This window comes from Rutidosis leptorrhynchoides, chromosome 5 (genome assembly GCF_046630445.1).
Source record: "Rutidosis leptorrhynchoides isolate AG116_Rl617_1_P2 chromosome 5, CSIRO_AGI_Rlap_v1, whole genome shotgun sequence".
Classification (NCBI taxonomy): Eukaryota; Viridiplantae; Streptophyta; class Magnoliopsida; order Asterales; family Asteraceae; genus Rutidosis; species Rutidosis leptorrhynchoides.
Window position 1 is genome coordinate 183,689,307 of NC_092337.1, and position 72,089 is coordinate 183,761,395.

Below are 72,089 nucleotides of genomic sequence, written 5' to 3' on the forward strand. Positions count from 1 at the left end.
ATATATATGGTTATATATATATAGTTAACATGATATTATGATAAGTAAACATATCATTAAGTATATTAACAATGAACTACATATGTAAAAACAAGACTACTAACTTAATGATTTTTAAACGAGACATATATGTAACTATTATCGTTGTAACGACATTTAAATGTATATATATCATATTAAGATATATTAATATATCATAATATCATGATAATATAATAATTTAACATCTCATTAGATATAATAAACAATGGGTTAACAACATTAATTGAGATCGTTAACTTAAAGGTTTCAAAACAACACTTACATGTAACGACTAACGATGACTTAACGACTCCGTTAAAATGTATATACATGTAGTGTATTTAGATGTATTAAAATACTTTTGGAAGACTTCAAGACATATATCGAAACACTCATACTTAACGAAAATGGTTACAGTTACTTTCCCATTCTTTTCTTTCATCAAGAATTCTAGTCGTATTCTTACCCGTATTATACACAGCTTCAAAACGTACTTACTATGGGTATATACCAATAGGAACTAGCATGGGATTCCACTCTTGATTATGTCATGTATGACTAATCAATTTTAACTTCTACCATGAGCTAGTCAACTAACTAGAACTCCTTTTAACCCCACTCACCACTCACCAATTAACACTCATCATTCACTCCATTTCACTTCCAAATCTCTTTCTAATTCTCTCTCAACACACCCACACTATTATGAACGTATTTTTCCAGTAGTTAATCATCATCTTCATCAAAAATCACTTCAAGAATCAAGCTATAATCATCATAGGAAGAACACTTCAAGAATACTTCAAAAATCCCTTCAAGTTTACTAATTTACTTCCAAGCTTTCTAATCCATTCCAAGTAATCATCTAAGATCAAGAAACCTTTGTTATATACAGTAGGTTATCTTTCTTATTCAAGGTAATATTCATATTCAAACTTTGATTCAATTTCTATAACTATAAACTATCTTAATTCGAGCAAAAATCTTACTTGAACTTGCTTTTGTGTCATGATCCTACTTCAAGAACTTTCAAGCCATCCAAGATCCTTTGAAGCTAGATCATTTCTTGTCACTTCCAGTAGGTTTACCTACTAAACTTGAGGTAGTAATGATGTTCATAACATCATTCGATTCATATATATAAAACTATCTTATTCGAAGGTTTAAACTCGTAATCACTAGAACATAGTTTAGTTAATTCTAAACTTGTTCGCAAACAAAAGTTAATCCTTCTAACTTGACTTTTAAAATTAACTAAACACATGTTCTATATCTATATGATATGCTAACTTAATGATTTAAAACCTGGAAACACGAAAAACACCGTAAAACCGGATTTACGCCGTCGTAGTAACACCGCGGGCTGTTTTGGATTAGTTAATTAAAAACTATGATAAACTTTGATTTAAAAGTTGTTATTCTGAGAAAATGATTTTTATTATGAACATGAAACTATATCCAAAAATTATGGTTAAACTCAAAGTGGAAGTATGTTTTCTAAAATGGTCATCTAGACGTCGTTCTTTCGACTGAAATGACTACCTTTACAAAAACGACTTGTAACTTATTTTTCTGACTATAAACCTATACTTTTTCTGTGTAGATTCATAAAATACAGTTCAATATGAAACCATAGCAATTTGATTCATTCAAAACGGATTTAAAATGAAGAAGTTATGGGTAAAACAAAATTGGATAATTTTTATCATTTTAGCTACGTGAAAATTGGTAACAAATCTATTCCAACCATAACTTAATCAACTTGTATTGTATATTATGTAATCTTGAGATACCATAGACACGTATACAATGTTTCGACCTATCATGTCGAAACATCTATATATATTTCGGAACAACCATAGACACTCTATATGTGAATGTTGGAGTTAGCTATACAGGGTTGAGGTTGATTCCAAAATATATATAGTTTGAGTTGTGATCAATACTGAGATACGTATACACTGGGTCGTGGATTGATTCAAGATAATATTTATTGATTTATTTCTGTACATCTAACTGTGGACAACTAGTTGTAGGTTACTAACGAGGACAGCTGACTTAATAAACTTAAAACATCAAAATATATTAAAAGTGTTGTAAATATATTTTGAACATACTTTAATATATATGTATATATTGTTATAGGTTCGTGAATCAACAGTGGCCAAGTCTTACTTCTCGACGAAGTAAAAATCTGTGAAAGTGAGTTATAGTCCCACTTTTAAAATCTAATATTTTTGGGATGAGAATACATGCAGGTTTTATAAATGATTTACAAAATAGACACAAGTACGTGAAACTACATTCTATGGTTGAATTATCGAAATCGAATATGCCCCTTTTTATTAAGTCTGGTAATCTAAGAATTAGGGAACAGACACCCTAATTGACGCGAATCCTAAAGATAGATCTATTGGGCCTAACAAACCCCATCCAAAGTACCGGATGCTTTAGTACTTCGAAATTTATATCATATCCGAAGGGTGTCCCGGAATGATGGGGATATTCTTATATATGCATCTTGTTATTGTCGGTTACCAGGTGTTCACCATATGAATGATTTTTATCTCTATGTATGGGATGTGTATTGAAATATGAAATCTTGTGGTCTATTATTATGATTTGATATATATAGGTTAAACCTATAACTCACCAACATTTTTGTTGACATTTTAAGCATGTTTATTCTCAGGTGATTATTAAGAGCTTCCGCTGTTGCATAGTTAAATAAGGACGAGATTTGGAGTCCATGCTTGTATGATATTGTGTAAAAACTGCATTCAAGAAACTTATTTTGTTGTAACATATTTGTATTGTAAACCATTATGTAATGGTCGTGTGTAAACAGGATATTTTAGATTATCATTATTTGATAATCTACGTAAAGCTTTTTAAAACCTTTATCTATGAAAAAAAGGTTATGGTTTGTTTTAAAAATGATTGCAGTCTTTGAAAAACGTCTCATATAGAGGTCAAATCCTCGCAACGAAATCAATTAATATGGAACGTTTTTAATCAATAAGAACGGGACATTTCAGTTGGTATCCGAGCGTTGGTCTTAGAGAACCAGAAAATTTGCATTAGTGTGTCTTATCGAGTTTGTTAGGATGCATTAGTGATTCTGGACTTCGACCGTGTTTTCTTTAAAAATGATTGCTTAACATTTTTGTTGGAAACTATATATTTTTAACATATGAATATTATGTGATATATTAATCTCTTAACGTGTTTGATATTATGTGATAGATGTCTACCTCTAGAACAAGTCCCATTGACTCACCTAATAATAATGAAGAGTCAAATGTAAATTGGAATGATTCGTGGACTGATTCACAAGTTCCCGAAGAGGAACCGGAAGAAGAGTCGGAACCGGAAGAAGAATCAGAACCGGAAGAAGAATCGGAACCGGAAGAAGAATCGGAACCGGTGGGGGAAATAATAAAACGGTTAAGTAAAAGAGAATCCTCAACCAACCGACCAAGGTTAATTATGGTCAATGGTGTTTCCGCCAAGGAAGCAAAATATTGGGAGGATTACCAATTCTCCGATGAATCGGATTCCGATGAGAATTCCGATGATGTTATAGAAATTACCCCAACTGAATTTAAAAAGGCAAAAGAAAATAATAAGGGAAAGGGCATAAAAATAGAGAAATCTAATTCCAACCCCGATGAACTTTATATGTATCGTCAACCCCCGAAGTCCTTAAGTTGTAACAATGACCCGGGAACCTCTAAACCACCAGGTTTTTCTAAACCAATGTGGAAAATTACGGCTCGTATTAGGGGAACATCATATATCCCTAGAAACTTGGCAAAACGAACCAAAACCAAAGAAGAAGAAACAAGCGAGTCGGAATAAGATAGTTGTATTCGTGTGGTGTAATATATGTAATATAGTGTGCTTATGCTTTATGATATATGTAAAAATTGCTTGTATTAATAAGTATTTTTTTTATGAATCTAACTCTTGTCTATTTTACAGTATAAAAACACAAAATGGATAGACAACCCAATATTTTAAGAGACCTACCCGGAGACATGATTGATGAAATCTTGTCTAGAGTCGATCAGAATTCCTCGGCACAACTATTTAAGGCGAGATCAGTTTGTAAGACATTCGAAGAACGTTCCAAGAATGATTTGGTTTATAAAAGGCTTTCGTTCGGAAGATGGGGGATATCACATTGGGAAATCCATAAGTTACGATGTGTTTACTTTGACGCATATATTGCGGGGAACCCAAATGCTATTTTACGCAACGGGTTAAGAAATTATTTTGACTCAGTATATCCAAATATAGGACTTCGTGATTTAGAAAAAGCGGCTAACATGCAACATAAAGAAGCATGTTATGCTTACGGGTTAGTAATGTTCGCTTCTCACCAAAGTGAGAACAAGAACATCGGGCTACAACTATTAAACAAAACGTTCCCTCAAGTGACGGAGTCGGTAATTGGGGTAAGAAATGAGGTTTTTAGGTTATTACGAGACTGTTGGTCATTACGTAACCCTCGTCCCTTTGACGATGTTACAACACGCTGTCTTATCAACGGCCATAACGGTTATGTTCCACAAAACCAAGGATGGGAAGTAGTCCTAGTAAAACCAGAATGCATGACTTGTTTCTGGACGTATGAATTACGTGTCTTTATTGCCTTTGCTGAACGACTTGTGTACTAGCTAGAATTATCTTCACAACTATCTTGTATCAAAGTTATTGTGTGCTATATTTCATGCTTTATGTAAAATAAGCGGTATTGTAAGTTTGTAAAATATTGTATAAAAGTTTGAACGCGAAATATTATTATAATCAGTTTTTCATATAGAATTGTAGTAGTTGAATTGTATATTAGCTACTAAGTATGAACTTAACGGGTAGGTACTACCCGAATTTAAACTTATAAAACGCTAATATGAAGAAAAAGCTTTTATAAATGAGTTCATATTATGCTACGAAATACTATTAACTACTCTTAATATTCTGTATGATTAACTTGTTCCATTTGACTATTTTGAAGGAAATGGCACCGACTACTCGACACACCGTGAATATGAATGAAGAGGAATTCCGTACTTTTCTAGCTTCAAACATAGCCGCAGTACAGGCTGCGCTATATACCAACAATAACCTTGGATCTGGCAGTACAGGAAATCGTGTAGGATGCACCTACAAAGAATTCACTGCCTGCAAACCTTTGGAATTTGATGGAACCGAAGGACCGATCGGATTGAAACGGTGGACCGAGAAGGTTGAATCGGTGTTTGCCATAAGTAAGTGTACTGAAGAGGACAAAGTGAAGTACGCTACGCATACCTTCACAGGTTCTGCGTTAACATGGTGGAATACCTATCTAGAGCAAGTGGGACAAGATGATGCGTACGCACTACCGTGGTCAGCATTCAAGCACTTGATGAACGAGAAGTACCGTCCCAGAACCGAGGTCAATAAGCTCAAGACAGAACTTAGAGGGTTACGAACCCAAGGATTTGATATTACCACGTACGAAAGACGATTCACAGAATTGTGCCTATTGTGTCCGGGAGCGTTCGAAGATGAGGAAGAGAAGATCGACGCGTTTGTGAAAGGATTACCGGAAAGAATCCAAGAAGATATAAGTTCACACGAGCCCGCCTCCATACAACAGGCATGTAGAATGGCTCACAAACTAGTGAACCAGATTGAAGAAAGAATTAAAGAACAGACTGCTGAAGAGGCCAATGTGAAGCAAGTCAAAAGAAAGTGGGAGGAAAACGGTGATAAGAATCGCCAATACAGCAACAATAGCAATTACAACAATAATCGCAACAATTATCCCAACAATCGCAACTACAACAAACGGCCCAACAACAACAACAACAACAACAGCAACTACAACAATCATCCTAACAACAATAATAACCGCAACAACAACAACAATCAGAAGCAGCTATGCCAAAGGTGTGAAAAGAATCACTCGGGGTTCTGCACCAAATTTTGCAACAAGTGTAAAAGAAATGGTCATAGCGCGGCGAAGTGTGAGGTCTACGGACCAGGGGTTAATAGAACGAAAGGAACAAATGGTGTCGGAACGAGTAATGGCGGAGCAAGTAGTGTCGGAGCAAGTTATGCCAATGTAGTTTGTTATAAATGTGGAAAACCGGGCCACATTATTAGAAATTGCCCGAACCAGGAGAACACGAATGGACAAGGTCGTGGAAGAGTTTTCAATATTAATGCGGCAGAGGCACAGGAAGACCCGGAGATTGTTACGGGTACGTTTCTTATTGATAATAAATCTGCTTACGTTTTATTTGATTCGGGTGCGGATAGAAGCTATATGAGTAGAGATTTTTGTGCTAAATTAAGTTGTCCATTGACGCCTTTGGATAGTAAATTTTTACTCGAATTAGCAAATGGTAAATTAATTTCAGCAGATAATATATGTCGGAATCGAGAAATTAAACTGGTTAGCGAAACATTTAAGATTGATTTGATACCAGTAGAGTTAGGGAGTTTTAATGTGATAATCGGTATGGACTGGTTGAAAGAAGTGAAAGCAGAGATCATCTGTTACAAAAATGCAATTCGCATTATACGAGAAAAAGGAAAACCCTTAATGGTGTACGGAGAAAAGGGCAACACGAAGCTACATCTTATTAGTAATTTGAAAGCACAAAAACTAATAAGAAAAGGTTGCTATGCTGTTCTAGCACACGTCGAGAAAGTACAAACTGAAGAAAAGAGCATCAATGATGTTCCCGTCGCAAAAGAATTTCCTGATGTATTTCCGAAAGAATTACCGGGATTACCCCCACATCGATCCGTTGAATTTCAAATAGATCTTGTACCAGGAGCTGCACCAATAGCTCGTGCTCCTTACAGACTCGCACCCAGCGAGATGAAAGAACTACAAAGCCAATTACAAGAACTTTTAGAGCGTGGTTTCATTCGACCAAGCACATCACCGTGGGGAGCTCCTGTTTTGTTTGTCAAGAAGAAAGATGGTACATTCAGGTTGTGTATCGACTACCGAGAGTTGAACAAACTTACTATCAAGAACCGCTACCCACTACCGAGAATCGATGACTTATTTGATCAACTACAAGGCTCGTCTGTTTATTCAAAGATTGACTTACGTTCCGGGTATCATCAAATGCGGGTGAAAGAAGATGATATTCCAAAGACTGCTTTCAGAACACGTTACGGTCATTACGAGTTTATGGTCATGCCGTTTGGTTTAACTAATGCACCAGCTGTGTTCATGGACCTTATGAACCGAGTGTGTGGACCATACCTTGACAAGTTTGTCATTGTTTTCATTGATGACATACTTATTTACTCAAAGAATGACCAAGAACACGGTGAACATTTGAGAAAGGTGTTAGAAGTATTGAGGAAGGAAGAATTGTACGCTAAGTTTTCAAAGTGTGCATTTTGGTTGGAAGAAGTTCAATTCCTCGGTCACATAGTGAACAAAGAAGGTATTAAGGTGGATCCGGCAAAGATAGAAACTGTTGAAAAGTGGGAAACCCCGAAAACTCCGAAACACATACGCCAGTTTTTAGGACTAGCTGGTTACTACAGAAGGTTCATCCAAGACTTTTCCAGAATAGCAAAACCCTTGACTGCATTAACGCATAAAGGGAAGAAATTTGAATGGAATGATGAACAAGAGAAAGCGTTTCAGTTATTGAAGAAAAAGCTAACTACGGCACCTATATTGTCATTGCCTGAAGGGAATGATGATTTTGTGATTTATTGTGATGCATCAAAGCAAGGTCTCGGTTGTGTATTAATGCAACGAACGAAGGTGATTGCTTATGCGTCTAGACAATTGAAGATTCACGAACAAAATTATACGACGCATGATTTGGAATTAGGCGCGGTTGTTTTTGCATTAAAGACTTGGAGGCACTACTTATATGGGGTCAAAAGTATTATATATACCGACCACAAAAGTCTTCAACACATATTTAATCAGAAACAACTGAATATGAGGCAGCGTAGGTGGATTGAATTATTAAATGATTACGACTTCGAGATTCGTTACCACCCAGGGAAGGCAAATGTGGTAGCCGATGCCTTGAGCAGGAAGGACAGAGAACCCATTCGAGTAAAATCTATGAATATAATGATTCATAATAACCTTACTACTCAAATAAAGGAGGCGCAACAAGGAGTTTTAAAAGAGGGAAATTTAAAGGATGAAATACCCAAAGGATCGGAGAAGCATCTTAATATTCGGGAAGACGGAACCCGGTATAGGGCTGAAAGGATTTGGGTACCAAAATTTGGAGATATGAGAGAAAGGGTACTTAGAGAAGCTCATAAAACCAGATACTCAATACATCCTGGAACGGGGAAGATGTACAAGGATCTCAAGAAACATTTTTGGTGGCCGGGTATGAAAGCCGATGTTGCTAAATATGTAGGAGAATGTTTCACGTGTTCTAAGGTCAAAGCTGAGCATCAGAAACCATCAGGTCTACTTCAACAACCCGAAATCCCGGAATGGAAATGGGAAAACATTACCATGGATTTCATCACTAAATTGCCAAGGACTGCAAGTGGTTTTGATACTATTTGGGTAATAGTTGATCGTCTCACCAAATCAGCACACTTCCTGCCAATAAGAGAAGATGACAAGATGGAGAAGTTAGCACGACTGTATTTGAAGGAAGTCGTCTCCAGACATGGAATACCAATCTCTATTATCTCTGATAGGGATGGCAGATTTATTTCAAGATTCTGGCAGACATTACAGCAAGCATTAGGAACTCGTCTAGACATGAGTACTGCCTATCATCCACAAACCGATGGGCAGAGCGAAAGGACGATACAAACGCTTGAAGACATGCTACGAGCATGTGTTATTGATTTCGGAAACAGTTGGGATCGACATCTACCGTTAGCAGAATTTTCCTACAACAACAGCTACCATTCAAGCATTGAGATGGCGCCGTTTGAAGCACTTTATGGTAGAAAGTGCAGGTCTCCGATTTGTTGGAGTGAAGTGGGGGATAGACAGATTACGGGTCCGGAGATTATACAAGAAACTACCGAGAAGATCATCCAAATTCAACAACGGTTGAAAACTGCCCAAAGTCGACAAAAGAGCTACGCTGACATTAAAAGAAAAGATATAGAATTTGAAATTGGAGAGATGGTCATGCTTAAAGTTGCACCTTGGAAAGGCGTTGTTCGATTTGGTAAACGAGGGAAATTAAATCCAAGGTATATTGGACCATTCAAGATTATTGATCGTGTCGGACCAGTAGCTTACCGACTAGAGTTACCTCAACAACTCGCGGCTGTACATAACACTTTCCACGTCTCGAATTTGAAGAAATGTTTTGCTAAAGAAGATCTCACTATTCCGTTAGATGAAATCCAAATCAACGAAAAACTTCAATTCATCGAAGAACCCGTCGAAATAATGGATCGTGAGGTTAAAAGACTTAAGCAAAACAAGATACCAATTGTTAAGGTTCGATGGAATGCTCGTAGAGGACCCGAGTTCACCTGGGAGCGTGAAGATCAGATGAAGAAGAAATACCCGCATCTATTTCCAGAAGATTCGTCAACACCTTCAACAGCTTAAAATTTCGGGACGAAATTTATTTAACGGGTAGGTACTGTAGTGACCCGAACTTTTCCATGTTTATATATATTAATTGAGATTGATATTTACATGATTAAACGTTTCCAACATGTTAAGCAATCAAACTTGTTAAGACTTGATTAATTGAAATAGGTTTCATATAGACAATTGACTACCCAAGTTGACCGGTGATTCACGAACGTTAAAACTTGTAAAAACTATATGATGACATATATATGGTTATATATATATAGTTAACATGATATTATGATAAGTAAACATATCATTAAGTATATTAACAATGAACTACATATGTAAAAACAAGACTACTAACTTAATGATTTTTAAACGAGACATATATGTAACGATTATCGTTGTAACGACATTTAAATGTATATATATCATATTAAGATATATTAATATATCATAATATCATGATAATATAATAATTTAACATCTCATTAGATATAATAAACAATGGGTTAACAACATTAATTGAGATCGTTAACTTAAAGGTTTCAAAACAACACTTACATGTAACGACTAACGATGACTTAACGACTCCGTTAAAATGTATATACATGTAGTGTATTTAGATGTATTAAAATACTTTTGGAAGACTTCAAGACATATATCGAAACACTCATACTTAACGAAAATGGTTACAGTTACTTTCCCATTCTTTTCTTTCATCAAGAATTCTAGTCGTATTCTTACCCGTATTATACACAGCTTCAAAACGTACTTACTATGGGTATATACCAATAGGAACTAGCATGGGATTCCACTCTTGATTATGTCATGTATGACTAATCAATTTTAACTTCTACCATGAGCTAGTCAACTAACTAGAACTCCTTTTAACCCCACTCACCACTCACCAATTAACACTCATCATTCACTCCATTTCACTTCCAAATCTCTTTCTAATTCTCTCTCAACACACCCACACTATTATGAACGTATTTTTCCAGTAGTTAATCATCATCTTCATCAAAAATCACTTCAAGAATCAAGCTATAATCATCATAGGAAGAACACTTCAAGAATACTTCAAAAATCCCTTCAAGTTTACTAATTTACTTCCAAGCTTTCTAATCCATTCCAAGTAATCATCTAAGATCAAGAAACCTTTGTTATATACAGTAGGTTATCTTTCTTATTCAAGGTAATATTCATATTCAAACTTTGATTCAATTTCTATAACTATAAACTATCTTAATTCGAGCAAAAATCTTACTTGAACTTGCTTTTGTGTCATGATCCTACTTCAAGAACTTTCAAGCCATCCAAGATCCTTTGAAGCTAGATCATTTCTTGTCACTTCCAGTAGGTTTACCTACTAAACTTGAGGTAGTAATGATGTTCATAACATCATTCGATTCATATATATAAAACTATCTTATTCGAAGGTTTAAACTCGTAATCACTAGAACATAGTTTAGTTAATTCTAAACTTGTTCGCAAACAAAAGTTAATCCTTCTAACTTGACTTTTAAAATTAACTAAACACATGTTCTATATCTATATGATATGCTAACTTAATGATTTAAAACCTGGAAACACGAAAAACACCGTAAAACCGGATTTACGCCGTCGTAGTAACACCGCGGGCTGTTTTGGATTAGTTAATTAAAAACTATGATAAACTTTGATTTAAAAGTTGTTATTCTGAGAAAATGATTTTTATTATGAACATGAAACTATATCCAAAAATTATGGTTAAACTCAAAGTGGAAGTATGTTTTCTAAAATGGTCATCTAGACGTCGTTCTTTCGACTGAAATGACTACCTTTACAAAAACGACTTGTAACTTATTTTTCTGACTATAAACCTATACTTTTTCTGTGTAGATTCATAAAATACAGTTCAATATGAAACCATAGCAATTTGATTCATTCAAAACGGATTTAAAATGAAGAAGTTATGGGTAAAACAAAATTGGATAATTTTTATCATTTTAGCTACGTGAAAATTGGTAACAAATCTATTCCAACCATAACTTAATCAACTTGTATTGTATATTATGTAATCTTGAGATACCATAGACACGTATACAATGTTTCGACCTATCATGTCGAAACATCTATATATATTTCGGAACAACCATAGACACTCTATATGTGAATGTTGGAGTTAGCTATACAGGGTTGAGGTTGATTCCAAAATATATATAGTTTGAGTTGTGATCAATACTGAGATACGTATACACTGGGTCGTGGATTGATTCAAGATAATATTTATTGATTTATTTCTGTACATCTAACTGTGGACAACTAGTTGTAGGTTACTAACGAGGACAGCTGACTTAATAAACTTAAAACATCAAAATATATTAAAAGTGTTGTAAATATATTTTGAACATACTTTAATATATATGTATATATTGTTATAGGTTCGTGAATCAACAGTGGCCAAGTCTTACTTCTCGACGAAGTAAAAATCTGTGAAAGTGAGTTATAGTCCCACTTTTAAAATCTAATATTTTTGGGATGAGAATACATGCAGGTTTTATAAATGATTTACAAAATAGACACAAGTACGTGAAACTACATTCTATGGTTGAATTATCGAAATCGAATATGCCCCTTTTTATTAAGTCTGGTAATCTAAGAATTAGGGAACAGACACCCTAATTGACGCGAATCCTAAAGATAGATCTATTGGGCCTAACAAACCCCATCCAAAGTACCGGATGCTTTAGTACTTCGAAATTTATATCATATCCGAAGGGTGTCCCGGAATGATGGGGATATTCTTATATATGCATCTTGTTATTGTCGGTTACCAGGTGTTCACCATATGAATGATTTTTATCTCTATGTATGGGATGTGTATTGAAATATGAAATCTTGTGGTCTATTATTATGATTTGATATATATAGGTTAAACCTATAACTCACCAACATTTTTGTTGACATTTTAAGCATGTTTATTCTCAGGTGATTATTAAGAGCTTCCGCTGTTGCATAGTTAAATAAGGACGAGATTTGGAGTCCATGCTTGTATGATATTGTGTAAAAACTGCATTCAAGAAACTTATTTTGTTGTAACATATTTGTATTGTAAACCATTATGTAATGGTCGTGTGTAAACAGGATATTTTAGATTATCATTATTTGATAATCTACGTAAAGCTTTTTAAAACCTTTATCTATGAAAAAAAGGTTATGGTTTGTTTTAAAAATGATTGCAGTCTTTGAAAAACGTCTCATATAGAGGTCAAATCCTCGCAACGAAATCAATTAATATGGAACGTTTTTAATCAATAAGAACGGGACATTTCATATTGTATGTTCTAACACTATGGATTCAGAGGTAACATTCAGTTAAGCCTTGATAATTGGGTGCTCGTGATACAAACAACATCTTTAGAATGCAAATGATTTGGATAATCAACTTATACTAAATCTTGTGGTTCAAATACATACGTTTACTAATACACCTATGATTTCACCAACGTTTTTCGTTGACAGATTTTCTATGTTTTTCTCAGGTCCTTGAACGATATGTGTTACATGCTTCCGCTCATTATTTTGATACTTGCTTGGATGTCGTGTATACATGCATACGTGGAGCATCTTTTGACTTTACATTTAACTGTGTCGCATAGGTTTCAATTGTACTTAAAACATTGTAACATCACTAGTTGTTGAACTACTTTTGTAAACTTGAAACATCTTTACATTTGAAATGAATGCGACATATTTTGGTCAAACGTCATTTTAAAAACTTATGACCACGTGACGGGACCTAAGTAGACGGCGCCGTCAATGACGATTTTGTCGGGTCGCTACACACGTTTTATTACGTAGACGTTTATCTAAAACGAAAAAGTATAACGTTATACGTTTAATACTTTGTTAACGTTTTCAGGTCATATAATAATTTCATAACTTTTTTCATATCAACAAAACTGTTAACTGTTTTGCTAATATTACTTAATTTAATATTCACACATATGTATATATTCATACATACCTACTTACACATAATTGTTCGTGAATTGTCGAGAACAGTCGAAAGGTAAATGAATACATGAACATAGTTCAAATTTTTTGAGATTTCAACATTACAGACTTTGCTTATCGTGTCGAAAACATATAAAGATAAAGTTTAAATTGTTCGGAAATTTACGGGTTGTCACAAGTACCCCCCCCCTCTTGGTGGTTGATTCTGACGTGTTATGACCTAACGACACCGCACAAATAAAACCATCTGTTTCGGCCATATCAATAATTATGAGATTTCAAAAATTAATAAGGATAATCACTACAACAAAAATGACCTTAGGGGACCCCCAAAAATGTCCCATTTTGTGCCTGTTTGGTACCCTTTTGCTTTTGGGACCCTTTGAAAGTTGGTTAATAGATAAGCCGTACCTAAAGGGTCAATAGGGTCCCCAAAAAAAGACCTATAAGGACCCCCAGAAAGGTCCTATCATGTGACGATCTACGTTAGTAATGGGGTTTTGGGAACCTTTATTAAAGGTCCTAAAAAAATTTTGGGACCCTTTATTGAAGGTCCTAAAAACTAAATGGGACCCTTTTTTACGATGGACACTGGTCCTTGAAAACATATTAGGACCCTTTATTACGAAGGAAATTGGTCCTAAAAATATTTTTGGGACCCTAAATTAGGACCAATAAGGGTCCTAATATAGATATCCTGTAATGGCCATGATATCAATATGAAACCCTAAACTAATGTGACTAATTGGGACCTTTATTACTGTGAACAATGGTCCATAAAAATATATTGGCACCCTTTATTACGAAGGAAAATGTTCCTAAAAAACATTTTTGGGACACTTTATTTAGGCCGATATGGGTCCTAATATAGATATCATGTAATGGCCATGATATCAATAGGAAACCATGAACTAATGTGACTAATATAGTACCTCTAGAAAGGGTCCTAAAATATTTTTGTAATTATCATGTCATAACCATGATATTAAGAAGGAACAATTTACTAATTAGTACACCCAAAAAGGGTCCAATAAAAGGTAATATGTAATGACCGTGTAATGGCATGATGTTGGTAGTTCACGAATAATTTTTTTTTAATAGATTCAAAAAGGGTCCTAAAATTATATTCTATCATTTGATTATCATCACAATTATCCCAATGCTATATGTATGTATATTTATATTTATATTTATATTTATATTTATATTATATTTATATTTATATTTATATTTATATTTATTATATTTAATACATTTATACATATTTATATATGGATTTATTATATTTATATTTATGCTTTCTTTAACCAACATGGACATGAAATTAATAATTTCCATTAATAAAATTCAAACCAGATAACATAATATTGTTGCAAACTTAACCAAAGGATAAATAAGTAACACACTAAAAAAACATCCAACAGAAAAGTAACTGAACATTTAAAAAAAAAGCAGCAACGTCATCAAGCAGTAGTCCCTGCCTATCATGCGAGCTTAATCAAGTGGCACAACCTACAAACAAATAATTAATGTATAAGCATAAGCATTCAAAGTTATTAAACCGAATTACATCAACAATTTAACAATGGCATACCGAGAGTAAAGAAGTTGGCCACGCAATAGCCACATCGGTAGCCACTATCATTGTAGTAAAAAGTTCAAATGGTCTTATCACCTTTTCATCACCTTTTATTACGACTTGAACATGTACTTCACCCCAGCATGGACCAATCTTTATTCCTCCAACCACTGTTAGTGGGTCAAAACTACGAAGCCTGCCTTTTGTGACAATTAGGGTTGGATTATTAATGCTCTTTAAGTGGACTTCTTTGCCAACCTATTTTTTATTTTCCAACTACTAATTATTCAACTATAAATATTTTAATGTACTGAATAACAATAGTAACTAAATAGAAAAATACCTGTAGTGGTGTATTGGTAATTATGCCATTATTTGTTGATGCATGAGGATTAACAACGGTATTATCTGTCATAACGTTCTTTTGTTTTTCATGTTGTTTATACTCTTGGAGTTCTGCTTTCAACTTGACGTTCTCTTTGCATAAAGCCTCACGACTCCTGACTTCACCCCAAACATCTGATACACGAACACCGAGACCATACATTTCTGCTTGTCCGTGTTTAGCTGTACCCCTAACTTGTGCATAGATATCATCTGGTCCAGGCTCATCGAGTGAACCTTCTGGTAATTCCTTGGAAAGTTCTTTCATTTGTTCCTGTAAATAGAAAAATGAACATTAAAATCCCCATAGTAAACCATGCGTATAGAGGCCATAAAATAATGATTACATTTTAGCAAACATAGTTAACATTCTGCCAGCACATTCAGTTTTGTAATTATGTCGTTTTATAGCTTCAGAATTATTTGTAATTTCAGATTTCTCGAAAGACCGCTAAAAAATGCCCACTCTACTCGGATCTCTTCCCAATTGTATCTGTTGTAACAAAAAGAAAATGAGTAACAACAATAAAAAATAGTACTATAATAACATTTTCATTTGTAATAACCTTACCTTTAGTTCCTCACGAATTTGTGCATAACTCTTTTTGCCGATCAATGGGTGCAATGACCTTTTTTGCCGATTACGTTTATTTTTCTCACTCATGACCTAGTTTAGGAAAAGTTAATATTATAATGAGATATACAATAATATAATGTTGTTTTAATATTAAGACAGGATCATACCTTTGATGCATCACCATTCCAAAAGTCAACAAGTCTTTTCCAGTGTTTTTTTTTACTACCTCAGGCCTGGCTCTTAATTGTTTGCGGCGTGATTTACTTGGATCATAGTGAAGCTTCTTAAGTCTATTCCTCTAGCTCTTGACCTTTTTTGCAATAGATTGAAGGATCCACTTATCAGCATCTCCACGAATGTCAAATTTTGTCTACAAATTAAATATATACTGTCAGTTTAGTAAAACATAAAAGATAATCAATGACATCCACTTTTTAAATATAGACCTTTATGATAGCAAGCAAATCCTTCTTTCTTGATTTATGTACTTTATGCCAACGTTTGTAAAGAGGGCATTGCTTCCCACTCCTAGCTAACACACCCATGAAATGGGTAAGCTCACAACTTTTTTTATTAACAGGTTGTCCAAATTCATTTACAACGATAATTTTTCGCTCCAATTCTGTTTGTTCCCATGTCTTTTTCATTTGTGTTGGTCCTCTTGGCACGTAGCGTTTAGTTGTTGCTGAAAGACAGAACGTGAATACTTTTTTATTTGGTGTAATCAAATTTATTAACTATACATAGATAAAACCAAATTCATTAGAATGCCTGATCCACTATAAACATCATTTTGAATTTCTTGTTCTGTTGGGACAAGTTCCTCTTCTTGATCTTCTTGATCTTCTTCCGCTTTTTATCATAAAAGTCATTATCAAAGTTTCAATATAGGATTGACAAAACAAAAGAATGATGTTGCAAATATCAAAAGTTTACCTTGTTCATGATCAGGTTGAGTAAATTCACGGTTTGTGTTCCGCTCCCAATCAATCTCTGTTTCATAATCCAATTCTTTTTCAGAATTAACTTCATGGTCATCTTGGTACACCATCTCTGTATCATGAATATCGATGTCATCATTGATGTCACCATTTCGTTCTTCATTAGTCATCTCGTCTTAATTGAAGAAGGCTATATATAATAGTAAATTAAAACTAGGCTTAATAATCAGTCGATGTCAGAAATAAATTTGTTGAAAAATAAGTCTGCCACAACATAGAATAACGATCAACCCACCATTGGTGACTCTATTTGTCGCTTTCAGCTGTTCTGATGAATCTATTTGCAGTGTTGTACCATCTCTCTACTTGCATTTCTCAGACTGTTATGACATACGAGTTATCGCACCCTTGTACTAGTCATGTGTAACTTTTTCTTTTTAGATTTTGCAACCATTTCATTATGGTTCATAGTCATAGAACTCACACATTTCTTCCTTAAATTAGTCACGCTATTTAGCGACATTGGTTTTATGTAATTTTTAGGCTTTTTCTGCAAGAAGTAACAGTTTGTTAAATAAATATAATGAAATAAAATGTGTTAGAATAATTTCTTTTTACCTTTTCAGACACCTTGGATGTTGTTACATCTGCTTCAACAAAATCATCCTCACCATCAATGTAAAGCAACTCATCAGGCATATAATCATCATCCTCATCTATCAACCTTAGAGTTGATTTATCTTTCGGTTGTTTTTTTCCAGATTTTTTTGTTGGTAAAGAATTAAGAAGATTTGGCAGACCATAGGATTCAAACACTTGTGCATTCTTCTGCATCGTCATAATTCTCTCATTTTCATAAGCATTGACAGGTTCCATTGATCTTTAAACTTGCTTACTTCTACCTGACAGAAGAAAGATAAGTTTAGATGAACATAAGGATGATCAACGTAATCATGGCGATGACATTACAGGTAAAAGACAATAGAAACAAGACAATCATGTTGGAAACCTAAATCTATTTCTAGTAATCATTGCGATGACAGTAAACATTTATTTATCTTATAAAGATTAAAATATACCATACATCAATGTAAACATGATGATGTACCTAAATCTATAAGTATAGTAGAATAAATCTCATAAACTATTACAAATAAATGAGCATATCAATTTCGATCAGTTTCAGTTTCACAATCAAGATAATAGAATAAGTAAACAATATGTTATCACCATAATATGAAACAGAATATTAACTATGATTGTAGTATATGAAACGTATGCAACAACAACATCACAGATTTACAAGGTTAAGATCTAAAGTAATTAACTTTTCGATCAGTTTCAGTTTCATAATCGAGATAATAGAATAAGTAAACAATATGTTATCACCATAGTATGAAAAAGAATATTAACTATGATTGCAGTATATGAAACGTATGCTACAACAACATCACATATTTCCAAGGTCAAGATCCAAATTACCTTTTCTCCGATTGATTTTAAAAACTCATAGACCTTGCTACGAAAAAATATTACGTGTGATACTAGGTCTTCTCCAATAGAATTACAAAAAAGAGTTAACATATTGAACGGTTTATTGCTGGGAAGCATAATGACATTTAAAAGTTTTGGGAAAAAAGGAATGTTGGGAAGTGAATTGGCGATCTAAAAATTTCGGATCAAAAATTCATGCTTCAAAAATTTAGGGTTGTAACTGTTGGCGCTATAGATGTACGTGTTAGAGGCGTGTATATCGGATGATGGGTATATCCCATAATTATAGAGATCATTATACAAATACTATATATATATATATATATATATATATATATATATATATATATATATATATATATATATATATATATATATATATATATATATATATATATATATATATATATATATATATATATATATATATATATATATATATATATATATATTACCTTATATAACCAATATTATTGAGTATTAAATTTATATTGACTTTGTTATTTAATTTAATAGAAAACTTATATTATACATACTATAATGACTAATATAATTGTAATAAGTATTGATACGAATATTTGTTTTGATATAGGTTACCAATAATATTATTTATATTTATTTAACATTTATATTTGTCTAGAATAATAAAATAATAAAATAATAATAATAATAATAATAATAATAATAATAATAATAATAATAATAATACTAATAATAATAATAATAATAATAATAATAATAATAATAATAATAATAATAATAATAATAATAATATATAATATGTATCTTATGATATGAAAGAATTTGTTACATAGATGATTTAATAGAATTATAACTAATATTATACATACGCATTTGTTCCATAGATATTAAATGAATCATATCATAATGGAATGACTAACGAAAAAATTTTGGTATATAAAGGTTTATGCCGGATAAGAGGTTAGGGGTAGAGCTCTATCATTAAAGGAATTGGTTTGAAGGGTCTAGAATAACCAGAATGCAGTCAAATTAGGGGTCAAGTTATGGTAGATGGTTGTTTAACAATATATACGAGTTGTTTAGTGGTGACCTATTTGCAATGTTAACTTAGATAGTATGGATCGATCGCAATGATCTTGTACATTCATTGGAGTTTGGTAAATGACTAAAGTTTCGGGCTACTGGGATTAGGGACACTAGCTAGCTAGTAATACTTTTGTTTGATCCTTCAATACTATGTATGTATGTATATGTATGTATATGTATGTATGTATGCATTTATATATGTATGTATGTATGTATGTATTTATGTATGTATATATATCTATGTATGTATGTATTTATGTATATATGTATATTTATGTATGTATGTATGTTTATATGTATGTAGGTATGTGTGTATGATCTATATGTATGTATGTCTGTATGTATGCATCTATGTATGTATGTATGTACATATGGGTGTATGTGTGTATGTATGTATGTCTGTATGCATACACATACATACATACACACATTATATACACACAAACACACATACATACATATATACACACATACATACAATCTACATATATACATATGAATGTGTACATACACAGATACACAGCGATGTATCTATGTATGTATGTATGTATGTATGTATATATATATGTATATATGTATGTATGTATGTATGTATGTATGAGGATCGATATGGGTCAATCTACCAGCGATCGAGACAGAAGTAATATGAAAATTTTGTAGGGGTGATGGATATGAAATATCGTTGACATGTAGGCAACCGGATTTTTAGTCGTTATGTCCGGTTGTTCTGCTGATTACGAGTTCATCCGATAGTTGAGGTTGCGTTCTTTAAGTTATGAATTTTCTCATGGAGGGGGGTTGATAACTTCATTCAACATTAGGAAGTCTGAGAACTAGTTAGGTTTTCTAATTAGCTCTAAACGAGAGCCAAACGAAGATGAGGGCATTCGTTCATCATTCAGTTCAAAGCGACAACTGGATGGCTATGACAAACGTAAACCATTTCATATTTGGTGAAATCGATATCTTCAATCATATCATATCATATACTTAATAGAAATCAAAAAATAATATTAACCCAATAATTAGAAATTTAAGAAATAATAATATTATTAAATAGTGAATATATGATATTATCATATCATATATTTTATATAAATTAAATAATTTGGTAAAAATTATTATAATTTATTAATATTAATATATACACTAAATATAGTTTATATATTATTATTATATAGTTTATATATTATTATTTATTAGCAATTATTATGATTTCTAAATGATGATATAAACTATATGATATTATCATATCAATTAATACAGTATAGTTTATGTAAATCAAAATTTAAAAAAAAAATTAAAATGTAAGTGTAGGGAATCGAACTGAAGACCTTCTGTTTACATACAATGTTATTTATCAATGAGCTGCAGTTCTTATTTCTGTTTTAACTTTGCAAATTATTAATAATAATAAGTAACTAAGTATCCGTGAATTAATGTAGATAATTTATAAATGAAAATTATTATGGTTTTTAAAACAAATAAAACTACTTGTTATCGTCATTTATTGTATTTTGTTGACCATATCTTCTCTTTCTTTTCTACTTTCTTCTATCGTATCCTCTGCAAACTTCAAGTTTCTTCCAACGTGTTAAACTGACAATTGTATATTGCGACTACATATTGAACAGGTACTTTTCTGTGACTAATTTTGTTAATAATTTCATGTGTTACATCTTACGCGTTCTGATTTCAATATGCATATGATAAGTTCGTTCTTTAATTCAATAATTTTGGTAATAATTGATGAACCCCATCAATATTTGGTTTAATTTTTAAGATGAATTACGTACTTAATATATTTACAATATTTTTATATAAATTAGATGATGATTGCATTGTTTCATCCAGGATGGACACAAATTGGATGTCTAGCCTGAGAAATTCTTCTGCATATAAAAAAGGTCTTGAGTGTGTTAATCTAAAACGGGTTAGACGGTATGATGCTAGAACACATCTACTATGTGACGGTTTTTTTAAAGGCTATACAATTCAAACTCCGATCAGCGAACCATGTGACATTCCTATGGAAGATGTAGAAGATGACATGATAGGATTGGTGTCTGACACCCATCATTGGTTTGATGATAACATACTTGAAACTGAAGATCATATCTTACCAAACAAAAGTGCCAAAAAGTTTTATAAAGGATTGGAGAGTGCAAAGCAAGAACTATACCCCGAATGTAAAAAGTTCTATGTTCTTTCTTTCGTAGTTAGACTATTTCATAGCAAGTGTATTGGCAAATGTAATGACAAGGGTTTCAGCATGATCATTGATACTTTAAGGGAAGCCTTCCAGGAAGCAGCCATACCTAAGTCACTGTATGATCTACGGAAGTTAATAAGAGAAGGTTATGAAAAAATCGATGCATTCCCTAATGATTGTATGTTGTATTAGAAACAAAACAAGGATAAAATGGAGTGTGTCGTATGTCACACGTCACGCTATAAAATAAGTGAAGATGATTCAGATGATGAGGATAACTTAACAGCCAATGATCATAATAAGGTCCCAGCAAAGGTTTTGCATTACTTTCCTCTCGTCCCGCGTTTGCAAAGGTTATATATGTCATCTGAAGCTACTGCCTCCATGAGATGGCACGAAGAGGGTCGCACGAAAGATGGTTTACTGAGACATCTGGCAGATTCACCAGCTTGGCAAACTTTTGATCATAAATATCCTGAATTTGCAAAAGGAATCCCGTAATGTCAGGCTTCGTTTAATGAGTGACGGGTTTAACCCTTTTGTAAATATGAGTAATTCCCATAGTACATGGCCTGTTGTATTGATTCCATATAATCTACTTCTTTGGATGTGCATAAAAATCCCTATTTCATGCTTACTCTACTAGTACCAGGACTCCTCCAAGGAATAATATAGACGTATATTTGGCACCTGTAGTGGATGAGCTAAAGTTGTTATGGGATCATGGAGTAGAGACATGTGATTCATCAACAAACAGTAACTTTCAAATGCGTGCTGGTATGGTATGGACAATAAGTGACTTTTCGGCGTATTCCAACTTATCTGGATTGAGCACTAAAGGTAAACTTGCATGTCCATCCTGCCATAAGCGTACAAAATAGATTCGGTTGAGTCGTAGTAGGAAATTTGTTTTTATGGGACATCATCGATTGTTGTCAAAGAGATATGCGTATCGGAAGGATAAAAATTCGTTTGATGACACGGAAGAGTTGGAGACTAAACCAACTTGCTTGACAGGGTCAGACGTTCTTAATGAGCTAAATGGTATTGATGTATTTAAATTTGGCAAACTAGTCAAGGACAACCCAGTATTATCGTATTATTAGAATAAGAGAAGTATATTCTTCAAATTACCGTACTGGAAAGATAACTTGATACGACATAATCTTGATGTAATGCATATTGAGAAAAATGTATATGATAGTGTCATTGGAACATTAATGAATTTAGATGGAAAGACAAAAGATCATATAAATGGGCGTTATAATTTAGAAGAAATGGGAATTTGAAAGGAACTACATCCGGAAGTTCTAGAAAACAACAAAGTGTATTTGCCACCTGCGTGTTTCTCAATGAATAAAAAAGAAAAAGATAGATTTTGTCAGATGCTTAAAGCAATGAAAGTTCCTGATGGTTATTTAGCTAATACTTCAAGATGCGTTCAACTCAACCCTCCAAAAATTGGTGGCCTTTAAAGTCACGACAATCATATTTTGATGCAACAGTTGCTTCCAATTTGCATACGAAATAGTCTGCCTAAGCATGTCCGCTCTGTTGTGATCAAGTTGTGTCGTTACTATAGACGCTTATGCTGTAAAGTTCTCGATCCAACTAAATTGGTTCAAATGGAAAATGATATTGGAAAAATACTTTGCGATATGGAGAGGATTTTTCCACCATCGTTCTTTGACGTAATGGTTCATATTTCTGTTCACCTTGCTTATGAGGCTAGAATTGAGTGCATTATCATTGGATGTATCCAATTGAGAGGTAGTAAATTACATACTCACACACAATATAACATGTTTTAATATCGGCTGTTTAACAGAAATATTATAGTAAATTGTTTAATTAAGTATGTTCATAGAATTTGATCTTCATAATTGGTTTTTCTTCAGGTATTTAGCCACATTAAAATATTACGTGCGAAACAGGAGTAAACCTGAGGGTTCAATATCAGAAGGATATCTAGCTGATGAATGTTTGGCGTTTTGTTCATTATACTTCGCTGACAATGTCGAGACTATACATAACAAGAAAAGTAGAAACTATGAAGATGGTGGTAAGGAGGATGGTCTACCAATATTTTCTATGCCGGGTCGACCCATTGGTGCTAGAAAAATGTCTTTACTATCTCTAGATCTTTTGACTAGAGCACATTCATATGTGTTGTTCAATTGTAGTGAACTGGAATCCTTTAGAATGTAAGTTTATTTAGTATACATTTTGAGTTCAGAATTTATATTACATTTTGCACTTTGATTGCATCGCCTCAATACACATTGCAGAGAACATCTGAGTATTCTTCATCGTGAAAATAAGAAAGAATGTCAGCATTTGATACAGCGTATGCACTATAATAAATTCGAGAAATGGTTTGGGAAACATGTAAGAATCACTTGGAATTTCATTAATTTTAAGCCATGAATTTATTAAGAAAGCTAGTTCTAAAATTACTCAGTAGCTGGAGATTTATTTAATGTTATTATTTATTCAAAACTGATTTGTAACCAATTATTCATCTTATATTAAATTATTTTGACCAGGTTCGTAAGCTGCATAAACAAGGTGTAGACAGAATATCAGAAGATCTAAGGCATTTGGAAAATGGCCCATCTGAGAATGTGACAACATATAAGGGATATATCGTTAATGGTTATCGTTTTCAAATCAAACAGACAGAGAAGAAAAGGAAAATGCAAAATAGTGGAGTAATGCTCGAGGCAAGAACAAACAGCTTCTCAAGTGTTAGAGATAAAAATCCCATCGTTGGGGCCGTAACATATTACGGGGTATTAAAAGAAATCATTGAGCTACAATATGGTACTGACAAAAAAGTAGTCTTGTTCCGATGTGACTGGATCTCAAACGTTCAAGTCAAAAGGAAGATGAAAACGGGTTTACAATGCTCAATTTTCATCGATTGAAGGAAGATAAAGAGTCGTTGTAAGACCCTAATATTGATTGTACATAGAGTATTAGTGATGTACGTATAGTGGGCAAAGCAGGATATTAAATTAAAACTGATAGACTGTTTTGGGCGTCATGCTCGCCACGCACACTGGTAGGAGCGCGCCGCGCACACCACCTATGACAGAATTCCAGCCTTTTTCTATTTTGAGTTAAATGATGGGCATTTTGGTTATTTCACTTGGGGTCGGTTTGGAGCCTTCAAAGCTGATCCATTGATCATCTTATCCTCATTTCTACACCACAAACACTCTCATCTTCAAACCCTAGAGAGAGAAGAGTTTTAGAGAGAAGAAGCTTCATTTGGAGAAGAAGGAGTTAGATTCTCACCAAAGCTCGGGTTTTAAAGTTGTTCATCTCGTTCACGGCTACGTTGTGGAAGTATTGGTAAGTTCAAACTCCGAATTTCAATGTTTGATTTGATATTCAAGTTAGGGTTTGAGTTTGATTAGTTGATAAACCCTTTTAAATGATGAAGTGGGTTTATGGTGACTAGTTATTGTGGTCACTTGGTGGGTTTTGGGTTGGTTGATGATTTGGTCATGATTAGGACTTGAAATTGGGTTTAATCACTAGGTTTAGTGATTATGGAAGTGTTGGAACCGATTTTAGTGTATTTGAAAGGCTAATTTTTAAATGAGTCAAAATTAGGGTCTATGGGTGATTTTGAGAATGATAAGTGTGTAACACTTATGATTCGGTTAAATTGGCATATTAGGACCGTTGTTACTAGTGTTAGTGATTATTGGTTATTATTGGGCGCGTTTCGTGCTTGGAAGTGCAATTGGTCGAAATTGCACTAAGTGTCGTTTTGAGTTGGTTTGTAAATCCACTCTAAGTGTGTTACTTGTATTGTGATATTGGAATAGGTACATTCCATATGCGAGTTGCGGATTATTCGGTATCATTCATCAAGACGACAAGATGAGTGTTAATATCCTATGTGCATATGTATGTGTAGGACGACAAGGTGAAGTGGTTCTCGGTTATAGAGCTTACTTCACATATAGGTGGATTTGATGCACTTATGTAATTGGTCCAATTGGCACGGTTGTGTGTTTTGGTTGACCACCTTTGGCGAGGTGCACACTTTGTGTGTACGTTATCACATATGCTTGTAATGTGGATTATACAACCCCAATGGCTAAGGGTTGGTATTGAGTTGTGATTGGAGAAGTGGATCACGTGTGGATGTGGATTCACGATGACGCGTGTAGTTCGGTCATTTTATTGAGGTAGTGATCTCGTGTGGTTGCGGATTCACTAAGGCTCATGTAGTTCGGCCAACCTCGATGTTGTTGTGATTTTGAAGATAGTAATCTCGTGTGGATGCGGATTTACTAAGGCTCGTGTAGTTCGGCCAATCTTCATCTTGGTATTTTGGGATTTGACTTTTGGTATTGGGTTAAGGGGTTAACCTTGGGCGTTGTACGCTTTATTGTTATATATCATCGTATTATTTTGATGTAGCTAACCCTCCGGGTGTAGCTTGTTGGTGTTGTTCATAGCATCGTTGGTGAACTTACTTGTTGATTAGTAGCTTGTTATATAGCGGTTGAACGGTATGCTTAGTTTGCCTTATACGTGGATGCTCCGGTATGTGTTAATTGATTATTTGTGTGGCGTGCCCATTTTATGCATATATATGTATGCAGTATATTCTCACTCACTAAGCGTTAGCTTACCCTCTCGTTGTTTACATTTGTTTATAGATTTGCATGGAATCGGTGGCTCGGGTAAGCGTGGGAGCTAGTGGACTCACGTAGTTACTTTAGAAGATCTTGCTTTTGGATTGTTTAGGTTTGGGTAGCGTATTCCCAATCGCCGTGCTCGGTCTTTATTTTGTGTTAAAAATCATGTGGTCATAAACTTGTATTTTGTACGAAAGTCGTAAAATGACCGATGTGGGCCCGGTCTCATAAAACTCATTTTATTATTGGAACGTGTTAGTTTTAACTAATATTAAATATGTAAAAACCGTTTCGTCTAAAAGTGTCAGGAAGTGGGAGATCATTAAACGAAAAATGGAAAATTCGTGAAGAAGCTGAATTGCCTTATGGGCGCAGCGCACAAGGAGGGTTGCACGCCGCGCACCCTATCTGTATAAAAAAATTATTCCGCGTTTTTGGTTGAACAACGGGTTGGTTTGTTACAAGTGGTATCAGAGCATGGTCTAAGGGATTTAGGTGACTTGAGATTGGTGCCTAGACTTAGACTTTTGTGTGTGCTTATTTGTTGCGGGACTTGTAGGTGTACGGGTCGAAATGGGAATTTGGTTAGTGCCTTAGCGTGTAGGTGAACTAACTAGGGTATTGGCTTGTGTTGTGATATTATTCTTGCGTGTGTTTATGTCGCGTAGAATATTTTAGTTGTGTTGTTTATATCATTGTGCGACGCGGTCGTTGTACTAACAAGTTGATACGGCGTGTGTGCGTAATAAGAACTTGCAAACCTTATTACGGGTGCAAATCGTGTCTAACAAGTGATGTACGATGAGTGTTTAGCAAGATGGGGCAGTGTTGTGCGTGTGGTTTTATATGTTCGTGGACTAATCGTTTTGCATTCTTTAGAATGACGATGCAAAACGAGATCGAGACGAATGACGAGGAGTTTAACGCTAGAGTTGTGGCCGCCATTGCGAAGCAAATGGGTGCGTTTCGAGAAGAAATTGATAGCAAGTATTCCGATTTACAAAGTAGTGGCGAAATGGAGCATTGTCATAAGAGCTTCATGAGGACTAAACCCCCGATATATGACGGAAAACCGGATCCTTTGGTAAGCACAACTTGGATCTCGGATGTCGAAGGGTGTTATCGCACTATTGAATGCCCTCCCAAGAAGATGACAAGACTCGCTACTAGCTTTTTGCGGGGTAGGGCGAAGGATTGGATGGATGGTAAGATTGATCTTGTCGGTGGAGAAGCATTTATGGGGTTATCATGGGACGATTTTAAGAAGGAATTCTTCGAGGAGTTTCGGACTTCAGCCGATTTATCGGAAATGCATAATGAGTTACGAAATTTACAACAAGGATCTATGGACTTGAATACTCTCAAGACTACCTTTATGGCGAAGGCTCATTTTTGCCCGGAGTATATTGGGAATGATCGTATGTTGATGGATGATTTCTATCGAACCTTGAATGATGACTTGCAGGGCAAGATTAGTGTTGGTTAAGTGAACACGTTTGCAAAGTTATTCAACATGGCTAGGGGTTTCAAGTCGTATTCGCAATCCAATATTGGTGAACCTTCAAGTGAGAGAAGGGTTGTTTCATATGGCGCTCCAAGTAAGAGAGCTAGGGGTGCAAGTGTGAGCACGGGTGGTATACGGATGAGTATATCGGATTCTAGTACGTCTAGGTGTTATAATTGTGGCGTGAGGGGTCACAAGTCTTGGGAATGTTCGGTGCCAAAGGGTGATGGCACGGTGTGCTTCAATTGCCAAGAGGAAGGACATCGTAAGTCAGAGTGTCCCGAGTTAGCAGGGACGGGTGCGGCAAGGAGACGTTAAGGTAAGTTTTGTTTTAATGAATATGTCCTTTGATTATTTATCGTGTGCCGATTGAGTTCGGGTTTGTTAGATGCCTTGTGTTGTGCATAGTATTGTTATGGGTGACGTTCCTAATGGAATTACCTTACGGTGACGTTTTGATTGATAGGCGAAGGGCTTGAGACTTGGTGCAACCAAGCATTCCTTAGTGTAGGGAAAAGTTTCTACCAAGCCATGGGTATGGGCTTTGGTGTTCGGATGTTAAGCGCGTGTTCGCTTTTGAGTTGAAATTGTTGAACCATGAGGTTCGACGGGTGTATAAAACTCGAAAGATTGAGTGTTTGATCTCGATGTATGTTGGTAATGGCATCTACATGACGCAATGTTAGGTGCCTCTTTCATACCTACTAGCGTTATACTCGACTCCGATGGTGTTGCGGTTACATTGTACTTAGATTACCGAAGAGAAACCCTTAGGTACATGAGTGACTAGGTGGAAATGTGACAAGCTAGAGTAATCAGAAGATTACAAAGATTTAAGTTTGTGTAATTGTGGCAAACTCTTCGTTCGAAGTGTTAAAGGATATGTTAAAATCCTTTGTGTGCTCAAGGTTGGAGCAAGGTATCGTGATGTGGTTATGGAACGGAGTTCTAAGTGGGGGAGTTTAAACTCTCGGATGAAGATGTTCTAGTGTTTTGATATTGGACAATGCTCGTATAGATTCGGAGCTAGCGTTGAGACCTATGTTGGTTGATTGTGGTAAAAGTACGATTTGGAATAAATTGTACTTATGGTTTTGGATTTAAATTATCACCGAAGTGGTAATGTGGTGAATCTCATTTAGAGATAATGGACGTGTTTGACAAGCAAGTGAGATCCCTCGGTTAAGGGGTGTGCGTGTCGGATTCTCTTCTAGAAAATTATTGTTTTGTGCCTATGTGCGATATAGGTGTCTCTTGCTCGATTGTGGTGGCTTTGTGTACACGTACGTGTGATGCGTGTGCAAAGATTTTTGATGTGAGTGGAATGTTTCTAAGTATGTGTATATACCTGTCGTTTGGGATGGATGGTTAGTGTATTCCGTTAGGATTCACTATGGTAGAGTAGTGCGCGATGTTACACTACTCGTTGATTGAGGCCAAAAGAGCGTATGTGATTGGTGGGTTATGGCCGTTGACTCGGTCCGCTAACTTCACCATGGGAGTAGTGTTATATCGTTATGGTATAACGTTATCGGAATGGGAGTACCATTCATGTGTTGAGATTTTGGGAAGTGAGTCGCGTGTAGTTCGGATTCACAATGACACGTGTGGATGCAGTCATTCTATTGAGGAGTGAATCACATGTGGATGCAGATTCACGATGACGCGTGTAGTTCGGTCATCTTATTGTGGAAGTGAGTCTCGTGTAGTTCGGATTCACAATGACACGTGTGGATGCGGTCATTATATTGAGGAAGTGAGTCTCGTGTAGTTCGGATTCACAATGACACGTGTGGATGCGGTCATTCTTTTGTAATAGTGATTCTCGTGTAGTTTGGATTCACTAGGGCGCGTGTAGTTCGTCCAATCCCGATTGTTGTTACGGTGAAGGTAGTGAGTCACGTGTGGTACGGATTCACTAAGGCGCGTGTAGTTTTGGCCAGCCTTCATGTGGTTTGTGTTGAGAACTATTGGTTGTTTTATACACCAATGGTGGGGTCGTGAGGACCATGTTGTGTAATTGGTGATGCGATAGCCGTGTTTTGCTCACATGTTGTTACAAGTGTGACAATAGTCGATTTTGTACACCTTGGGATTTGCGTTGCCATAGTCGTTTTGGACGCAAGCGGATTTAGTAGTTTGCTTACGATTTTGTGATAGATGTGTATTGGTCGTATTGCGCACTACAAGGGATGTTTTGTGATAAGTGATATCCATAAGGATTCGTTTTTGTTGGGTCTTCATCGTTCGGGTTGTTGACCTTAGGTTAAGACTTGGTTGCTTTTAGCGTTGTACTTGGTAAGGGCACGCTAAGGGATTGATATCTCGGTAAGAGATTAGTTGAGTTTTTCCCGATGTGAGGGATTGAACAAGTTTTAGTGCTCGGATTTGTAGATTTGATAAATCACGGATGACGATTTAGTGTTAAAGGCGATTCATTGAGAAGAATTGCCTAAAGAAGTTGGAAGAGAACTTGATGATTTCGCGTGTGTTAAGCGATCGTGGTAGATTTTGAATGATGTGTGCATTGCATGTCTCGGAATGCGTGCAAGTGTGTCTTGGTTATGTAGGAATAACCTTCGAATTTATGATAATTTTGGTAGACGTCGGTTTAGAACGTGTGTTTGAGGACCATAGAGTGTGGGTCCGGTTGGTTAAGTGACGAGGATCACGAGGACGTGATCGATTCTAAGTGGGGGAGAGTTGTAAGACCCTAATATTGATTGTACATAGAGTATTAGTGATGTACGTATAGTGGGCGAAGCAGGATATTAAATTAAAGCTAATAAACTGTTTTGGGCGTCATGTGCGCCGCGCATACTTGTAGGAGCGCGCCGCGCACACCACCTACGACACAATTCCAGCCTTTTTCTATTTTGAGTTAAATGATGGGCATTTTGGTCATTTCACTTGGGGTCAGTTTGGAGCCTTCAAAGATGATCCATTGATCATCTTATCCTCATTTCTACACCACAAACACTCTCATCTTCAAACCCTAGAGAGAGAAGAGTTTTAGAGAGAGGAAGCTTCATTTGGAGAAGAAGGAGTTGGATTCTCACCAAAGCTTGGGTTTTAAAGTTGTTTATCTAGTTCACGGCTACGCTGTGGTAGTATTGGTAAGTTCAAACTCTGAATTTCAATGTTTGATTTGATATTCAAGTTAGGGTTTGAGTTTGATTAGTTGAGAAACCCTTTTAGATGATGAAGTGGGTTTATGGTGACAGAGTTATTGTGGTCACTTGGTGGGTTTAGGGTTGGTTGATGATTTGGCCATGATTAGGACTTGAAATTGGGTTTAATCACTAGGTTTAGTGATTATGGAAGTGTTGGAACCCATTTTAGTTTATAGGTGATTTTGAGAATGATAAGTGTGTAACACTTATGATTGGGTTAAATTGGCATATTACGACCATTGTCACTAGTGTTAGTGATTATTGGTTATTATTGGGCGCGTTTCGTGCTTGGAAGTGCAATTGGTCGAAATTGCACTAAGTGTCGTTTTGAGTTGGTTTGTAAATCCACTCTAAGTGTGTTACTTGTATTGTGATATTGGCATAGGTACATTCCATCGGCGAGTTGCGGATTATTTAGTAGCATTCATCAAGATGACAAAGTGAGTGTTAATATCCTATGTGCATATGTATGTGTAGGATGACAAGATGAAGTGGTTCTCAGTTATAGAGCTCACTTCACATATAGGTGGATTTGATGGACTTGTGTAATAGATCCATTTAGCACGGTTGTGCATTTTGGTTGACCACCTTTAGCGAGGTGCACACTTTGTGTGTACATTATCACATATGCTTGTGATGTGGATTATACAACCCCAATGGCGAAGGGTTGGTATTGAGTTGTGATTGGAGAAGTGGATCACGTGTGGATGCGGATTCACGATGACGCGTGTAGTTCGGTCATCTTATTAAGGTAGTGATCTCGTGTGGTTACGGATTCACTAAGGCTCGTGTAGTTCGGCCAACCTCGATGTTGTTGTGGTATTGAAGATAGTAATCTCATGTGGATGCGGATTTACTAAGGCTCGTGTAGTTCGGCCAATCTTCATCTTGGTATTTTGGGATTTGACTTTTGGTATTGGGTTAAGGGGTTAACCTTGGGCGTTGTATGCTTTATTGTTATATATCGTCGTATTATTGTGATGTAGCTAACCCTTCGGGAGTAGCTTGTTGGTGAACTTACTTGTTGATATATAGCTTGTTATATAGTAGTTGCATGGTATGATTAGTTTGCCTTTTACGTGGATGCTCTGGTATGTGTTAATTGATTATTTGTGTGGCGTATCCATTTTATGCATACATGTGTATGTAGTCTATTCTCACTCACAAAGCGTTAGCTTACCCTCTCGTTGTTTACATTTTTTTTATAGATTTGCATGGATGCGGTGGCTCTGGTAAGCGTGAAAACTAGTGGACTCGCATAGTTGCTTTAGAAGATCTTGCTTTTGGATTGTTTAGGATTAGGTAGCGTATCCCCAATCGCCATGCTCGGTCTTTATTTTGTGTTAAAAATCATGTGGTCATAAACTTGTATTTTGTACGAAAGTCATAAAACAGCCGATGTGGGCCCGGTGTCGTAAAACTCATTTTATTATTGGAACGTGTTAGTTTTAACTAATATTAAATGTTGTGAAAACCGTTTCGTCTAAAAGTGTCGGGAAGTGGGAGATCATTAAACAAAAAATGGAAAATTCGGACAGAAGCTGAATGGCCTTGTGCGCGCCGCACACAAGGAGGGTTGCGCGCCACGCACCCTATCTGTATATAAAAAAAATTATTCCGCGTTTTTGGTTCGACAACGGGTTGGGTTGTTACAGCCGTTCATACTAGCAAGTCAAGCACAACAAATGTTTTATGTTAAAGATTGTGTTCACAAAGGATGGAAAGTTGTTATCAAGACAAAGCCTAGAGAGTCTTATGAAAGGGATGCACTAACATCTCTTGATGACGTGGAAACACACCTGCAGAGAGAAATAGGTATGGGTCCTCAAATTGATGAAAATGTGAACATTGAGTTGGTTAGAGAGGACATAGATGGGATTGTCGTTGACAATATTACTACAACATATACGGACACAAATGAGGAGCATCTTGAAGATGATGCTATCATTGATTAACAAGTATCATGCTATTTTATAATTACATAGCCAAATCAGTAGATAAACTGTACCAAATATTACATACAAGTTGGAGTTAGATGAGATAATGGTCAACTTACAAAAGAGAAGAAGATTCTGACTACCAAAAAGAGATGTTGATTCTGACTACCAGAAGAGATGTTGAGAGGCACCAGTATACACTCAACATCTTCTCCTCTTGTTCAATGATTCTTCATTGTCTGAAGATTCAGACATTACGACATGCCTTTGAATGTAGTCAGAATCATACACAACCATTTCAAATTGATTTTGATTAGAAAAAGTGAAGACGAGTATGTCAAACAGACATATCAACATCTTTAACAAGCTTACTCCATCCATCAGAAAACCAAACGTCCTTACCATCGTCTTCCAACTTGAGATTGGCAGTATAACCAGTGGATGTGTTGATGAAGACTTCATCATTCAATTGACCAACAGCATATATTGAATTGACCCACTTGATTGGGAGGATCTGCATAAACCAAGTATTTGGGGTAAGTTTTATTTGATATGTATAATATAAGATATTGTACAACTAACTGTATACATATTAACAACATTGTCAATTTGGAAGCTTATGTATCGTGTTGACTTACCATCTTTGGTTTGGATACAACAACGAACCATTTAATGAATTTTGGATTTTTGTTATCGGGAACATACTTTTCACATAGATCAGAATCGAACACCGTGAGTCCAAAAGTTGTGTCATCAACCATAGTTATTTAGAGAACATCCCGAACTTTAATGTGTAGATCCTTAACAACCTGTTTCCATCCTGTTTTCATTGCTAGATCATGGCCATCCCCCATAATTTGAACTTGTGCCTGGTAACCATCGACAGTAATGATGTAAATCAAATCATTTGGATTATCGTCATAGTGACAATCGACCCACTTTGATGGGAATTTCTGTGAATATAAACAAGAAAAGTATAAGTACATATTTATTTATTAAAGTACCTATAAAATGTATGAATGGACAATAAATGGTTGTTACAAAAATATACATTAACCGTACCAGGAAACGAGTTGTAATAGCTGTAACGTCAACAATGAATGAAGGTAATCGGGATGATGAAGCCATGACTTTGAAGATGTACTATGAAATACCAAAAACAGAAGATTTAACATATATGTAACAATATTTAACGTCATTTAACTGCATGTGTGCTGTAATACATAAATGTATATTAAATAACTGAACGTACAACAATAATTGAACTTTTCAATGAACATTCAATTTGTTAAATTAATAAAAGAATCCCATATATCACCTGGATCTTAGAATCTGACAAAAAAAAGTCCTTTTTTTTACCCAAATGGAATCCATTCAAGTGTCAGACTTATTTTTTAACTTTAAAAGTGATTGTTCTGTTTTTTTGTCATCAGATGCATGAAGACAATGTTTGTTACTGAATAAAACTAACTATGCTAACGATTTAACAACTAACAAAGTTAACTTATGCTGAATGATGTTATACAGTACTCTAAACCTTAAATGATATTACAATGTTATTTATACAACCAATAATCAGTTGGAGCAGATATATATGAATAATAGGTGAAAGAATTCAAAGAAAGTCACGAAATATTTGAAAGATACTTACCTTTACTTTCGGGTCGGATGAATGTGTTAGTTGCGTCAAAAGCGTCGGAGTATAATGCTAAGAATAAGGAACTGATAGAGTGTCTTTATTTAATCTTCTCCGTATTTGTTAAATATTAATAAATTAAAATGATTTAAAATATTAAACCTGATTTTGGAATGTAAATCGACATTATGATTATTTATAATTATACATTATATATTTTAAATTATTTTTATATTTACAGATTTATTTTTAATTACAATATAATATGTTCATATTATTATTTTATATAAAATAAAAAAATAAACTGTATTTACATTTTATATTATGTATATATTTTATATTTATATATTTACGGTTTATCTACTAAAAAAGCAAAAAAATCGCTCTATTTTTTCATTCAAACAAGTCAATCTCTGTGCAAACTGAAGACTACGATCATCAAGCAAATCAATCCTTCATCCTCAGTTTTTCACTGGTAAGTGATACATCAGTCATCCTAGTTTGTTCATGGTATTCTCTGTCGTGATTATTCACATTACTTGTTACTTGATTCCTGTGTGTTAAAATCGTAAGGGCTAAAATATATTAGGAAAATATTTGGTTCGATTAGGTCAATTTTTTTGGTTCAATTAGGGAAAAAATTTTGGTTGATTAGGGCTAATAGACATTAAATACGTACTTATTGATCAGGGCTGACATGATTAGGGCTTTTGTTTTATGCTACCATCATTATGTCTAAAATTTGGTCGATTTTATAAATGCTGTGATTTCTATAGAACATTGCATGCATTGGTATAATGGCCTACATGCATGAAATTTGGATTATACATTAATACTTTTTGCCATTTAGACTGCTTATAATTCTCTAAAATTCTTAGACTATTAAATTTTAACAAAAGGTAGGTTCATTTATATGTAACAAAAGGTAGGTTCATGCAATCTATACATGTGGATTAGCTATTTTACTTACACTTGCTTAATTATTGTGTAACAGTCTTTTACAAGATGCCTAGGCAAAAGAGAATGGCAACACCAAACAAGCAATCACCCAAAACAAAGAAAGTTAAAAACTCTCCAAAACCAACTGTTGATCACAAATCCGTTACTCGTAGCAAGATCAAGACTGTGCAAGGTGTACAAGGGGATTCAACACTAATTGATTTGACTACAACAAACAATTCAGGTGCTGAACACACAGCTGTTAGTATACCACAAACAACTACAAAGCAAAACATTTCGAAAAAACAGAAAACACAACACGTTGTTTCAAATACAAACGACGATTCTTCTGGCACCCCACAACAACAGGCATTCACAAACAACCCTCTTATGATTATGAAACCAAAAGAAGTTATCCCACCTGTTATCAATACCCAACCCCAAGAACCTCAAAAACAACCAACTGTTATTGAACCAACCACAACACCGAAACCCAACATAGAAACTAACAAATTATCCACTGAAGAGGTGACACTAGCGATTGTTTTTCCCATCATTACTAAACCACAACAATCTCAACAACCCCCAGCCATTAATGAACCAAATTAAGCAAGAAAAAAAACCACACAAAACAACCAACAGTCAGCTACCAATATAAATGATCCGTCTGCTATTCCCGAACCAGTCATTGAAGAAATCCCTACACCATCTGTCCCCAAACGACTCGAATCAGCGATCCCTCAATCTATTTCCGAACCACAAAACTCCAAAACTAAGAAATGGAAGAAAATACGTGATATGTCAATACCCGATGTATCTACTCCTGATCTTGAATCAGTTCAATCAGAAGTCCATCCATTTGTTAGCGAACAACAAAAAATGACCAAGAAGAAAGCGAATCAACAAACCGAATAAACAAGTGTTAACAAGTACCAATGTTGATAAAGAAGCAACTGTTATAGACACCAACGCTTCTCAAAAGGAGAGTAAACAACAGGTGGTTGGGAAACAACTGGTGGTGGGGAAAAATCATTAAATGTTCTATCTCACATAAACCATGCAAGTTATCCAACAAGTCTTCTTGTGAAGAACAAATTTAATGGTCAAGTTAATATACATTGGGAGACACTATCAAACCTGCAGGTTGATAAACAGTTCGATGATTGGTTGTCTCCGTCTTGAAAAAAATTGTTTTCCATCAATCGACCGGTGTACAAGAATTTGATGTTGGATTTCTTTAGCACATATAGGTTCAATGAGCAAATGATGAAAATGCAGATGGTGAAAACAGGACCGGTAATGAGCTTCATCTTAGGTGGCAAATTGCACAACCTTGATTTCAAACAGTTTATGGAGGCTATGAACCTTTATAGCAAAGAGGAAGTTGAGGGTGAAGAATTTGAGAAGGGTTTAACACAAATTCCAACTAATCTTAGCCTTAACAACTTTTGGTCAACTTTTGGAAAAGGGGTGTACGACAAGAACGTTTCTTGTACGAAAATCACTAAACCAACTAACAGGATACTGCATCACCTTATTTCTGAGTCCATATCTCAACGTGGTAGTTGCACCAACCATGTTACCCAGAAGGATATGAAATACATGTATTTCATTGTGAATAACAAGGCGTGCAATATTGCAAATTGTTTGGCTCAATAACTTTACAAAAGCCCTGGAAAGAGTGATAGTAGTGCAGTTTGTGGAACGGCATATGTGACGGAGTTGGGAATTGGTTTAGGGGCTTATACGGAGGAGCAACTGGCTGGTTTTAAAGTGTTGGCAACGCCTATTGTGACAACCCAGAAATTTCTGACCAAATTTAAACTTTAATCTTTATATATTCCCGACATGATAAGTAAAGTTTGTAAGTTGAATCTCAAGAATTTTAAACGGTGTTCATACATTCATTTACCCTCGACCAAATTACGACGATTCACGAACTATTATTGGATACGAATATGTATAGGTTTATGTATATATAACAGTTTGAGAATTTTAACAAAATATTAAACGTATAATACTTTAAATGAACGTATTTGTTTCAATATGATTAGAGATGGAATTAGAAGATAATATCAAATGATTGATTTATCAGATACATTGAATTAGGATTACGAGTCCCTATTGAGAGGTCCACTTTGATTTAGAAAACCTTTCCTTTTTAACGGTATCCAGAATTGTTGGTAAAAGTGATTTACAAAAGTGTCATTTACAAGAGTTAGTCAAAAGTTAGTAATCATTTCCTTTTAAATTTCAAAAGTGTACTTTACTTTGATTAACTAGTATCCCTTGATAAATCAACCATTTAGTTTTCGTATTAAAAACATTATTTGGTAAAATAACTACTATTTAACAAAACTAGTTAAAGGTATATAAAACGAACTTTGAAATATATTTAGTTTTGAAAGACTAAATATTATATCATTAGTTAAAATAATTCAAATATATTTATTATGTACAAATTTACGATTCTAAATAAAAATATATATATTTTAACTTAGTCATAAAACGTCTCAATTTAAAATAAAATATTTTGATAAACAACGAGCCACTGATTTATAGAAGCAAATAACCACAACGCTCAATTATATAAGTCACATTTTTCATAAGGTAATTTATTGATGAGAAAGTCAAATTATTAATAAGGGTACATGTCGCGTAACGTAAAAGGCTAGTTTTCTAAACGTACGAAAGTGCACTCGAAAAACCGAAAGTGGTACATGAGTCGAGTGACAACGTCCGTGTCACTTGTGTAAAAATTTTATTTTTACCATGCACGTAAATATAATATAATATATAATTAATTATATGAATTAAATAATAATTTAGATAAACTAACATGTAGAAAACGTTGGTAAATAAATATGCTTGTACCTTAATCCTAGTCTATAAATGGAAATCGAGTTATGGGTCCAAATTCATTTCTCAAATCTCTCATCATCTCTATATATAACAATATATTATTATTATTATTATTATTATTATTATTATTATTATTATTATTATTATTATTATTATTATTATTATTATTATTATTATTATTATTATTAATCTTAATATTATTTTGAGTAGTATTAGTGTTATTGTTAGTAGTATACATAAAATACTACGACGAGGTCATGAGTGCATTAATTTCAAAACGGATTTTCGAGCGGGTCAGGGCTAAGGAAATTATGGGTTACAGCTATGGAGGTGATGGGTATGGTTCATGGGTATGCTCGCGAGGTCAATTTAGTGTTTATCATCTTCGTTGCGTCTACGTACCTTTCCTGCAATATTGAATCTCAATATTGATACGTGAGTACTCATATATTAACTTTTATATATTAATAGGGTATCCCTGACTAGTGCTCAATAATATAGAATTATGCATGCTTGTACTTTTGATATTGCCATTAGATAGGATATGTTGAATCTTGAATTAGTTACTTATGCGGTTGAGATAAGGTATAAGATATGCATGTCGTTGGAAAGCTAGCGAAAAATTAAGAACTTTTCATTTAGAACTCGAATGATTTCGATGAACAGATTAGAAATTATAGTCAGTTGAATTTTAGTATTATTGTTAAAATGATTATTATTACTATCGTCGCTATTATCGTCGTTACTATTTTTATCTATTAATTATTATTATTATTATGATTAATAATATTATCATTTTTAAGTATAATTAGTAAAAGAATTTTTTTTTTGTTATTATTATTATTATTATCATTATTAATATTATCATTATGATTAATTTTTTTTAAATAGTTATTAGTATTATCATTATGATAATTATTATTATTAGTATTATTATCATTAAAAATTGATATTAGTATCATCTAACCATTATGACTAATATTATTATCATTATTATGAATGCGATATAAAAGATGACTAAAAGATATTTTACAAATTGATTAGGAAATAATGATTATGAGTATCATGATGAAATAAAAATATTATACGTTATTGAATTAGATAAAATTATCGTTCTTTTATTTTTATCAATTCATTAAAAGAATTATTAATATTAAAACTATAATTTTTACTAAAATTATCATTTTTAATAGAAATATCTTTGTTATTATAAAATATCATTATTATTATCAGCTTAGTACTATTATTAATAAAAATTATCATTTTAATATCATTTTTAGTAAATATAAATATAAATATTTTATTAGCAGAACAATAATAACTATTATTACAAAATAATACAACTTATAATTATTATTGTTATTATCGATATTATTTTATCAAATAAATATATAATACAAAGATATTTTATTACACGTAATATAATTACATGAATAAAACCTATCATTATATTTCTATGATATTAAATGAACATTATAAATTTATTTACTTAAAATACATAAAAGTATATTCTTATTTTAATATAAACTTTTATTAATAAATGACTTTTATTAATAAATGACTTTTATTAATTACTTTAACAAAATCTAATAAATATATTTAAATATATATAAGTTTAATATATTTAAGTCAAATAATAATGATGTATGGATTTTGGAAATCATATTGGGTCAAATTGATTTTTGTTGACTTTTGCATATTAGTCTCAAGCATTAGGATTGTGGTACACTATGACTTGACTTAATTTGTTAGACAAATATTGACCAACATATAAATATATATAATTAATTTAGGTTCGTGAATCTGAGGCCGACCTTGCACTTGTTGAATGATGTTATATGTATTTTTACTACGAAATACAGTATAGTGAGTTTCATTTGCCTTTTTACCCTTTATATTTTTGGCTGAGAATACATGCGCAATTTTTATAAATGTTTTACGAAATAGACACAAGTAATTGAAACTACATTATATGGGTGAATGATCGAAGCCGAATATGCCCCTTTTGCTTGGTAACCTAAGAATTAGTAAACCGATCTACTAATTAACGCGAATCCTAAAGATAGATCTATTGGGCCTAACGAACCTCATCCAAAGTACCGGATGCTTTAGTACTTCGATGTTGTTTTATCATGTCCGAAGGATTTCCCGGAATGATAGGGGATATTCTTATATGCATCTTGTTAATGTCGGTTACCAGGTGTTCACCATATGAATGATTATTTTTGTCTCTATGCATGGGACGTATATTTATGAGAACTGAAAATGAAAATCTTGTAGTCTATTAAAATGATGGAAATGATTATTTATGTTAAACTAATGAACTCACCAACCTTTTGGTTGACACTTTAAAGCATGTTTATTCTCAGGTGTTAAAGAAATCTTCCGCTGTGCATTTGCTCATTTTAAAGATATTACTTGGAGTCTTTCATGGCATATTTCGAAGAACGTTGCATTCGAGTCATTGAGTTCATCAAAGATTATTATTAAGTCAACTTATAGTTGGATAGTGGATATTAAGAAATGGTATGCATGCCTGTCAAATTTCGATGTAAAGAAAGTTTGTCTTTTAAAAACGAATGCAATGTTTGTAAAATGTATCATATAGAGGTCAAATACCATGCAATGAAATCAACTATTGTGAATTGTTTATAATGTATATGAATGGGTCCTTTCACCTATGCTATTTGATGAGGTGCAAATAAGGAAGTTTTTGATTGTTGAGAAAAATCCACCCTTACGTTTTGTGGATCCTGATTTTGTTGACAAAGTTCAAGAAGATGCTGGTACAAGTGCATTGCATTCCATTAATTGGAAAGCTAATGTACGCTCTTTGAAGAAAGACATAACGTGGGCAAACAGTGCATTGCATTTCTTGATTGGATAGCTTGGCCACGAATATGAACTTCCTCCACATTTGGTAGCTCCTGGACAATCGTCTTATTAAAACATGTCAACGGTCAATGAAAACTTGTCTTCATCCGATCAATCTCGTAAGTAAGACTGCTGTTTTATCCCTTGTGACATGTGAAACTATGATTTCACTAAAACAATGATCTTTTGAATTTGTAATTAATTTATTTGAACTTTCATGATCTGTTGATCACACCCTTTATGTTTGTTGGGTACGTACAATATTAAGCTCGGTTTGTGGTGATGACGATTTAAGCTAGGTTTGTAATATATACAGCGTATATGCTGTTTAACAATTTGCTATTATTGTTTATTTGCAGTTTGAGCAGCTTATACGCTGTGTGACGTTATGTTTAACAGGTTGTTCTTATTATACGATATTACTTTTAATACCTAATTCTGATTCGCTACATGTGATCTGTACTTCAAATTGGTAATCGATCCAACTAACGATAATGTTGGAGGTTAAATTACACAGGATCCGTTTATTATGTATTATAAAACTACATAGTTGGAAAACTGTATGACAATTGGGTTTTGGTATTTAGTAGTCGATGCATAAGTAAATTCAACCAAATGACAACTCACATTAGTACATACCCTTCAGTATTGGTCTCTTGTTGATCATCCGATCCAAAAACATCAGAAATTTGGTAGCTATAAATTACAAATATAAAATTAATCCCATTTCCATACAATGGCAGACCAAGAGTATACGGCAAAACATGTAATTAATTATTTATCTAACAATATTGTACGATAGTTTAAATTAAAACAAAATTATACAATAACGAAAACAAAAATTGAACAATAGGTAAGGCCACTCACTATCGTGACTAACCTAATCATCCTCTTAACTTTCGACATCATAGCCACATTAACACCAATATCCTTTAACTAACTGATAACTAAACACTCCGTAAATTGGCTAAAACAATACTCCTCGAAATATACAATGTACAAGCAATACATCATAAAGTCCAAACAATTAAAAGTGAATGGGACCCACAATTGCTATAACTAAGATTTATACTTCCATTAAATTGATGGTGAGTCCGTAGAACTAACGATTGAAACTAAGCCCATATGGTTTAGTATATGTAACTACGGGTAACTACGCATAACTAGCGGTAATGGAAACATACAGAGTGGTCTATTTAATACCCATCTTCTATTAACACAAGATTTTTTTTAATTATTTTTAGTAATTTTTTTAAGTATTATTATTAATTATTATTATTAATTAGTTTTTTAATTATTATTATTAATTATTTTTATTATTAATTATTTTTATTGGATATTATAGGTTTACGCGCTTCATACAATTTTTTAATATTATAGACGATCAAAAGATCTTCACCTGCTCCACACTTCTCCATTGATTAACTTGGAAACTGCGAAAAACCTCCGATTGAAGCATCACGAAAATAGGTTTTTGTATTCTCTTTATCAGCATCTATATTATTACTTTACAATTCTCGATCTGCTTTACATTGGAAACGAAATTTATTAATATAAAAAATCTATTCGATTTTTACTTAGGGTTTTTAATCACAGCATATTTTATTCTACACTTTATAATGAACCAATCGATCTGCACTTTAATGGATTTTTTGTTCTTTGTTCGCACACTCATCGATTTTATGCCAGATTGTAGTTCGTTGTTAATATCATAATTTGGATCCACAATCAAACACATGCATGTGTTATGCTATGACCTCAATTATGAATTTTACTTCAAATCATATGTTATCTTCACATATTGCATGTCTGTAAATTGTTTCATTATCTGCAAGATTTTAACAATCGTCTTGCTTAGGGTTTATATGAAAAATAATTTTATTCTAAAGTTTAGAGTTAACAAATTCATTTGCATTTTAGTTTCATATTTAAACTTTACAAGTATACAATTTTGTATAAAACTGAAGTGTTGAGTAAGTTTTCTGCTTCAACTCAAGAATTCAATGTTGAACGTGTGTGTATAGATATATGTCTGTATGTATATGAATGTGTATTTATTGTATATTTATGAAATTGTTATGAATCTAGTGTGTGTGTGTAACTGCTACTGCTTTGAACATAAAGACATATTTTGTTTTTTACAACATCACAAAATTAAATGATCAGATAGATGTTCTGTATCCTTAATGTTATTTTTTATTTTCAAATCTGGTGTTGATAAATAGAAATTTATGTTAAAAAACTTTGAAAATATAAGGGTTTTTCATGTATTATGTATCTAACATTTGGTTGATTTAATGGATAATTTAGTGAAAGAAAAGATGGCTGCCAATAATTCCAATGCATTCGAAAGTGGGTCCTCTTCAAATCATAACCAGTCTGATGATAGTTCAGATGTAATGGTAATCAGCGAGAGCGAGTTTGATGCGGCTGTGAATAACCCTCAACCAATGCCTGCTAATTGACAAGTATTTGTTTTCATGACCATACCGAAAGGGAATGTGTGGGTAAGTTACTTCTATTTTCATACAGAATATATTTGACTCAATATATTTTAACCATTCTTAGCTTGCATTCACAAGTGCATCAGACAATGTTATCTATACTTTACATGTTTTTCACATAATATTGATGCATTATTTAACAATTATAATACGAATGTGATTCAGCGTCTACCACATGAGCTAGTGCAACTCCCGAAGTTAAACAGCCGGAGAAGGTATGAATGTGTATGCATTGATGTTGATGACAGAGTTCACATATGGGGGCTGTTGCAGGAGGGAAACAAAAAAAACCGAATTTGATGGTTTCATCTGGCTGGATCACATTTCTGACTTTGAATGGCTATGTTCCCGATGACGAAGTTTGGTTTGTGTTCAAACGCAGGGAGCGTAGGTTTGAGGTTGTGTGGGATGATGTTCATAACTTTGTTTAGTCTGTTTGGGAAGGCATTGTTTAGATTCTGCAATTTTCAGTTTGTATATGCAGAATGTGTGAATATTGGCTAAACTAAGATAATTTGGTGTATGTATGTGTGTTGGTGGGATCTTTTGAACCTGAAGCGTTATGTTAACGAACAGTTGTAATTGTTTGATAATTAGTTACGTTGTTTATGGTAGGTTTAATTTATAAACTAAACAGTTTGTAATTGTTAGATACTAAATATAAATATATACCAATGATGGTAATTTTCAAACGTACAATACTTTGCCGAATGTAACATATATAGAATATCCGTCAATAACTCAAAGCCGCGTAGCGCAAACCCCTTAATCTTGTTTAGCATAATGGTCCAGTTAACCAAAAAAAAAAAAAACATGAAACATAATGTTATGTTGAGTACCAATGTGCCAATCAATGGAACACTTATGGTTATATTTCTAAAATAATATATATATATATATATATATATATATATATATATATATATATATATATATATATATATATATATATATATAATAATTTGGTAATCGTATCGTAATACTATAACTTTTGGGATGATTTGGCCTATTTAAGGCGCATCAACTGCCATCACGTATCCTATATAACCAACGCATTGTTCATCGGCGATGACATTCACAACCCTAATAATTCAACTACCAACAACTCAAACACACCACAATCAACCATCGTTTTTCATAATGGAAATACATTGTGTTTGTGGAAACCTATGCATTATTCGAACATCTTGGACGCAAGCAAACCCTGGGCGAAGGTTCTACTGCTGCCCTAGTTTCCAGATTCTCTATTTTATTTTAATTTTTTAACCTAATTCGTTAACTTTATGCCTTTTCAAATTAATAAAATATTCGATAACTTTAATTATCTAATCAGGATTCAAACGATTATGGATTTATTAGATGGGTGGATCCACCCATGTGTAACAGAGCAGGTGAGATAATTTCGGGATTGCACTGAAACAATTACAGGCTGGAAGAAAGTATCAAAGAAAAGGATGCTGAATTGCTAATGTAGAAGAAGATTTTCGTTGTTAGCTGGATTGCTTTTATTTGTTATTTTTTGTTTCATTAGATGATCCTTTATTTATTCTGGTCTTTCTTGCAAGTTATCTATGTTTTTGTTTGTTACTTTTGAAGTTGGATCGTTTTGAATTCTATTGAAATTTTAAGTTAATTCAACAATTGTGTTATTTACTCTGACTGCAATTGTTTGGCCGTTTGTGATGATGTATGATTGTCGCAATATCTCGTCTATACAAGTGACCAATAAAGTGACTAATGGTATATGCTTCTAAAAACAACTAACCAATTAAATGAATACACAAGTTTGATATTATATTGAATCCTCTCATCAGTGTAACTACGATAAAATGAATAAGCAGTTTAAGCTGCACTGGTTATTTTAACAAAAGTTTGACACTTGTTTATGTAATAGTACACCAATATCGTATGTATGTAGCACTGTAACTCTGTATTTTTACACTAGTTGTAATCAATCAAGACAGGCTTGAATCAACTGACTTATAACCCGATGTATTGGTTAAAAGGACCCTTTATTAAACTGTCATATTTTCTGTAGACTTGGCTAAAAATGAAAACTATAATTTTTACGACTAAAATAAAGGGTCCTAATAATAAAATTTATTAACGGCCATGATAACCTAATTAAATCATTAAAAGGACCCTTTATTAAACCATTCTATTTTTTGTACACTTGGCTAAAAATGAAAGCTATAAATTTTACGACTAAGGTAAATGGTCCAATTAATAAAGTTAATTAATGGCCATAATAACCTAATTATATCATTAAAAGGACCATTTATTAAACCATCCTATTTTTTGTACACTATGCTAAAACATAAAGCTATAAATTTTACGGCTAAGGTAAAGGGTCCTATTAATAAAGTTAACTAATGACCATGATAACCTAATTATATCATTTAAAGGACCCCATTATCAAACTGTCCTATTGATATTTTGAATTCACAGCCATGATAATCGGATGATATGAGTTATAGGACCCTTATATTAAACCGTCATATTAATTCGATTTGTATGTACACTTTGTTAATAACGCAAGTTATAATTGTGCGACCAAATTTAAGGGTCCTGATATTACAGTTAATTAATGGCCATGACAACGTAATGATATAAGTAATAGTACGCATACATCAAACGGTCCTATTATATAATGAATTCCTGGCCATGATAATACATTTATATGATTTAGGACCCTTTTTTTAAACCGTCCTATCAATTCCAATTCTTAGTACCCTTGGTTAAAATTTACAATTAAACTAGCGTGAATAATGGCGATGAAGATACGATGATTCGTTATTTTTTAGGCTATCTGACGAAGGGTACTATCAGGTGGTGTTTAGTACCCTTTTTTTGGGGTTCCCAGAAAAAGGGTCCCGAAAGGTCATTTTTGTTGTAGTGAATACTATATGAAAAAAAACCTATCTCGTAATATTGGCAAATATTGAAATATGTATTTTGTTTTGAAATATTAACACATTGATTTTTTATTTTTTAGTCAGAATATAATCGTAAAAGGCAGTTAATGGATGATAACAAATTTTAAGTTAATGGATGCATGATAATAGATTTTAAGCTAATTTCGAAATAGATTGCTCAAATCACTCAAATTGTCTATTTTATTTTCATCATAATTTAATATTATTATATTATGTTATATTTGAACGTGGATATCAATGACTTTGATTTAATGGTCCTCATCCAAAGTTACTCATAATCTAAGGGTTAATTATTTGTCACGTAATCATTCAGTTAATATGATTTGCTATAAAATTAGAAGTATATAATGTATATTTAATTTATAATCTAAATCATCATTAAGTGCACACATGGAACTATGACGTCGGTTGAGAATAGCAAAAATCAACTTTAAAAGGACATGGGCAAATGACAAGTTGCCTTTTCTGTCTTGTTATTTCCCATCATCTTCTTCTACTTAAGTACAATTTTCATCTCTTTTAACAGCATCTTTTAAACAAAATACAAAAATGGATGTTAGGTGTAGAGACCCGTCCTAATCCATCCGGATGAAGTCCATATCGATTATAAACGATTCACAACAGTTGATTACATCGCGAGGTACTTGACCTCTATATGATACATTTTACAGACATTGCATTCGTTTTTGAAAATACAATCTTTCATTACATCGAAAGTTGACGGCGTGCATACCATTTTATAATATATCTAACTATAATTAACTTAATAATAATCTTGATGAACTCAACGACTCGAATGCAACGTCTTTTGAAATATGTCATGAATGACTCCAAGTAATATCTTTAAAATGAGCAATTACACAGCGGAAGACTTCTTTAATACCTGAGAATAAACATGCTTTAAAGTGTCAACTAAAAAGGTTAGTGAGTTCATTAGTTTATCATGAAGAATCATTTCATAATTTTAATAGACCACAAGATTTCATATTTCCAATTCTCATAAACATACGTCCCATGCATAGAGACAAACATCATTCATATGGTGAACACCTGGTAACCGACATTCACAATATGCATATAAGAATATCCTCATCATTCCGGGATCCTCCTTCGGACATGATATAAATTTCGAAGTACTAAAGCATCCGGTACTTTAGATGGGGCTTGTTGGGCCCAATAGATCTATCTTTAGGATTCGCGTCAATTAGGGTGTCTGTTCCCTAATTTTTAGATTACCAGACTAAAAGGGGCATATTCAATTTCGATCATTCAACCATATAATGTAGTTTCGATTACTTGTGTCTATTTCGTCAAACATTTATAAAAGTAGCGCATGTATTCTCAGTCCCAAAAATATATATTGCAAAAGCATTTAAAAAGGGAGCAAATGAAACTCACCTAATGTATTTTGTAGTAAAAATACATATGACGATTTTGAAGAATGCAGGGTTGACCTTGGATACACGAACCTATATCATTTGTATATTTATTAATATACATATTCGTAATCGATCAAATTTATATATATATATATATATATATATATATATACCTTTATTAGTTATATTATTCTTATATTGAATGTATATATGTATATGTGTTATTTATTCATTTTGTTGTATAAAAATATTAATTTTCATTATGTTATATGTATTAGATATATTTTTAATATATACATATATGTATCATTTGTATATTAATAATAGTAGTTACAATAATACCAAAATAATATTAATAGTGGTAAAAATGATAATAATTATAATATTAATAATAGTAATAATATTAATATAATTATGATAATGTTAAAAAGAATAAATTTGATATTAATTATAATAAAGTTTTAATAATTAAAAGATGTGTTATACATAATTATACAATCCATAAATTTATTTAGATTTCCTACGCATTCATAATATTATTTATTATCATTACTAACGATTTTATCTCTATTTATATCATACTTATCGTACTCATGTTCATAATATCATCCCTGAACTTTAATGTTAATAATATCACTAATAATAATGATAATAATAATAATATAATGATATTAAATATAATAATATTTCATTTTAACTCATTATTCAATTACAAGTATAATCATTTTTTATAAACATGTTTGTATTATAATCTGTAAATGTATATATCCTTGACAAATAACTATTTTGATAATAATGATAATAATAAGGTTAACGATAATGATCAAAGTAACAACTTTTTAATCATAGTTATATATTATCTTATACTTATATTTTTTATCATTTTTCTTTAAATCATAAAACTGATAGTTTCGTAATTATCTTATTTTGTTATCTTTCTATTATTATCTTTTACATTCAAATTCTAATTTTATTCGTAAGCATAATAATAATATCAATAATCAATAATGGTAACAATAATAATTATAATTATAATAATAATAATAACATTAATAATAATAATAATAATAATAATAATAATAATAATAATAATAATAATAATAATAATAATAATAATAATAATAATAATAATAATAATAATAATAATAATAATAATAATAATAATAATAATAAAAGTAAAAGAAATAATAAGGTATACCGTTTTTAAAATTTGTCCTAAAAAGAATTGCCCACGACCGGGCTCGAACTCCCGACCTTTCATTACCCCGACATACCACTAACCATCCAGCTACCCGTGTTTTTCTGATTGATACCCAAACTAAATTCATTTAACCCGTTATTCATGAATATGTTATTATCTTCATCTTCACCAATGTAATCGACCATAATTCAAACGAAATCATCACTGTTAGTTTGGAGTTTGAATTAAGATAGATATTTGAAACGTAAACAATTTATCACTATTGCTTTTGATTAACAGACAACAACAAAAAAATAATTAAAAACAGATGCCAAGAACAGCCATCTGTTTCGTTCTTCAAACCAAAAATCGAAATTCAAAATTCAAAGCTTTTTAGATGTTAGTTTCTTCCTGGACCCTTCCTCAAATCACCAACATAACACTAATGGATTATCAATTGATCCTCAAACAACTTTTAAAATTCGAATTCGAATAACAAAAATTCAGTTGACTTTTTGGGCGAAACTTTGACCTTCAAATTAAAGCTTGATATAAAGATTTGATATATGAAATTTTGCGGAAAGATTGAACGAACGGTTCCTAGCAAAACAGCATTTATGGATTTTAAAATTTGTTTAGAATTTGAGCTTTTGGAGAATGGAAGTAAGAACAGAGCCAATAACATCCGTTCTTCATTTTTTTTATTAAAATATTGAAAATAAAGAGACTGATATAGTGAGGATGTGAAGTTAATTATTGTATTCCCTAATACTGATTCTATTGTGTTTCTATGTATCAAATGGTAGTCGACAGCCATTATCAGAAAATAGAATAAATAAATAAAATAATTAAAAGTAATACATATTTTAACTTCATCTGATAGGAATCGAATTTATATGTACTAGATTAGATTTCATTAGGGACAGAAACAAAAAAAATAAGATAGCTAGATCGTGACTTAAAACAGAAGTTATACTTTTAATCCTAAAAATATTAATTTTAACAATTAGTAAATGTAAATAAATTAAAATTATTAATATATAAATAATAAAAAAAATATACTAATAATTATAGAAAAAAAATAAAATAAAAATAATGATAACATTGCTAATCAAATAATACTAATAATAATATTATTAAACAAAAGTGGTAGAACTTTTAACATGTAATATGTACCAATCTCATCTCTGATAATATTACTAATACTGATATTAATACTAACATTAATATTTTTATCAATAATAATAATGAAGTAATAATAATATAATTAGTATAACAACTATATTTTTATCTTGAAATCACATTTAATATGTTAATATACAATTTATTAAATTTATGAATATTTAATAATTACATAATATATTATATGATAACATTCATTGAATATTTAATGTTTATACATTTTATATGTATTACAATATAATCTTGATAAAAAAAATCATATATGGATTTATATTTATATATATGCATACTACTATATACACACAATTATGTTTTATATTATAAGTATATAAATAACTATATATACTAAACAATTAAATATAAAGTATAACATTATACATTTACTGTTTTGATGGCGTTGGTAAAATATGTTTGAACCATTTATATACAATATACTATATATATTCTAAGTAAAAATCTTTAGTTATTTAATGTTATCTTTCATAATAACTAGATTACTTAATAGTTCATTAATACTAATATAATTATTTATATATATAATTATTTTTATTTACTTTCACAGTTATAATTAAAGGTTCATGAATCGTCGAAACTAGTCGAAGGTCAAATGAATATATGAACATCGTTTCAAAATTTTCTATACTCATCATTACATACTTTTCTTATCGTATCGAAATCATACAAAGATTAAGTTTAAATTTAGTTGGAAATTCCCGGGTCGTCACATTAGGCATCTCGCAAAAAAAACATAAAATGGATGTTAGGGTTAGACAACAGAACATTTTAGAAGATCTTCCACAAGATATGCTTGTGGAAATCTTGTCTAGAGTTGGTCAGAATTCATCCGCTCAATTGTTCATGGTGAAGTCAGTTTGCAAAGCATTTGAGAAGCATTTCGAGGATGCTTTGGTTTATAAAAGGCTTTCCTTTGATAGGTGGTGTATCTCACCTTGGGGAAACCCTAAGTTGGCCCATATTTTCCTTTTTTCTATGTATAAACCCTAATACGATTTTTTGCTATGGTTTGAGGGCTTATTTTGATTCTATATACCCCGATTTAGGGCTTCGTTTGTTAGAAAAAGCTTCGAATATGAAACTTAAAGAGGCATGTTATGTTTATAGTTTGGTCATGTTTGCCTCTAACCAAATAGAGGAAAAATACATCGGATTACAAATTATTAATCAAACATTTCCACCGGTGCCAGATTTGGTGGTTGAGGTGAGAACCAAGGTTTTTCATTTGTTGCAATGCTGTTGGGTATTATTTAACCCCCATCCTTTTGATGACGTCGCAACATGCTGCACTATCAAGGGTCACAATGGTTATTTTTCGCTTGACCTTGGGTGGGAAATTATATTGACTAAACCGGAATGCATGTCTTATTTTTGATCCTATGAGTTGCATGTTTTTGCTGAACGCTTTGGGTTTAACTAGATTTGGTAGTATTTTATGTTTTCTATATTTTAGATATTGGATAAATTTTACTCATCATTTAATGTAAATATTAGTAATTATGTCTATTATCAATTTATCATATATCAGTTTATTTCCATTTAATATGTTATATGTTATATGTTAATTATGGAGTACTAGTATTTTTCTATGTCTATGTTAGTGTTTTTGCAGAACTTAACGTTTGTAATGTTACTGTATTTTTATAATCTATGTTATGTAATACTGTAATATATAATACTAAGTGGAAAGTAAAATAATCATGACCTTAGATTATTACCTACATAATAGGCTAGGAATTACCTGCATAATAGGCCATGAAACATGTAACTTACTGTTACCTATAAAGTAAATTACAAGTTACAACACATATAAAATATTTCTTTATTTGTTGGATTTAGTCACTAAATAACCATTCTCATATTATCTTGAAATTTAAATTTAAAAAATTAGATTTCAATCTATATACGTATATCTTATAGGCTTTTTATCATATATACACCTCTTAACCTTTAAATTACATATTTACTCACTTACATATGTTACTTTTAGACATTAAAAATGGACATATATGATATTATTCACCTTAAGTGGGTAAATATGAGATTTCAAAAATTAATACTGTAATAAGGATAGTATATGATAAAATCAGCGCATTAAATGCACGTCGATTCAGTATAAAAAAAACCCCCCTTTAAAGGTTAAGATGGCAGATAAAAAGTTGAATATTTTCTCAAATACAGTCTTCTCGATCTATGTTGTATTTTTCCATCATCTTCATCTACAAAAACCTCTCTCAAGTACACCAAACACAAAAATTAAAAAATCCTTTTTATTTTTTAAAGAATACAAAAATGGTAGAAGTTACTCAAGCGAACATTCTCGAAACTCTTCCACAAGATATGCTTGTGGAAATTTTTTCTCGAGTTGGTCAGGATTCATCCGAGCAGTTTTTCATACTCAAGTTGGTTTGCAAAAGATTTTTGAAGCTTTCCGATGATCCTTTGGTTTGTAAAAGGATGTCCTTAGATAGGCGGGATCTCGTACCTTGGAGAAACCCTAAGATGGATTATATTATCCGACGTTGTCTTTTGTTTGGAAACCCTAATGCGATTTTTCGCAGGGATTTGATAAATTATTTTGATAAATCTTACACCGAGTTAAGGCTTCGTCTTTTAGAAGAAGCTGTGAACAGCCAAATTATAGAGGCAGTTTATGTTTATGGTTTGATCATGTTTGTCTCTCAACAAATAGAAACAAAGCATGTTCGATTACAAGTTTTGAATACAACATTACACTAGTGCCGGACTTGGTTGTTGCGGTGAGAACCAAGGTTTTTCATTTGTTGCATGACTTATGGTTATTTAACCGCCGTCCTTTTGATGACGTGACAGCGCGTTGCCCTATCTCCGGCCACAAGGGTTATTTTCCACACATCCGAGGGAGTGGGTTTGAAATGAGGATACCAGAATGCATGTCGTGTTTTTGGGCCTATGAGTTGGGTGTTTTTGCATACCGATTTGGGTATGTTACCCGATGAATGTAAATATTAGTTGAAAATAAAAAAAAATAAAAAAAACTAGATTTATGTTAGTATTTTTTAGATTTTGTATAAGTGTTTCCCAATTAATGTAAATATTAGTAGTAATTTCTATTATCATATATATGATCAGTTGATTGCTTCCATTTTTCCTTCGTTATTATGTGGATTGTGATGTTATTTATATTGCTATATCTAACATGACTATTGTCTATGTTAACAAAAGAAAAATAAAGGCTAAATTGTTTTTTTTTATTGAGTGCTTTTTATAAGTTATTTCAAACTAATTAAGTGCCTTCGAATCTTACAAGAGTCATATAAGAGGAAAAGAGCCTCTAATAAAACTAATAACCCAAAAGAGAACACACAAAGAGGTGATTCCTTGTTAACGTTTGATGTTGACTAGCTGCTCTTTTGGCCGTTGTATGTTGGTCTGCACTTTGCTGTTGACTTGTTATTGCTTAAGACTTTCACCATTAGTCCCTTTCTATATTTGGATATGATGGAGAACACTTTCTTTTGATCCATACTTTAACTACCTTAAAAGGAAGGATTTCATTTGTTTTGTTTGTTTTTGTTCTGTCTACTATAATAATACATTATTCTTTTATTTTCGTAAATGCGGAATTCAATTCAGTGCTGGTAATTCTATTCAAAGTAAATGGGAAAAGGGGTAGTATTCAATTCGCATCATTAAATCATTAACTAACATCATTAAATACATCATTAAATATAGGTGAGTTACTTTGCAATGTAAAGTGAATGTACAATGAATACGCATTAAAAGAATCATAAACCTTTCTTAGTTCATCTTGTTGTGACCAATTTCTGCACTAATTGTCAACATTGAAACACATAATTTGAAGCCAAAAGACATAAGAACAAGAACAGTCACATACATTCATCTAACTATGAAAATAGCAACTACTACACATAAGACAACCACAATTACTGTCATAGCTAAAAACAACTTATCATAAACTTCCAGCTGTGTCTTGAAGATAGCTAATTCTTCTGTGAGTTTCGAATCTTCAACATCATGAATTCAAGGGTTCAATTTCTTAGTTTGCAAATGCATTTTGTATAACAGATCTTTGTAATGTTGATTTATGAGCTCATCATCAAGAAACATAAAAAAATTTACACTTTTTTTGTTTATCCTGCCAAAAGAAACAATCAATTCGGGAAAAAATTAAAAACTTAAAATTAGGGCAAATTGAGCAGTTACATATATTGGACACCCGACGAATCTTCTTCATGGGTTTACTCGAGTCTATCTAATTCCATCAAATATTGGATAACCACAATCACAATATTTTCTTCCTGGCATTGGATTCGTGTTGTTTGAAGAGTACGAATAAGCAGCCATGGTTTGAGACATGAGTTAGGTAGGTTGAAAAAGTATGGAGTAAATAAAAAAAGATAACAAACCATGTTTTTTGGGCCAAACAAATAAAAAAGGAATCAATTAAATATGGCCCAACTACAATTCCTAGCTGAAAGCCCGATCTGTTAACAATGCTTAATAAAAAAATGAATCCATTAAATATGGCCCAACCACAATTCCCAGCTGAAAGTCCGATCTGTTATACATTTTTAATTTTTGAATAAAAAAGACATAAGACGGATTTGAACCCAGATCAATCAGTTGAAAAGATCACACACAAGCTAATACGCTATCAATGGTCTTGAATAATCAATGAAAGTTCACTTATATAATACTTGGAATAATTTTTGTAACAAAAGTGAAATAATATGACTTTAGTAAAGGTCCTAATATGTTTCATATGATAATTAGGACCTCAAATACTCAAGTGTCCTATTATTTTTGACCTTATTATCTTATTGGTCGATCATTATGAAACACCAACAAGATAATGTCCTACTAAGTACATTTTTTTGCAACCACATATTTAAGGGTCCTAATAGTTATATGATAATTAGGACCTCAAATTCCCAAGGGTCCTATTTTTGTGACCTTATTATCTTCTTGGTTGATGATTATGAGACACCAACAAGATAATGTTCTATTAAGTACATCTTTATGCAACCACAAATTTAAGGGTCCCATATAGTCACTTGATAATTAGGACCTCAAATGTAGTGACCCGAACTTTTCCATGTTTATATATATTAAATAAAATTAATATTTACATGATTAAATGTTTCCAACATGTTAAGCAATTAAAATTGTTAAGACTTGATTAATTGAAATAGGTTTCATATAGACAATTGACCACCCAAATTGACCGGCGATTCACGAACGTTACAAATTTGTAAAAACTACATGATGTTATATATTTAGACATATATATGGTTAACATGAAATTATGATAAGTAAGTATCTTACTAAGTGTATTAACAATGAGTGATATACATAAAAATGAGATTATTGAATTAAGAAACTCGAAACGATATATATAACGATTATCGTTATAAGAACGTCTTACTAAATACATATGAATCACATTAAGATATAGATACACTATGTTTAACATGATAAAATGATAATTAAGTATATCATTAAGTGTGTTAACAATGAACTACATATGTAAAAACAAGACTACTAACTTAAGGATTTCAAAACGAGACATATATGTAACGATTATCGTTGTAACGACATTTTAATGTATATATATCATATTAAGATGTATTCATACATCATAATATCATTATAATGAAATAATTTAACATCGTATTAGATATAATAAATAATGGGTTAACAACATTAAATGAGATCGTTAACTTAAAGGTTTCAAAACAACACTTACATGTAACGACTAACGATGACTTAACGACTCATTTAAAATGTATATACATGTAGTGTATTAAGATGTATTTGTACACTTTTGAAATACTTCAAGACACATATCAAAGTACTTCTACTTAACAAAAATGCTTACAATTACATCCTCATTCATTTTCATCAACAATTCTACTCGTATGCACCCGTATTCGTACTCGTACAATACACAGCTTCTAGGTGTATATACTATTGGTATACACACTACAATGATCAGCTCCTTAGCAGCCCATGTAAGTCATTAAACATGTGGGAACTATCATTTGGCAACTAGCATGAAATATCTCACAAAATTACAAAAAATATTATAAATCATTCATGAATTATTTACATGAAAACAAACTTACATATCCTTTATATCTAATCCATATACCAACGACCAAAAACACCTACAAACACTTTAATTCTTCAATTTTCTTCATCTAATTGATCTCTCTCAAGTTCTATCTTCAATTTCTAAGTGTTCTTCATAAATTCTATAAGTTCTAGTTTTATAAAATCAAGAATACTCTCAAGTTTACAAGTCTATTTCCAAGCTTTCTAATCCATTTCAAGTAATCATCCAATCTCAAAAAATCTTTCTTATTTACAGTAAGATATCTTTCTAATTCAAGGTAATACTAATATTCAAACTTTGGTTCAATTTCTATAACTATAACAATCTTATTTCGAGTGATAATCTTACTTGAACTTGTTTTCGTGTCATGATTCTACTTCTAGAACTTTCAAGCCATCCAAGAATCCTTTGAAGCTGAATCAATTTTTGTCACTCCAGTAGGTTAACCTACTAAACTTGAGGTAGTAATGATGTTCATAACATCATTCGATTCATATATATATAACTGTCTTATTCGAAGGTTTGAACATGTAATCACTAGAACATAGTTTAGTTAATTCTAAACTTGTTCACAAATAAATTTAATCCTTCTAACTTGACTTTTTAAATCAACTAAACACATGTTCTATATCTATATGGTATGCTAACTTAATGATTTAAAACCTGGAAACACGAAAAATACCGTAAAATCGGACATACGTCGTTGTAGTAACACAGCGGGCTGTTTTGGGTTTGATAATTAAAAACTATGATAAACTTTGATTTAAAAGCTATTCTTTTGGGAAAATAATTTTTCTTATGAACATGAAACTATATCTAAAAATCATGGTTAAACTCAAAGTGGAAGTATGTTTTCCAAAATGGTCATCTAGACGTCGTTCTTTCGACTGAAATGACTACCTTTACAAAAATGACTTGTAACCTGTATTTCCGACTATAAACTTATAATTTTTCTGTTTAGATTCATAAACTTAAGTTCAATATGAAACCATAGCAACTTGAATCACTCAAAACAGATTTAAAACGAAGAAGTTATGGGTAAAACAAGATTGGATAATTTTGCTTGTTGTAGCTACGTTAAATTTGTAACAAATTTATACAAATCATAACTTAACTAACTTATATTGTATTATACATGTATTCTAACAGATATTATGTAATCTTGGGATACCATAGACATGAATACAATGTTTTGACATATCATATCGACCCATCTATATATATATTTTGGAACAACCATAGACACTCTATATGCAGTAATGTTGGAGTTAGCTATACAGGGTTGAGGTTGATTCCAAAATATTATATATACTTTGAGTTGTGATCTAGCCTGAGACTTGTATACACGAGGTAGTGGATTGATTCGAGATAATATATATTGCTTTATTTCTGTACATCTAACTGTGAATAACTAGTTGTAGGTTACTAACGAGGACTGCTGACTTAACAAACTCAAATTATTAAAACGCAATAAAAAAATGTTGTAATTATATTTTGATCATACTTTGATACATATGTACATATTTGTTATAGGTTCGTGAATCGACCAGTGGCCAAGTCTTATTTCCGGCAAAGTAAAAATTTGTGAAAGTGAGTTATAGTCCCACTTTTAAATCTAATATTTTTGGGATGAGAATACATGCAGTTTTGTAAATGTTTTACAAAATAGACGCAAGTACTTGATATTACATTCTATGTTGGATTATGAATACCGAATATCACCCTTTTAGCTTGGTAGCCTAAGAATTAGGGAACAGACACCCTAATTGACGCGAATCCTAAAGGTAGATCTACGGGCACTAACTCCCCCCATACTGGAAAATGGTATGCTTTAGTACTTCGAGTTATTAATACAGATGCATTTCTGTTTTGGGGATATTCTATATGCATTTTTGTTAATGTCGGTTACCAGGTGTTCAACATATGAATGATTTTTATACAGATTGTATATTATTGAAAGATGAAATCTTGTGGTCTATTATTACGATTTGATATATATAGGTTAAACCTATAACTCACCAACATTTTTGTTGACGTTTAAAGCATGTTTATTCTCAGGTGATTGTTAAGAGCTTCCGCTATTGCATACTAAAATAAGGACAAGATTTGGAGTCCATGATTGTATGATATTGTGTAAAAACTGCATTCAAGAAACTTATTTCGATGTAATATATTTTTATTGTAAACCATTATGTAATGGTCGTGTGTAGACGGTATATTTTAGATTATCATTATTTGATAATCTACGTAATGTTTTTAAAAAAAACCTTTATCGATAAAATAAAGGTTATGGTTGTTTTAAAAATGAATGCAGTCTTTGAAAAACGTCTCATATAGAGGTCAAAACCTCGCGACGAAATCAATTAATATGGAACGTTTATAATCAAAATGAACGGGACATTTCATCAAATACCCAAGCTTCTTATTTTTGTGACCTTATTATAAAAGTGACCCAACACGTTGCAGTATAATAAGATTCACAAATAAAGTGTCCTATGAAACATATCAAGTGTCGTATGAACACCTATGATAATAGGAGCAAAAAATTATGCGTCCTATCATATAGATTTTTTGACACCATGCGACTCATCTTCTAAGTGTCCCATAAAAATATGGAATAATAGGACCCCAACAAATTATGTGTCATATTAAACAGTTTTTTAGGAAACATATTTATAAGCGTAGGGCAAAAAGGGACCCAAAAATCATGTGTCCTATTCTATATCTTTTTAGGACCCCGCTTTATAAGTGTATCGCATTTTAGGACACCAGTTCTTTTGCCTGAATCATATGGGAACCCATAAATTGCCCCATCCTATTTTTTAGTTGCTTAGGACCCTTTTACCGGGGTCCTAGACGAAAGGGTCCAATAAAGTCAGTTTTCTTGTGGTGGTCATGGTTAGATCTTCATAATTGGGCTTCAATTAAGTGTCGATAAGTCTGCTAGTCTTCTTGATTTTCCAAAGTAGTGTTTTAGAGTGATCTCTAAAATTAGGGTTTCAGGAAACCCTAGTTTTGATTTTGCCTTGTTCTTCAGTTTAAGCTTGTGGATTCTAACTCCAAGAGTTCTCCATGAATGTTTATGAGTCCAGAATACCTATTTTATGTCTAAGTAGGTAGAGTATACCTCTTGTAAAAGAAAAAGTGCTAAAAACCCTGTTAAAAACCTCATTTTGACCTTATTTTGGCAATTATGCCATTTGACCCCTTAATATTATAATTTGTAGGATAGGATTTTACATGTTTATAAATCATTTTGCTAATATTAAGGTTAAAATATGGGTGATATCACTAGTAAAAACATGACCATTTTGAGTGATATCAAGTGGTCCGAGGAGAATGGGTTGGTTTGCTACAGTGATTCGGGTCGTTCTTAACAACCCCCTGTGTGTAATCGACATATTGTTAACTTCAACTCGTTCGAATAGGAATCTAAAATTACCTCAATCATCACACCAAGTCTATCATACATACAACATTACACGATGCAATAGTGCATGACTACCAGGTGCGGTAGGTAAGATCTATTCGGTTCAGAGCATTTATTCCCCATAACGAGCTAGCCAAAGGGTGTGAATCATTTCTTGCATACATGGTTGATGCGAAGAAAGAGAGAAAGACGATATCCAATATCCCAATGGTTTTAGATTATCCAGAAGTGTTTTCAGATGAGTTACCGGGTTTTTTGCTAGTAAGGAATGTGGCATACAAGATTGGTTTGATGCCTGAAGCTAGGCCAGTTGCAAAATCTACCTATTGGCTAGATCCGTCAGAATGTGGTCGTGACATCAAGAGTTATTAGATCGTGGGTTTATTCGTTTGAGTTTTTCATCGTGGGTGCTCCAGTGTTATTCGTAAAGAAGAAAGATGGAACGCTCAATATGTGTATAGACTATAGAGAACTGAATAAGAAAACTGTAAAGCATAAGTACCCACTACCAGAATTGATGATCTATTTGATCCTAGGAGCATCGTTCTTCTCAAATATTGATTTACGTTTGGGATATCATCAGGTTCGAGTTGCTGAATCCGGTATTCCTAAAACAACTTTTCATACAAGGTATGGTCACCATGGATTCTTGGTTTTGCCATTTGGGTGGAAAAATACGCCTGCTATATTCATGGATTTGATGAATCAGGTGTGTCGACAGTTTCTTGATAATTTAATTATAGTATTTATTGACGAATTTCTGATTTATTCAAAGAGAGAGTCTGAGCATGCTACGCATCTGAGGCATGTAATAGAACTGTTGAAATGTGAAAAGAATTAAGGGAAGTTCTCCATGTGTGAATTCTGGTTGCGAGAATTTCAGTTTTTAGGTCATGTTATCTGTGAAGAAGGTATAAAAGTAGATCCATCCAAATAGAAGCAGTAATGAATTGGAAATTGCCAAAGACTCCTACTGAAATTAAGAGTTTTTAGTCTTTAGCTAGTTAGGTTTATCAAAGACTTTTCAAAGATTACGCGTTCGTTGACTAAACTAACCAGAGAAGATATAACTTTTTGATGGAATAATGAACAACGGAATGCTTTTCAGACTCTGAAAAAAATATTGTGTCAAACTCCAATTCTAGCATTACCTGAAGGGTCAGAATTAATGAAGGATCTACTAACAATGCAAAATTCATGTGAATAGAAATTGTATCATATCTAATTAAACATATGAAGATAATTCAATTTGAAGCCTATAAATATAAACATCTAAAATCAGAATTAATGATAAAGCAAAAAAGAGGATTTAATTGACTATACTCGTGGATTAAAAACCCATAATAATAGAGTTTATGTGCCTTTGCTTGGACAATTGAGGGATTTAATCTTGAATGAAGCTCACAAGTCGAGATTATCCATTCATCAAGGAAGCAAAAAGATGTACCACAACTTGAAACCCTGAATTGGTTGCCAACAATGAAGAAATACATCACACATTTTATGGGAAAATATCATATTTGCGGTCAAGTTAAAGCTGAACATCAAAAACCCTGTGGAATGTTACGTCATTTACAAATTCATCGGACGCAATGGGAATACATAACGATAGATTTCGTAACCAAATTACCCCGATCCCAGAAATGACATGACATCATCTGGGTTATCGTTGACCGTTTGACCAAGAGCGTGCATTTTCTGGCTGCTAGTGAAACGACATCGTTACGTAAATTGGCTCAACTATAAATGACTGAGATTGTAGCTCGATATGGAATACCGTTATCTATTGTGTCAAGTAGAGATTCGAGGTTTGTATTTATATCATGGCAGAGTTTACAGCAGAATCTGGGTACTCGTGTTAATCTTAGTACAACATATCAGCCTCAAACAGACAGTCCAAGTGAGCATACAATTAAGACTTTAGAGGATATGTTAAGAGCATGTATGTTAGAATATGATGAATCGTGGGATTCTCATCTTCCATTGATTGAGTTCCTACAACAACTCATATCATTCCAATATTGGTATACCGCTATACGAGATGTTATACGGTCGTCGATGTTGGGCTTCGACTTGTTGGTTAGAGGATGGGCGACTACAGTTTGCGAGTCCGAAAATAGTACAACAAACTACGAAAAAGGTTGCAATCAAGCGTGAAAGGGTGAAAGCTACAAGTTATAGATAGAAAATGTACGCAGATTCACGCCGACGACCAGTGATGTTTTTATTGGGTGATCGTGTGTATCTAAAGGTATCACCGTGGAAAGGGGGATCCATTTTTTCAAACATGGGAAGTTAGATGGTATTCACAATACTTTCAACGTATGCTATCTTCACAAGTTTTGAATAGAAGATGAAAGTCAAATCTTACCACTACAAGATTTGAAAGTTGATATAAGCAAAAAGTTAGTTGAAGAACCAGTCAGGATTGTGGACAGAAAAGTTACCAAGTTACACAAGAAGTAGATACCGATGGTACTAGTTGAGTGGATTCTTAGCTTGAGTGCAACTTTGACTTGGGAAACTAAGAGTTGATGAAATCTAGATACCCTCATTTTTTTTACCTTGACCAGATTCCGAGGACGAAATCTCCTTAAGGGGGTAGAATTGTAACGACCTCGAATTGGGCTTAGCGGTAAATGACTATTTTTCCCTTATTTGTGATTTATGTTATTTTAATAATTATATGTTTATAGTTATCTGATTATTTGATTGAGTGCGTTTTGTGACAAGGGTCACATAACATATTTGGTTATTTGAATCGGACCTCATTATGATCACTTAATGAGATACGTTGCATTACAGATAACTGGTAAATACACGTGCGTCATATGGTATAGGTTATATCATAGTGAACGTAACACATTTTATATATAATCTGTTGATTTTGGTTCTTTCCTCTTTTGGAAACTTAACTACAAACACACCCTTTAGTTTAAAACCATAAACCATAAGCTCTTGAATATTGCTTCTCTTCATTATATAAGCATATCAAACTATTCCTTATGGTTTCGTGAATCTAACGAGGTATTTCTATCTCGATTTCATGCTTGATTTGTGGTTAATTTTAGGTTTTTCTGATAAATAGTATATCAAATGGGTTTTTGGTTTGATTCTTGTATAAAAGTGTAAGTTATGGTTGTTTGTTTGATTTCTACATGTTACATACATGTATGCGATGTTTGTGAACCTTTGAAATGACCTAAAACAAGCTAGAATCGATTTTGAGTGTAGAAATCCCAAAAATTAACTTGATGATGATGTCATTCGCGAGGACGAGATATCGTTCGCAAGGACGAGATATCATCCTCATAGGTCATTCGCGAGTACGAGATATTGTACTCATGGACGTTCGCACGAACAAGGTATAGTCCTCACACTCGTTCGCGTGAATGAGATCTCATCCTCATTTTAGCGAAATTTGAAATTGTCGTAACTTTCGAATTGTAACTTCGTTTTTGAGAAGTAAATTGTCATTGGAAAGGTAATAAAGTCTACTTTTTAATGGTAAATGTTTAAAGCATTAAATCAAACTCTAAATGGGATCAAAAGGATATTATAGCGTGTATGTCTCATTTTACACACATACAGGAGTTGCTATTGAATGGGAAATCCTGATTTAGGGTATGAAACCCGTATTAACTGTTGTTGTCCTATTTTCTTCGAATTCCGTACGAACGAGCCTTCGATCGTGCGAAGGGATTGATAGTGCGTTCGATTCGTACGAACGAGTAGGGGAGACTAGTTTGTTAAGTCTAAGCATGCGAACGGGATGTTTTTCCGTACGAATCATCAAGTGACTCGTGTGAATCATTTGTCTATCATGTGACTTAGATAGTGTTGCTCTATTCACCTAGATTGACTCATACGTACGACTGACTTGTCATCCTGTCACAACTCGAACTTTTTCGACCAAGTTGTTTAATCTAATTTTCATGAATTAAAATTTTTAACTTGACTAGTAGTTTTGATAAATTAAATCTTAGTTTGTTTTTGAAAATTGTAAGACTCTAAGATTATAATTAAATCAAGAGTTGTTTTAAACATTTGCATAATGTCTTGAAACCCTAACTTATCACCATAAACCCCAAATTTTATAATCTATATCTATATATATAATAACTTAATTAGTAAACTTATTTACTGAGTACTTGGATTAAAAGACTTGTAATTAATTCACTTGGACATTTAAATCATAAGTTAAAGATTTTTTTTTCTACACTTAAATCATTTTTACAACTAGTCTTGATCACTTTTGTACTTAGCCATTTATTTCACTTAACTAACCTTAACCTATCTTGATTAGAACCTAATCTTATCTTACTTTCTAAATCTTAAACATACAACTTAACACCTTAGATTATACATTACAAGTACATGTACATTTAAGAACTAAAAATTTACTAGAACACTTCCACCACCATCATCATAATCGTCCATCATCATCATCTTTACCATCATCATCTCAAAATATCTCCCAAATATCTCCATGCTTAACCTACAAGTATTATTAGACAAACTTGCATGGATAATTAATGAAAAACATGAGTCATCTTCCTCTTTTGCTCCCATAATGCCATGCCACCACCACCTTAGCCTATATAAACCCTCTATTGATCATTCCTTGTCATTTGATCACTCTCTTCTCACTCTCACCCTTACACACACTCAAAATACATATCACAAACACTCTAATAATCATCTTCTTTAAGCATTAGGATTAAATATCATCAAGGTATAACTAGCTAAACTAAATCTATTCATCATTTCTTGTCAAAATCAAGAACTTTCATGGTGTAAAAGCTAGATCTAGAGTGTTAAATCACTCATTGATGACTATATGGCTAACCTTGATTTTGATGATAGATCAGTATACTTAAGATATCTATATGTCCAATGTCTTAAAATGAATTTAAAGTAAGAACCAAAGTGGTTAAACTATGTAAAACTATTTTGTCTTTGAGCTATCCAAATTTCTACTTGAAGTCTATGACCTAAACACCAACCTATGGTTGCTCTCTGGAACTCATGAATTTATATGATGTTCATATATGTGTTTGAGACCTCTAGTAAATATTTCATGATTTAACTAAAAGGGAAAGTCATTTTAAAATTTTATTTGGTGAAACATGTTCAGATTCATGGCAATCTGACCAAGTGTCAAAGATTCATGTATAGATCAAAATACAAATTAGATCTTAAACCAAAGTCTTCTGATATAATAAGTACACTTAATAAGGAAACCAAGGACAGTAAAATCACCAAAATCCATTAAGAAATCATTGAGATATAGTTCTATTTAGTTGATACAAGATTTTGTTGAAGTCGGAAATTAGTCTAAAACCTCATCTATAAAGACAAGGTTAATGAAGACCTGGAGACTATTCCTTAAAGGAATAAGCACTTTTATATGTGCTAAGACTTCTGTAAAATTCTTGAGTCAAATAAATAAGTTTTGCTATTTCTAAACTTGCATAAGATCTTATATTGTAAAACTGATCTGATTTGAACACTTGTAAAGAAATGAACTTTTGACCAACTTATGTTCTGAGTTTAGAGGCTAACCTTTAATGGTTAGAACCTAAACTCAAATATATTTCCAAAGATAGTAAATTCACTTAAAATGGATGTTTAGATCAATAGAAACACCTACATTTATGTCATGATAAAACTAGTCGAAAACAGTCTATTCTTAAAACTATGAACTATTAACTTTTGAAACCAAGAACCGAATTGGACATGTAAGATTTCTTAATAAGTTGATCTTATACCTAACCTAAATACTATATTAATTAGTATGACCTCTGACCCCAATAATATTCATTAGGTCTCAAGTCCGGATCACCGTAAATTATCTAAACCGCATTTTCCGAGCTTCGCACCGTGTTGGACCAATTGTGAGTCTCATAGCCCCTTTTTACTGTTTTCATTTTTGGGGTGAGAATACATGCTTAATATTTTTAATATACGCTTTAAGTATTACTATGCTTTATGGTTTTATAAAGTTTATTATAAGTGAGTTCGTAGCCCATTTTCCTCGTTTTATAATTGGTTTGGGGTGAGAATACATGCCTACTATTTTACTATGCTTTATATATAAAGTTTGTTTTATAACATATTCTTATTATTAAATAACACTTTATGCATTTCGAAGTTTGTTATATGTGAGTTTTATGCTAAAAAGCCCTTAACTCGATAATATTAATTACAGTGACTTGTAAGCACGAATCACTAGAACAGATCTGTTAGGTTTGACAACCTCACCTACCTTTAACTGTGGTGCTAGTTACTTTGACACAAATAAATTTGGCATAGTGTATAGTCCAATATAGGGTAAAGGAAAATCATGTAGGATATTACATGTGGAGTTAAGCTTTATTACCGAGTGCTCAGGAATCATATACACTTTGAAACTGTATGGAAACCGTCGATGAATTTGATAACTGTGAAATTTTATAAACTGTGGAACTATTTACAAACTTGATATGTTGCAAACTATAAACTTATTTCGTACTTGAAATCTTGAAATCATATTACTTCTAAACTGTTTATGAAGTTGAGATCTTGTGATCTGTTTTACTATCAAACCATTTATGGAACTTAATATTTGTATTACTGTTTTAAACTATTTCAACTTGTTTGAAACTATGAAACTTTTGTAAATTTTATACGTTGTACAAAAACCTATGAACTCACTAACCTTTGTGTTGACGTTTTAGCATGTTTATTCTCAGGTACTTATTGCTTCCGCTAGAATTTTGCTGTTGCTTAGAGGTCAAGACCAAGCACTGGAACCAGAATTAGTATCCGCATCAATGGCGATTTTGGCGGGGTGCTACACATCCGCATAAACGAGGAGACTCATTCGCATGAATGGAGGTCCCTCGTGCAGATGACATCTCTGTTTTATTGTGCGACTTGTGATTACGTATGTAATCCATTTTTCCATTATTATGTTTAAATTACTGCCTAATTAGATATGAATACAGATGTTGATATATTATTCTCAGGTGATAAGAATAAAGAGAAGGCTTAGTAAAATTAAAATTCTTAGTCATCGGATGAGTGAGACTATCCTTTCGAATATTTGTATCGAGTATCAGGTTATGCACTATTGCCATGTCCGGCCCGACCTGATTATGTTATTGTTAAATATACTATGTTGTATATGTATGATTATTTGCACATTGTGATTATTGGCTTTGAATTGTGAAGTTGGGTGATATGGCTGAAACGGACGGTTTTGTTTATGCGGAGGTGTTAGTCCGCAAGCCGTTAGAATCAACTAACAAGAGAGGGAGCAATAGTTTTAAATTTATATTTAGCGGGGCCTAAATCTTACTACTCCTTATTATATGTAAGGGAAGTATGACCTAGAGTCGTATTTTAAATATATCAGTAGAATCGAACCTATATTTAAAGCTTATGATAATTCTAAGGAGCAGGAGTAGTGGTTTGTTACATAATTTTTGTGTTTTCTACTTTATAAGATAAAGTAAAGTAAATACGATAAAATTTGTAATTCAGATAAGGTTAAAACAAGCGTATGCTATGATTTCGTCAGTTACTTTGCCGAAATTATGGAATGCTGACTCATGAATAGGCAGTGACCTTGTATTCATTACACTAGTCCTAAACGCCCCTGTCATAAGACATGTCACTGGGTAATACGATAGGCTTGAAGATTCTGAATCGACAGCAACGTCCCTTGTGACGCCCCGTACAAAATCATCGTGTACGGATCATCAACAACGGGATCATTACAAGGTCAAACACTATATGATGTTTAAAAACCAGTTTTGCATTCATGAAAAGATAACTTAAAATGTTTTACAAAAGATAACGTGATACAAAGGTCGTTACAAAGCCATTATTCAAAATAACATAAGTTGCGAATGCAAGATAAAAGTTCCATGATTGAGACATCTCTAAGTAATGCAGCAGAAGTCTAACACAGCAAGTCTGTAACAGCAAGTCTATAACACCAAGACAGCAAGTCTAACACCGGAAGCAACAACGTCTAAGCACCTGAGAAATACATGCTTAAAAGGTCAACACAAATGTTGGTGAGCTATAGTTTGTTTGTAATCAATAAGGTAATGTAGACCATGAGATTTCGTATTCAAAACAGTATGAAAAGTATATGCTTATCTGTGGGCACCCGGTAACTAACTTAACGTAATATTACCCCCTAAAAGTACACTTGGCGAGTGCGTCTATTTACAAAGTATTAAACACCCGTTGAATGCTAGCGCGACTAGCCCGAGTGGGGATGTCAAACCCTATGGATCCATATCTAAGATTCGCGTTCATCGGTTCATAAACCAATGACTAAACATTACCGAGCTAAGGGGAATCTTTGTGCCGTTATGTCACCCACACATATATAAAGTTTAAGTACTCATGTCTAGTATGTAAAACATAAAAAGCGCATGTATTCTCAGTCCTAAAAATAGTAAAGTAAAAAGGGAAGCTATAACTCACAGTGAATAAGCAGTAAAAGTTGATATGAAAAGTATGCAAGTGGTAAGTCGGTCCGAAAGGTCGTCAACCTAAGTCAAAGGTCACTAAGTCGGTATATTGTCCCCAAAAGTTTAAAAGTGAATAAATTAAGTCTTATGTATCATCATCATCATCATCATTCGTAAAAGGTAAAGTAAGTTTTCAACAAGAATAGAGATTGAAACAAAAGGATGACTTCGGACAGCTGCTACAACCTCTATACAAAACGAAAAGACATGTGGTCAGTGTCCAAGACTCTGTATGTGAGTCGTCTAACTTCTGTCAATTTTCAGATCCTAACTCAATGTCGTTTGACCGTGGCAACGGTTCAAGAGCGAGTAGGTCAGAATTTTCAGCACGTCGTTACAAAGGCGTAGTGATTTTCGGAAGGCTATAAATCCTAAACCGTATATCGGATTTAGGCGAGCCCTAAATGAAAAGTCATCTAATCGAAACGAACTATCTGAAAATCAATTTTCCAGAAGTCCCAGGTGTTTGATCAGACCCCGAAAAATAGTAAACAAGTGCTTCGGTGGGTTTCTTGGTGCTTGATGCTCATCACGGTTCTCATCCTTGATGCGTGTAAGCTTCAAGTGTACAACTCTTTGATGTTTTAGCATCACTTTGACCAAGTTTCGACCATCAACACACAATGTCAAGACTAAGCAAGAATACAACTCACTTAAGAGTTTTAGAAGGATGATGAACCAAGGTTACATCATGTTCTTAGTCTTAGCACAAATACAAGTTCTATCTACAACTAAAGCTACAAACTTTCATTCAATCAAACAAGTAAGAACATAAATTTGATCAAACAAAGTAATGGAACCCTAAGCTAGAGAGCTTGGATCATTTTAACAGAAGTTATGAGATTTCAAAGCTAAAAAACTTGAATCTTTTATGTTCTTGAAGATCTTGAAAGCAAAAGGCTAGATCTTTAAGTTCCATGAAGATCATAAACACAAGTTTTGATCTTTCAACAAAACAAAAGAGATCATAAGTTAGAAAACTTAGATCCAACAAAAGTAATGAAGATTCAAAGCTAGAAAGCTTGAATCTTGAATGTTCTTGAAGATCCTTAAAGCATGAAGCTAGATCTTCAAGTTTCATGAAGATCATAAACACAAGTTTTGATCTTTTAACAAAAATAAAGTGATCTTAAGCTATAAAGCTTAGATCCATCAAAGTAATGAAGATTCAAAGCTAGAAAGCTTGAATATTTCATGTTCTTAAAGGATTCAAATCAAAGTTTGAATCTTCAAGATATAACAAGATCAAGAAGCTAAAAAGCTTGATCCTTTAATGATGATGATGATGTCGAAAATAAGAAGAAAAAGAAGAAGAAGAAGAAAATTTGAAACTTACACTTTTTAGAGTGAGAAAGACTAGAGAGAAAATTAGAGAGTAAGTGTGTGTAAAATGTGAATGAGATCAAGTGTGAAATGGAAGGAAATAGCTTGGTATTTATAGTGGTGGTGAGGGGTGGTGGCTGTGGGTTTTGGGGGGGACAAGGGGACACATTTTTGCTTTTTGGTTAGTGGTGGTCTAAAAATGGTGCTTAATGTTGGGATCTCATGCAATATTTGTGATAATGGTTAACAAAAATGCTAGTATGTTGGCTCTTATAAATGGGTTTTTGTCCTACATCTTAATGGGTTATAATTCATTTAAAATTGGGTTAAATAAATGGTCCATTAGCTAGAGTAGGGTGGGCTAAAGTCCAACAAGGTAGAAAGTCCAACAAGACTAACTAGTGAGCATAAGTAAATTACTAAGCATAATTAATCAAACAAAAACCCAAGTAATTGTTATTAGGAAATAACAATTAGTATTACGTAGTCGTAATATTCTAATTACGACAAAAGTTAAACGTGTACCAAAACATATAGCTCGTTCTAAACGTCCAGTGACACCTACGGTCATAAAAGCATTCGAGGATCAAGTTAAGTAACTAAGTACTTAATGGCATGTTGTATGGTATTACGAAAGTAATTAACATGAAATAAGACCCCAGAATATAAACCAACACAGTACGCACAAATACGCAGTTTTGTGAAAGTAACAAGCACAAAAGTAAGTCGAAAAAGTCGAGTCGTTACATTGCTTCATTTGATCCTCTCGCTCCCAAGTGAACTCGGGTCCTCGTTTAGCATTCCAACGGACTCGGACAATTGGAATCTTGTTGCGTTTCAAGGTTTTAACCTCACGGTCCATAATTTCAACAGGTTCTTCCATGAAGTGGAGTTTGTCATCAATAAGTTCTGGTTCAGCAAGACATTTCTTCAGATTCGACACGTGGAAAGTGGGATGAACTGCGCTCAACTGAGTGGGAAGGTCCAGACGGTAAGCAACTGGTCCAGCACACTCCAAGTCTTCAAAAGGACCAATATATCGTGGATTTAGCTTCCCACACTTTTCGAAATGAATTACACCTTTCCAAGGTGCGACTTTCAACATCACTCGGTCACCTACTTGGATTTCGCGATCTTTATGCTTAAGATCGGCATAGCTCTTTTGACGATCACGAGCCGTCTTGAGCCTCGCTTGAATTTGGACAATCTTCTCGGTTGTTTCCTGGACGATTTCGGGTCCGGTGAGTTGCTATTCACCTACTTCGGCCCAACAGATAGGTGAACGACATCTGCGGCCATACAACGCTTAGAAAGGTGTGGCCTTAATGTTTGCGTGATAGCTATTTTTGTAAGAGAATTCGGCCAGCGGCAAATGCTTTTCCCAAGCTTTCCGGAAATCAATAACACAAGCTCGTAACATGTCCTCTAAGGTTTGAATCGTGCGTTCGCTCTGTCCATCGGTTTACGGGTGATACGCGGTACTCATATCTAAACGTGTTCCCAAAGGTTCTTGTAAAGAACGCCAAAATCTAGAAGTGAAACGGACGTCTCGGTCTAAAATAATCGATAAGGATACACCGTAACGAGATACAATCTCCTTTATGTATAGTTGCACGAGTTTCTCCATTGTATCAGTTTCCTTCATAGCTAGGAAGTGTTCAGATTTGGTAAGACGGTTAACGATAACCCAGATGGTATCATAACCTCCTACCGTCTTCGGTAGCTTCGTAATGAAGTCCATCATTATCCCTTCCCACTTCCATTGCGGGATTTCGGGTTGCTGAAGTAATCCAGGAAGTTTTTGATGTTCGGCTTTGATCTTGGAACAAGTTAAACACTTTCCAACATACATAGCAACATCCCTTTTGAGGTTTGGCCACCAATATTGAACCTTGAGGTCGTGGTACATCTTACCAGCTCCTGGATGAATCGAATACCTTGACTTGTGAGCTTCATCTAGAATAAGGCTTCGTAAATCTCCATAACTGGGCACCCAGATTCTTCCAGCAAAGTATCGGAGTCCAGTCTCCTTGACCTCGAATCGAGAGACGAGAATGTTCAAGTACTCTTAAGC

The 72,089-nt window shown here is 33.0% G+C and overlaps 3 protein-coding genes across 3 annotated transcripts; 2 read left to right on the top strand and 1 right to left on the bottom strand.

Annotated features, from left to right (window-relative positions):
• Window positions 1–15,070: 15,070 nt before the first annotated feature.
• Window positions 15,071–17,227, bottom strand: LOC139849191 (uncharacterized). The gene is made up of 8 exons (XM_071838853.1): window positions 17,053–17,227; window positions 16,888–16,968; window positions 16,605–16,801; window positions 16,427–16,486; window positions 16,111–16,206; window positions 15,499–15,813; window positions 15,171–15,413; window positions 15,071–15,088 (listed from the first exon to the last, which is right to left on the bottom strand). The coding sequence occupies exons 1-8, from the start codon at window positions 17,225–17,227 to the stop codon at window positions 15,071–15,073; spliced, it is 1,185 nt and encodes a 394-aa protein (XP_071694954.1).
• Window positions 17,228–22,041: 4,814 nt separating this feature from the next.
• Window positions 22,042–24,758, top strand: LOC139849192 (uncharacterized). The gene is made up of 7 exons (XM_071838854.1): window positions 22,042–22,328; window positions 22,484–22,613; window positions 22,773–22,883; window positions 23,337–23,569; window positions 23,730–24,035; window positions 24,120–24,219; window positions 24,378–24,758. The coding sequence occupies exons 1-7, from the start codon at window positions 22,042–22,044 to the stop codon at window positions 24,756–24,758; spliced, it is 1,548 nt and encodes a 515-aa protein (XP_071694955.1).
• Window positions 24,759–52,905: 28,147 nt separating this feature from the next.
• Window positions 52,906–53,352, top strand: LOC139849193 (putative F-box protein At1g67623). The gene has a single exon (XM_071838855.1). The coding sequence runs from the start codon at window positions 52,906–52,908 to the stop codon at window positions 53,350–53,352; it is 447 nt and encodes a 148-aa protein (XP_071694956.1).
• Window positions 53,353–72,089: the final 18,737 nt, after the last annotated feature.

Excerpts from the sequence above, each read along its gene's own strand:
- LOC139849191 (XM_071838853.1), bottom strand. The coding sequence starts at position 17,227 with ATGACTAATGAAGAACGAAATGGTGACATCAATGATGACATCGATATT. Across the intron at positions 16,207-16,426 it reads TTCAATCTATTGCAAAAAAG|GTCATGAGTGAGAAAAATAA; the intron begins GTCAAGAGCTAG and ends TTCCTAAACTAG. Across the intron at positions 15,814-16,110 it reads AAATTCGTGAGGAACTAAAG|GAACAAATGAAAGAACTTTC; the intron begins GTAAGGTTATTA and ends TTCTATTTACAG.
- LOC139849192 (XM_071838854.1), top strand. The coding sequence starts at position 22,042 with ATGGAGTGTGTCGTATGTCACACGTCACGCTATAAAATAAGTGAAGAT. Across the intron at positions 22,614-22,772 it reads TTCAAATGCGTGCTGGTATG|AGATATGCGTATCGGAAGGA; the intron begins GTATGGACAATA and ends TTGTTGTCAAAG. Across the intron at positions 24,220-24,377 it reads AGAAATGGTTTGGGAAACAT|GTTCGTAAGCTGCATAAACA; the intron begins GTAAGAATCACT and ends TATTTTGACCAG.
- LOC139849193 (XM_071838855.1), top strand. The coding sequence starts at position 52,906 with ATGGTAGAAGTTACTCAAGCGAACATTCTCGAAACTCTTCCACAAGAT.